Source organism: Arvicola amphibius, chromosome 17 (assembly GCF_903992535.2).
Source record: "Arvicola amphibius chromosome 17, mArvAmp1.2, whole genome shotgun sequence".
Taxonomy (NCBI): Eukaryota; Metazoa; Chordata; class Mammalia; order Rodentia; family Cricetidae; genus Arvicola; species Arvicola amphibius.
Genome location: NC_052063.2, coordinates 13,057,500 through 13,129,588, shown reverse-complemented (window position 1 = coordinate 13,129,588; position 72,089 = coordinate 13,057,500). Strand labels below are relative to the sequence as shown.

Genomic DNA, 72,089 nt, shown 5'->3' with positions numbered 1-72,089 from the left:
GCCAAGGCAGTTTCTTTAATAATCAATGAAAGCAACACAATTAAATCTACACCAATTAAAGTCATAAAATCCACTGCAAAACTATGATATAGTTGGCACCAGACAATTTTATGTGTGGCAGTTTAATCTTCAAAAGGAAATAACTATCATGCTTCTATATCCAATGAACCCATTTCTCTTTCCTACAAACTTATTTTTTTTTTAGAAGAGGTAGAAAAAAACTAAACTAAACTAAAGGAAAAAAGAGAATCTCATTATGGAGTTTACATTGGATGTTTTATTTGTCTAAGGCAGTGCTTCTGAACCTGTGGGTCATGACCCCTCTGGGATATCAACTGACCTTTCACAAGTGTTGCATATCAGATCTCCTACATATTAGATATTTACATCCCAGTTCATAACAGTAGCTAAATTATGATTATGAAGGAACAAGGGAAATAATTTTATGGTTGAAGGTCATCACAGCAGGAGGGGCTGTATTAAAGGGTCTCAGCATTAAGAAGGTTGAGAACCAAACCACTGGTCTAGGGGATCCTTGATATAGAAAGGCCCAAGATATGATCTCACAATCACTGGTGAAAACTGAAGAGCACTGGGCTGGGGGCCAAGGGGCCTGTGATGTCAACACACTCTGGGTGGTCAGCACAGTGAAGAGGAAGAAAGCACTTGGAGAGGAGATGAAAATATTAGGGGCGGGCAGTGAACAGCGGGCTGACGGGTGAAAAGAAGTTAAGGGAACCAACATGGCATACAGCTCGTTTACATGAAGGTTGGAGGAATACTTTAAAGGCAGGCATCATTCTCATGACCATAACAGAATAAATCCAGCATACATAGCAAGCTCTCAAGGCAGTCAGTGTTTCTGGGGAGCATCTAATCCAGGAAAACAGAGAGCAGAGCACAGCAATGAGAGAGAATTCTGGAGAAGCATCTTGAAAGGGGCTAGTCTGGCTTGAACATGTTCTTGATACCCTTTAACATAGCCTCCTTAGACATAGCCTCATTCTTCTGGACTGGACCCTAGACTTGGGGCTCATATTCTTGGAACCTTCTCTTGAAATTCCTGACAATATTATATTTGATTTTGGTGTTGGAAGTGATATCTGATCAAACGGTGGAGAAAGTGCTAGAACATCAGAACTTACCTCTTATGCCTTCTTGTCTTCATCGCTTGCCAGAGCATCTCATTTCACGTGTGTGTGTGTGCGTGTGTATATACGCTTTATCTCTGTATATATGCTTTCTCACCCCCCCCTCTCTTTTGTGTGTGGTGGGGAAGTGGCGTAGCGGGCAGCTGGAGTTGTGGACCAGACACAGGCTTCTGGGAGGTTTGCATTTGCCTGTCTATGTTCATTTCCATTCACATGGAAACAAGGCATTCGTCATTTTCTCTTAATCATGGGATAAATTACAGAAGAAATGAAAAGCTTTCCCCCTACTCTTGTATGCCATGAATAATTAAAACCTGAAGATCAGAAAAGCAAAGCAGCCAATCACTGGCTCTTAACTCAGACCAAAATGGGTCATCCTTCATTGAATCCTCAGATTGAGACTGAGATTCAGACCTATCTTTTCTCATTTTATATTTCTCTCTAGTGCTAGAATTAAAGGCATGCAACACCACTGCCTGGCCTCTATGGCTGCTGGGATTAAAGGTGTGTTCCACCACTGCCTGGCCGGTATGTCTAACTAATGTGGTTGCTTTGCACTAACCTTCAGACAAGTTTTATTTATTAAAACACAAATAATACAGCATTATACTTGCACATACATACAGCATTGGCATTTTGTGCTGGACCTTACAGACCGTATCTCTGGGCCTGTCATGAGGTGCCCATATTTCACAGAGAAGACCCGGAAGAAAGGTGCCAGTGAGCAGTTAGAACACTCATCAGGGATCATAGAGAGGATGGATGACCACATTGAAGTTGTGGGGGCTGAGGAACTTCACATTCTGAGAAGTTGCCAAGGAAGCATTTGTGAGAGACAATAAGGACGTCCTGTCAAAGTTCCAAATGGAACCAGGCCAAAGTTTTCATGGGCACACCAAACCCCAATGGTCATCTTTACTGGCAAAGGCCTGCTCAGGGATCAAGACAGAAAAGCTGAAAGGTTCCTATGAATTGGTTTGGTAAATCCTTTCCAATGGTCTATGCATAGAAATTTCACTTTGAATCTGAAGCAGTTTCTTATGTTGAATGCAGAGGGAGCTTCGAAGTTTGGTTGTACAGGTGGAGGCCACAGCAGAGCAATGACCTTAGGTTCATTTTTGTTATATTCCACTTTTATTATTTTATTTGGTCTCTTACTTTTTAAAATGTTACAGAAATTTTAACTGTAGGGTGGCCTAGAACTCACCGCGTGACAGAGCATGGCCCTGAACTCATGGGTCTCCTGCTTCTACTTCTCAAGTGCTGAGACTACAGACCAGTCGGGCTGGTATTCACATTATGAGGTTGGATACAACACAATCCTAGTGAGTTCTAGGCAACAAAACAAACAGCTTTTGGTACCTCAGTTTCAGCTACCAGCTTTTAAACTGGGATGAATGACCCTAGTTTCTTTTAAGGTTTATCTAGAAAATAGAGGTTGTACTTCTTGCTTTCTGGATGCTCAGTATATAATATTTGTTTAGTCTCCTTGCAAATAACTATAAAAACACTGTGACTTTAATTCAAATTTGCCCCACCCCATGAAGGATTATAGGATTCATCAAAGCACTATATACCAGGTTTAGGAGAAGTTACAGCCATCCTTCCTCTTGGCAGACTCCACAGCTCTTGATGGTTAAAGCCTTAGGTGGAACAATGGAAAATTGAAAAACAAGGCTAAAATAATGGGGTGAAGTTGCAATGCAAAGGAAGACAAGGTGAGGCCTGTAAATATCGAGTATGTGGGGTATCTTAGGAGAGTTTTATTGAACTGGGGAGACACTCAGAAGGAAAGAAATATCTTATTTATCTAAGTTTTATGCAGGTTTTTATTCCACATTACCACTACTTCTAAGTGGTTTGACTTCTTTATATACTGTTGTCTTTTTCCTTTCAATGCACCATGGAAAAACAGAAAACGTAAGCGGGCTCAGCCTGACCAAAGTAAGGACGTCTCCTAATTCAGCTGAAATTGAGCACATGAAAGAAAGGTCACAAAAGAGCAATGGAGGACCTCAGGAGATGGTTCAGGAGCTAAATGTGCTTGCTGACATGGTGACAGTTCCATCCCCTAAACGCACACACATAGTGGAGGGAAAGAACCCACAAACTGTGCTCTCACCACCTCCCACAAACCCCTCTCTCACCCCTCTTTTTCCCTGTCTGTCCGTCCATCTGTCTGTCTCTCTCTCTCTGTGTCTCTGTCTCTGTCTCTCCTCTCTCTCTCTCTCTCTCTCTCTCTCTCTCTCTCTCTCTCTCTCTCTCTGTCTCCCCCCCACACACAATAAATGCAATAAAATGTTTTTAAAGACTGACAGAGGCCAGCATGAGAAACCCACTGCCAATCCAAAGAGCCTAATAAACACTGCACGATTTATAAAAAGATCCATGGCATTTATCCCGGAAACTAACATTCAAGTATAATTTTCACAGCCTTTTCCATAATTAACCAAAAAAAATCTCAGAATAAATGCTACTGAAATATCTTTTCTTATATTTCATATTTAAGGTTTTAGAGTAACACACGTCTTGACGGTTTCAGAAAAAAAAATCAAGAAAAAATTTCAAAATCATATTGCTCATATTGTGTCTCAAAATTGTAGCCCCTCCTCAAGACGTCAGGACAGTAGTTAGTGTAAGGTTTTTGTGTTGACGCTAGCTCAAGTCAAAGTGGGGAAGAAAAAATAGTGACTGTATGTGGCTTTATAGCTTCTTGGAAAAGATCGCCATCTAGGGGAAATTGACAGAGCCAACGCTACATCTGCAATGCACCACCTGCTGCTTAATTCCAATGAGACACATAAGAAGAAAAAAATAGGGACTGAATACCACATTGCAATAAGTGAGTTGACTCTTCTCAATAGCACAGAATACCTCTAGGGCCTAGAAAGCATGTGTGCACCGTTTTGTGTCTATTCTTATCATTCGGCCTGCATATAGCTTTTGTTTACATGCCAGGAATTGCTTTCTCATGTCTTCTTTTATATCAAGCAAAGTAATTTAAATAGATATTTTTAGAAAATAAGTATAAATTGTTACAAGATTAAGCATTGTGTTTAGGGCAAATTTTGTGATTTAAAAGCATCAGGGAATATTGATCGATACCTTCAGACCAATTGAAAGGTCTGAAGCGGCCAATGTATTAAAAAAAATCTGTGTGAATGAAACCTTAATAATGGATAACCTTAAACTTATTTCTTCTATAAACTGAGCATGTCTATGAATTGTTTAAGACATTTAATCGCTGTTTCAGAGGAACTTGAAATTTTTGAATGCATATTAAACACAGCATATCATTCATGTACTGATATTAACATGATTCTTACAGATAAAAGATATTGAAAGAAAGCAGCAAAGGAGTAGAGAACTTAAATAGTGGCTTGCCAGCTAAAGCGGGAATATCCTGTTTGAAAAAGGTACTAATATCAAAAGTTGAGTTCTTTCCACAGATCCAAAGTTGATGCTGTGTTAGGAATCACAGAATTTTTAGATGAGAGTTGCTGGTAGTTGATCGTAGATTTTCATTTCTGTGTTATGTGTGTGTATGCGCAATTAGCCTGTGATGGCCTGGTCATATGACTGTAGCATACCTATGGGAATGTGGATGACAGGTGCTTGCACCTGGTGTCTTCTCTGGTTATTCTTTATGACAGTTTTCAAAACAGAACACCTTGTTGATCCTGGAGCTTATTAACTCGGCAAAGACTAGCTGGCCAGGGAGCTCCAAAAATCGCCGTATCAGCACACCCAACCCTGTGGTTCTGACTACCCACTGTGTGCGTGGCTTTTTACATAGAAGATGGGATTTGAACTCAGCTCCCCATGCTTGTGCCATAAGCACTATATGGCCTTAGCCATCTCCACTGTTCATGGATTATGACTTTTCATCAGCTCAGGAATTATAGAATTTATGACATAGTTATATTACACTTGGACATACACCCCAGGACTTAATAACCTACTGTTTAGATATTGACACTTCCATGTTCTTTATGGCTTTGTACGTTAAGAGCTAGGAGATGGAATTAACCAAGATGTCTATCAATGGATGAATAGACTGCCCATCAGCAATGAATAGATAAGAAAATGCTGTACTTGTACACAATGGAAAATTAAATGTAAAAAAAATATGGAGCGCAGTTCAGTGATGGATCTTAACAAAATTTTACTGTATACGGTCACTCAGGTCCCTGAACACAAACATTTCACGGTTTCTCCCATATATGGATCATAGCTTCAAATCTATTATATATTTGAAATGAAGTACATGTTGAAGCCAGGAAACCAGAAATGGGCCACCATGGGTATGAAGGTAATCATTAGGGAGGAAGAGATAGGAAATTTGAATAAAATGAAAGAGAAGTGGAGTACTGGGTCCAAAAAAAATTCAAATATGATGGGTATGGGAAATGAAGGGGTTGGGAAGGCCTTGCTGAAATAAAAGAGGCATGTGGAGAGGTATGGAATCTATGATCTTCTAACCCATGGGTAAAAACTAGTTAGGGAGCACTGTTAGAACATAGGTGGTATAAAAGGAAAAAGGAGGGGGTACATCTGTGTTAAAGGTTTCATGGGATAGGGTAACTTGGAGGAAAAGAGGGTAAGTATGGGTTAGTCTAAATTAGGTATAAATGAAGAAACCTTACAGAAACCTATTAATTTTATAACATAACAAAAATATTATATACAAGAATTTGAACAATCCTGTAAGGGTAGACAGAGGTGCTCCCAGAAGACATGGAATATTATATGAAAATCTCAGAGCTAGACACAGGATACCTTCCTACAAATTGGTCCTAGAAGTACCCAGAGTCACGCAAACAATACAGGCAACTGTTTGCCTACCTTAACTGTGTGATAAGACCCTAATACTGAAAACACCACTGAGTTTGGATGCAGGTCAGAAGTTAGCCTCATGCTAGACAGAAAACATAATGACAGAAGGCGCTGTATGGCCTGCTGAGGAGAAAAAAAAAATCACAAATGGTGTTGCCCAATGCTTGGCCCTACCTGCTCTGGTACTGACCCTATGGGCAAGATGTACCCGCTGATGCAAGCATAGCGCATTGTTTATGGTGATAACAACGGTTTTCCAATGGGCTGTGAGACCTGTTCCGCACGAGGGATTTCATGCCTAGTTCTACAATCCTCGTCAAAAGCCCATGAACGTAAAATGAATTATAAAAACTCAGAGACAGAAATTGGGGTTCAAACTGAAAACTGGAGAAGCAAAGCAGCTAAGACAGCAGGGAAGTCTTTCTTCTCCCAAGACTGGGCAACTGTAAACTAAGCAGACTAGGCCTCTCTCTCCTCCCATTTTATAATCCCTCTAATGCTGGGATTAAAGGTATGTGACTCTTTAGGACTGGGAATAAAGGTGTGAGCCATCACCACCTGGATTTCTTTCTACATTGTTCTTGTGTAGCCCCGGGTGGTCTTGAACTCAAAGATCCATTTGTCTCCCGAACCCCGGGATTAAAGGTATGTGTGTGCCACCATTGTCTGACCTCTAGTGACTTTAGCTTTGCCTCTGGTTTTCAGGCAAGAAATACAAACAATATACCATTACAACTAGGCAGGTTACAGGCCCTAGTGGGGAGCCTGCTTTTGATGTTTTTGTTAAAGGGTCATGCTGTCAAATTGCCTTCTTTCTGCCCATGGATTTGTGTGACACTCAGCTTCGGTTAGAGAAGTTTCTTAATCTGGTGGTAGTGGTTGGTACAAGGACTAATAAGCAGTCAAAGTGGTAAGTATATGTAACCACGAGGCTCAGGGAACACTCCAGAAGAAAGGTAGAAAAAGAGTGTTGAAATGCTGACCTCTGGACATGACGTAGCTGTTGAACACAACAGTTCAGAGAAGCTATGATTATCCGCACACGGTTAAGCCAGGTAAAATTCCAAACTGAGTGAATAGTGAGAGGTCTCCAAAGTCTTACTCTTTGCAGAGGAGCTATGGGCAGTCACTGGCACCTATAGGAAGGAAAATTATACTTCTTCAAGGATGTGGGTATTGCTAAGCCCATACCTTGTGAATGGCCACACTATCACACACATCTGAAAAACACTAAATAAATTCATACTTATTAATATCAAAAAAATGAACAAAAAGTTGGGAGAGGGTCAAACTATTGTCTCCTATGGGAAATTGGAACTGAATAGTAGTAGAATGTTATGAAAAATACTTCATACGAATGTGGCCTTTTAAAAGAAAAAATACAGTATTTTTAAAAAAGGAACTGAGCTTATTTTTCCTAAGGCCTTTACCCATTGTTTGTCAGAATCTTTTATGAATAAATGTATTGTGTCTTCTTTCATTTATATTTTTACAAAACTCCGGCTAATAGATACCTTGTGATGGGTAGATATTAAATGTATTAATGATCAGAGTATTATTATAGGAGAATTGTGGAGTAGGCAAAAGTCTAAAGAGAGGAAAGCAGAGCTGCGAGGGTTATGACATGAGACATACTCATTCTCATTTGGTCACACTCCCTACTGTGAGGTCACATCCTGCCCAGAGATTGTCCCTACTAAGTAAATGATAAGCCCACGACACAGAGCCTATTACTTTTCAATTTAGCCATTTATGGGGTGCTCTTTGGCCTGTATTCTGGGCTATTACTGTTCATATAACTATTGGTAAAATGTTCTGAACATAATCCTGGCTACTCCATAAATTATAAACTAATTCCTATCATTTAGTAGAGACACGTAGCAGAATGTGCAATTTAATTAATGCATAGGTCCCCAAGTTAGCTGTGACCTTTAAGTATTTATTAACAAAATATATAACCTTATGAAAATATAGTCTTCCTACACAATGAGAGGTATTTAAGAAATGGAACTAGTGCAGAAGACTATAATTCCAATAAGATATTAATTACTCTGAGTATCTTTCTGGTAATTGTTGCTACCTTAGTAATTTCCATAGCCAACCAAGAGGCGGTGATAGACCAATGGTAAGCATTTGCTTATTAAATTTTGTATACGTATATGAATACATACACACATGCTCAAAAGTGCTGTATATGCATATAATTTTAGGGAATGGTGGTTAATTTAGTTATGGAAAAGAAAACATGATTGCATAAGTGAAGATGAATTTATAGACTTCAATTGGTAATTAGTAGGTCTAGGAAGCACAGGGTACCTTCAGTGTGCAAGATACAAGAAAATGCAGCACATTAAATTTTAAATTTTAATACTTTCTACTGTAATTTCTGATTCTTTCCGCAGACCAAACATTTTTCGGTTGATACACTTTGAATTTTCCTCATGCTCTGTCTTTTCTGATTTTCTGATGATACAATGTTTACTTTTTATGCTGGATTTTATTTTTTTTTTCTATAGAGTCATGACTCCTTTCACCTGGGAGCCAGAAATTCTCCATTTTCATCCACTTTCATTAGTGAATTAATTTAGAGAATTAAGGACTTCTCAATTAGAATGATCGCTCTACTTTCATATTCGAAGAAAGAGGCCATGATAACTTTCTTAATGATGTGCCAGCACAATTTGGCACTCTGCTCTCTCCTCTCTCTCTCTCTCTCTCTCTCTCTCTCTCTCTCTCTCTCTAAAATATCTCATCCTATAAATAATTTATCATAAACCCTTGGACTTCAATAACAGAGACTCAGCACTTTGCAAAGACAGCATTGCAATACGCAGTATAACTAAATACTCATGGCTTTAAATATTAAAGGAAAATTGTGTCCTTGAACAATCTGAAGTGACTGTAACATTTTATTCAAATCCTCTCCACTTCAGAGTGCAGCTAATGATGTTAGCCAACAGAGCACTGGCTTCCAATCTGACATTCAGTAGCCATCCAGCCAAGGCCAAATCTTTTAGTAGTTTTTTTTTAACATTTATTGGTGATTTTATTTACTTTTTTCTACTTATTTTTAATAAACTTTATTCATGAATTCCCATTATCATTTTTTTCTCATTTTTTTATTAAAAATTTCCATCTCCTCCCCTCCCCCTTTCCTCCCCTCACCTCCACCCATACCCCCACTCTCTCCCTTTCCAGGCCAAGGAGCCATCAGGGTTCCCTACACTATGTTAAGTCCAAGGTCCTCCCAACTCCCCCCAGGTCCAGGAAGGTGAGCAACCAAACTGACAAGGCTCACACAGAGCCTGTCCATGCCGTAGACTCTGACCTTTTTTATTAGTGAGTTCAGAATGTATAAGTAGTATCAAGTTCCACCCAAGTTAAGAGTTTGATAAAGGTAACATAGAATAAAGTAAGTGTTGATTGAAAGTTTTATTTCAGAAACTTTAACATCAACATGTCTTTTTGTATGCATTCTGGGAAGGAATGTTGCTCCATGCATTGTCAAAGAGGGCTATTTTCCTGATGATTCCAGTATTGGTCATTGGTCACCAAGATTGTGGAGCCAAGAATTTGCTCCTTATATTTACAGATGTTATTTTTATTTCCTGTAAAAATCTGTTTATTTACAAGGACCATACTAAGAGAGGAGGCTTTGGAAATGGCAAAGATGTAGTTGGCACCCCCCCACACACACCTACAATTCCCTGTGCTACCTTAACCAAGTGGATTTAGTTTCTGCTGGAAGAAGTCATTTTAAGTCATTTTTGGTCCTCTGTCAGAACTAGTTAATGGCCACCAGTTGTTTCATACATTCCTTTTAGTTTCTCTATTCTCCATAAACACTGATAACATTACAGGATTCTACACTGGAAACAGATGATCCACTCTCTGCCCTATAGATTTTATGAGAAGGAATAGAATCATAGACAACTGACTCTGACTCACAAAGTATCCGTGAAGCAGAAATGAAGACCATGGAAAAGTAGTGTCTGCTCTTCCAAGGGACTCTGAGCTGAAGGCATTACTAAGAATGATGTAGGCACACAAACTCCATCTCAGGGACATGTGTGTTCTCCAATTACTATCTAAACAGCTGCAAAGAGCTGGAACTAGGGCTGTTATAAAGATCTTAGTTACTCTCAGTGTGTCTGACCAGCAACAGACCAGCAGCTTGTTTCTTTCCTTAGTAAGCTGTTGCTCTAGTTAGTGACTGGCTCCATCAATGAATTAAATGATGTTCAGGTCCTATGTGTTGCCGGCACACATCTCTCTCTCTCTCTCTCTCTCTCTCCCCTCTCTCTCTCTCTCTCTCTCTCTCTCTCTCTCTCTCTCTCTCTCTCTCTCAAAACTAAGCCAAAGAAGGAACACATACTGTTACTCTTAACTCTTAAGATGAAGGTATGAAACATTATATAGCTTAGCAACTTGGATTTCATATCTAAGCATATAAACCACAAATTTGTTAATTGTCCTCCTTACTGGCACCATTAAAACAAAACAAATACACTGTCAGTGATAAAAAACCATGATAATTAGTGGCCTCTATGTCAAAAGAGATTCAACAGGTTCACTGTGAAAATGCTTTAGATAAAATATAAGTAGATAATGTTATTGTAACTGCATTATAACCTGTACAGAAATCTAAAATACACAAATCTAAGGATTTTTCAAAGCATCTATCTTTTTTCTTTATCTTATCTTCCGGATAAGATAAAAAACCAGAATCACATAGCAATATATTGAAATAAATATATAATAATAGTGCATTTTGCCAACACAACCAGATTATTTTATATGTATTAATATGCTATTGTTTCTTCTTTCATGAATGAATGAGCTGTTTATTAATTAAAATTAAATTAGGAGGTCCACAATTATCAGAAGCTTAAGGTGCGACAATTTGTTTTAATCCCCATGCATATGTTGTTAGTTCATGGCGACTGACACATAGGTGACCCGTCCCATCTGTGATGTATCTTTCAAAAATGCTCCTAGAAGTGGCACAGCTGTCTCCCACGGGCCATGTGCATCATGGCCACTAGGTGGCAGATGTATATCGAGCTAGGGAATTTAAGTTTTTCAGTGCATATAAGATATAGCAGTTAAGAAAAGCAGTCAGTTTCATTAACAGTGTTTTCTATTTAAATATTTGTGCAGAAAGTAGTTTGGAACCACATAATATTTTAAAGAAGAGAGAAAAGCCTTGACATTTTACTTACTTTTAAAAGTGAGAATACTGACTTTGGAAAAAACGGTGGGACATAAAGCCAGAACACAAAAACCATTTAACTTCATCTTAACTGCAGTTTGGTAGTGCCATTATGATCTCCAAGTTTAAGGGGATCCTACCATTAATAAGAAGTTAACAAAATACAAACCCCCTGACTGCATTCGGAGCATTGAATTTCTGACTTTGGTGTTTAGTTACGGTAAATGTTAAAGATATAAGGTAATTGAAGCATTTTGAGAAATAGCAAATTATATAGGCAAACATTTTAAATTAATAGAATTAAACTACGTGTGGAACATATATCTATAGGTAAGAATTCTCCGCCATAGATACTTCAAATGCCTTGTGAGACGGTGAAAGCATGTCCACATCAATAGCACTAATAGCTCCATACATGTCAGTTAATGTCTGAAACATGTAAAAAAGAACATAAAACAATTCTTACATGTTACAAATGTATTCACATTAACTTACTGAGAGAGTCAATATCTCCAATCAAATTTAAACAGATTGAAAAAATTAAAATATATTAGAGCAAGCATCCAGCTTGTGTTACAACTATTCCTACTGATTCTCTTCTTAAAATGATTTTTTAAAACTGTAATGTTGAATGGATATAGTATTGACTCAGTGTGAGGTAGCAATAGAAAGCTATTCAGCATTCAAATCATGAGACGTGTTTGTTGTAGTCTGGAATCATCAGTGTCTTAAAACTGGAAAAAACCTATTTTAAAAGCAACATCAAAGAAAAAAATTTCAGAATATAGAAACCTAGCAGGGTGACTTGTGGGGACACATGTACAAGAAGCAGTGGTTCAGATAGTTCATGATCTGTCTGAGAAAGATATTTTAAATGACTCACACCCTTACCTTATTTAAAATATATTACATTTTCTCTATTTTCTTGTAGAAAAAATTTGGGGCAAATTGGTGCACAAAGGCTCATCCAATTTATTTTTTGTAGTTTATGGTACGGTTTTGTGTGTGTGTGTGTGTGTGTGTGTGTGTGTACCAAAGAGACAGAGGGAGTTCTTCATTGTTTTTGTCTGTTTGAGACAAGCTATCTTACTTCTGAATATAGAGCACATCAGTAGGTGGCTAGGTGGCCAGTAACCTCCAGGCATCTCTTGTATACCTATCTACAGATAGGTATATCTCTATTCTTCAGGCTTGGGGTTTTAGATGCATAGCTATCTGTAGACAGGGACTGCCCTTTTATTTTTCAGTCACCCAGACCTGAATAATCACACAGAAACTATATTAATTACACCACTGTTTGGCCAATGGCTGAGGCACATTCCTAGATAGATCTTACATCTTAAATTAACCTGTTTTTATTACTCTATATATTTTCATGAGGCTGTGACTTACCTGTAATGTTCTGGCTTTTTTTTTGTGGTTACATGCCATCTCTTTGACTCCACTCACTCTTTCTATATATCTCTGTTCAGATTTCCTACCTGGCTTTACTTTGCTAAGCGATTGGTCAAAACAACTTTATTAATCAACCAGTAAATACTACACATATATAGAAAGACATTCCACATTATCTACCCACTCAGCTTTTTATATAAATACTGGGAATCTGAACTTGGGTCTTTATGTCTGTGAGCAAGTACTTTACTGACTGAGCCATGTCCACCATCCCTGAGAGTTCTCATTGTTGGAACTATGACTATTCATTTAAACATGTCATACATACCTCTGCAAGTGTCCTTCACATGGGAACTATCCAGGCATGATATACATAAAGCAAGATGAAAGAGGCTTGAACCTATGACTTTTCAACACAAACATCTGTAAGCCTTTGATAGGGTCAATTATTGTGTTAAAGTTTACAGCCCCAAGTGAGTAATTGGAAAGCAGAGACAAATGCATTCATGGTCTGCACCCTTGAAATCAGCTTCTCATTTGAAGGGAGACTTACTCCTGGAGGTAACCATCTACCGTGGAGAAATGGCCCTTTCTCATTGCTGAAAAGCTTCGAGGAGACAAAGTGATAAGAAATCAGAGCTAGTGCTCACAACTATGGAAGAATGCTGTTCCATAACATTCTGTAGCTCTCTACCACCTGCAGGTAGAACGTCTGCTTGGACAATCTCAATGTGCAGTCTTCCTGCTGGAGGAAGTCTGCTCTGTGCCTCTGTTCAGGCTTATAGCTGTATATGGTGATTTTTCAAAACGTAATTAATATGTACTTGCTAAATATTGAGTATGTTTTGAGGTAAAGAGGTGTGTTTTCAAAAAAATATTTAATTGTAGCTTGTTTCAGCAATCAATTTGTCTCAAATCCTTCTTTCTCCCAGTAATGAAACAATTATAACTATCTCTACACCAATGTGAATGCAAATAGGGAAATATAGCATAACCTGTTTTTCTTGTGTCCCAATGATTCCAAAAAGATCACTGTTAATTCTGCATGACTGCATGAAAAGGATATACTCTAGCAACACTGGCCTCTGTCTAATAGCCTGGAGAGAATCAATCTTGCCCATGACGTAAAACAGAAGGTAGGAATCTTGGTACATTTCTTAGGTGTCTATTTGTTGTTGGTCTCATACTAAAGAGACCATTTGTTTTGCTACTCAGAATTCAGCTCAAACTTAGGTTGTTTCTAAATTGTTTTATTTACCTTCTCCATATTCTTCTCCTTTCCTTCCTTTCTTCTCTCCTTTCTTCTTCCATTTGTATTTCAATTCTTGATGTAGGATCCTGTATATTTATGTACACACACACACACACACACACATATATATGTATATATATATATATACATATATATAACTAAATATATTTTGGATAAAGTTCTAAATTGGTTACAGAGAAGTATATTCAAGTAAAAAAGCATAACTGCATTTTTGATCTAAAAGTAGACAGCTGGGGACTGAAAACAATTGCTTCATTTGACTTTTCCTTTATATGTAAGGGTAAGTAAAATATTAGTTGTAAGGGTGGTTATGTGCTTAAAATGGATGATGTTTGCCAAAGATCTTATATATGTTCAGATTTTTTTTTGGAATATGAATTGTATGTTTCTTTAGTCTTATACTGTATACTGATATTACTCAGAATTTTCATTGTTTATCTATTATGAAACTTTATAGTGTAGCATAAACAGAATTTTCAGCTATTAACTTCCAAATGATGTTGTTGCGTTGAAAACTTACATTACATATAAATTCATGAGTATTTTTTTAACTGAAAGTTCATACAGTTTTTAATGAGATGTAATAAAATTAGATAACTTTACTTGGGTATTTTCTACTGAAAATAGTTGTATTTATTTAAACCTTTATATATAAGCAAATGTATATACTGTATACATATATACTGGTAATTTGTTCAATTGTGTTCATATAACGGACACAAAGCATTTAATAAGTATTAACTGAAATGCTTCCTTCAAATATATTAGTTTTAGAAGTTAATGTACCTATCTCTCATTTATATAGAGCATAATGGATAAATCTTAGCACCTGTTATCAAAGTGCTATGTCAGCTCTAAAAATAAAGAGAGGAGGAGGGAGAAGAATGAGTTTCCTTAAGACATTTTTATTTCTTCCAGTACACCTTACTTCCAAACATAAACACTGGGTCTGCTTTGAGTCTCACTGATGCTCAAGTCTACTAAACATTCCCTCGGTTACCAGAATACGCTATGTGGAGTTCCTGAATGGGTGGTGAGAAGTAGGTACAACAGTCATGCTAAGTGAACTCAACACACTTCATCGGGTGATAGAGTGAGGTGACCTGGTCTATGAAATGTATAATGGTGTACTGTGTTGCTGGTCACCCTAGTTCTCAACATGATTTGATTTTTTTCATATTAACCTCTAGGATCATCACTGTGTCTGGTTCTAAAACAAGTTTAGGTAGGGAGTCAACAGTGAGTAGTTTTTCTTTGTTTTGCTCATGTCCTTCAGAAGATACAGATAAGCACAGAGATTAAGTAAATAATGACCAGGGAGGGGAGCAGAGAAAAATGTAGAGCTCAATAAAAATCAATACAAAAGGGAAAAAAAAGTAATGACTTCTGCCTACCTCTTTGGCTTCTTATTGGCGGCTTCTTCCTCCAGACTCTATTCCTTAGGTCAATCCTCAGGTCCTCAATGTCACAAAGCTTCTCCCACATACTGGCCATCTTAGGCTCCAATCTCCCCGCCCCCAGACACATAGCAAAGATCTCAGCCTCACTCAAAGGTTTCCTTAGGATTTGAGCTTTCATCGTCTTCCTTCAGATGAAAGCGTTTTTGTGGATCATCTTTGTGCCATTTTTCACAGTTTAGTGAATCATAGGAAATAATAGTAGTGCAGTAACTGTTGAATGACAGTCCCTAGATTAGAATGTAAACTCCTAAATAGTCGCTTATATCCCTGTGATAGTTGATATAAATTCCTCCCCTCCCTGTACGCTTATATATTTACTCAGCCAACAGTGAGTGGAACCACTGGAAAGGATTAGAAGGACTAAGTGTTGCCTTGTTGGAGGAAGTGTTTCAATGGATGTGGGTTTTTAGGTCTCAAAAATCAATGGTAGTCTGAGGCGCTCTCTCCCTCTCTTTCTCCTTCTCCCCCCCCCCCACCTGTAGATCAGGATGCAGGTCTCAAGTCTTCTCTAGCATCTTCCCCTGCCATGCCTGATGCCTTGCTCCCTGTCAGGATGATTATGGACTAAACCTCTGAAGCTCTAAGAAAGCTTGGTCATGGTGTCTCTTCATAATGGTAGGACAGAGACTAAGACAATCTGTAGGAGTTATCTAAAAAGAAAAGCTTTGGAGGCATTTATTTTGCTGAATTTAATATTTTAGAAGCTACAATGTTAGGAAGATGTTTAAGATGGTGTGTCAGGACACCAAGGGAGATAATTGAGTGGGGTGGGTATGACTCTAATGCATTGCATACATGGATAAAACTCACAAATAATAAAAAGTAGAAGTTTTAAATTTACAAGAAGTATCTCTTACAAGGAGAGATTGAGAATTTTCTAGGTGTGATATTGTAAAGACAGTCAAGGCTAGATAGCTTTCTTAAATAGAAAGTTATATTCATTTGTCATAGTGATTTTTCACAAATGTTTTGAGCGAAGCACATTTGAGCTTTAATGTGTATGGAATGACCAGTATCAGTGGCATAGAGTTTTGTTTTCCCTATATGTGTGTATAATAAATGCAATAGGAAGGCATATAGTAGCCAATTTAAATCAATTTGATAGGACATTTAGAGTGAGTCATACATAAAGTAACACTTTCCTAGCTTACAATAAAATGTTTGATATTCATTGATGTAATTTGTAATGTTTGGTGTGGTTTGTAGAATCTTACAAAGAGGTTTCATTTTTCTTCATCCTATTGGACACTGGAGAACAACTTCATAGATTTGAGATGTTTAAATACAAATGAGGACATTTTAAATAATTTTATTACTCAATCGCCTATAATTCTGCCCAAGAAAGAGATCAACAAGAAAATATTCTGGTCAACCAACAAGTACTAGTGTATCAAGTTAAGAAGCCTAACTGACAAGGTGGAATTCTGAAGCCTTTTACTCAAATTCTTCATCTAGAATGACTCTAGACAAATGCTGTCAGTGGGATGTACACACCTGGGGAGAGACACGTTTTTACTCCTTAAAACTCTTTGTACCATGGTAGCTATTTGGAATGATGTGTTCTCCATAGATTATCAAAAACTATTCACACAGGTTCATATTTGCACATCATTTTTACTCTCTTTTTTAAAGAAGAGAAACTGGGAAACACAATTAGATATTCTACCCCACGCAAAAGCCAACAATCATTTCTTTAATCCATTCTGCAAAACTAAGTTTCTGTTTTCTCTGACCATATGCAAGGAATATATGCACGAACAAGGCTTCAAAATCTAAGCCATGTGCCATTGTTTGCAGTTACCTTGGATTTTAACTAGATGTACAAGTTGACTTCTGACCATGGGGAATCCTCTCCATGCATGGATTATGGATTGCTGAGGCCATGGCAAATAACCAGTTCCACAGAAGCAACTTCCTGTTCCTCTGAGGAAGATCCATAGCACTGTGGAATAAGGAATATAAATAAGCAATGGCACAGCAGCCTACAAACGGGGTTACAAAATACAGCCCTCAAAAATAAACTCTGACGGTGGCAAATCTACAGCTGTAGAAAAAGGCTGTTCTAAGTGCCCTCAGGGACAAGGGCAGTGGTAAATATTCACTGGTCACCATGCATGCTTCTTAAGCACGTGACAGCCAAAAATCTCTTGATTGCAAGCTCATTAAACCTAATGTTTTTCGATACTGAAAAAAATGGAACTATGAAATCTCAGTTGTCTGAAGAGGGAGACAGCAAATGAAAATATTCAAACTGTAGTAATAAAATATTTGGCCTTTAATCATTTCCAATAAAATATATCCGAAATCTTTCCCTCCCCCACCCGTCACAGGCATACACAAACACACCGATGTTTAAATATTTTATAGTGGCCAACGAAGGTGTTTACATTGATGTTTATTAATGGAACTCACTTTTGAATTTGCATTTAGTAAGTTGATAATCCCCATTAGCCTCAAATCAGTTCCATTTTTTGTTTCTCAGTTCCCTTCCTGATGGCTAATGGCTAATGGCTAATGTCCGATGTCCGGTACCATAAACAGATCTGCCTCTGGCACATTGGGAATTACTTGTTCTCGGCTTAATAAGTCGTAGTTTATAAAGTTCTCTCTTTCCTCTTCATCTCCTACTAGGATTGACAAAGGCATTCCCAGAGGCAAGAATTTGTCTTCCCCTCTCTGCTGTCCCTCCTCCAGCCCCTCCTCTTCCAACATATCCTCCTCTTCTTGGTCGTCTTCTCCTCCTTCCATATTTTCAGCCTCTTCGACTTCCTCCTCATCCACATCTTCATCCTCTGCCTCTCTATCCTCCTCGTCGTCCTCCTCCTCCTCGCTCTCCTTTTCATCACACACCTCTCCACACTCATCAACATCATTTTTCTCCTCCTCTACCCGCTGTTGGGTGGGAGACTGGATTTGCTGCACTGGAGCAGGACTGAAGGTTAGAGAGGGATCCTGCATGAAGCCATACAGATCTTCAGGCAATTGGCCTTCTTCCTCCACGCTGCAGTGAGGTGCCTCGTTGACAGTGAAGCACCCCTGCATTGTGCCACTGGCCTGGGCTTGCTGTGCTCTCAACACCGCCTGCTGGCGCTCCATCTTCTCTTGCTGCCTCATGTCTTCATAAACCTGGTTCATGATGAACTGAGTGGTGTTCCGAGGCGCTCTCATCCCAGGCGCCCGCCACCCGTAAAGGTTGACCGGCCGCAGCAGCTTGCTCAGGTCTATAGGTGGGCTCCTCGGGAAGGAGCGACGAGGTTGGCGGCGCAGGCCACGGCCCCTGCGTCCCCAGCGCTTCTTTCTGCCAGGGGGTCTCTCCCAACAGGGGTTCCAGGGCCCGCTCCAGTAGCAACAGCAGCAAAGGCAAACCGGGTGCAGACCGTAGGCTCGCATCATCTGCGCTGGGCAGAGGGGGCTATGGAATGCCATCAGAGGTGGGCGCCAGGGCTCTCCGCAGCGTCCCCAGTTGGAGTACACCGCCCAATAGGGCCCTCTGGGCGGTTGGAACCATGGGCCAGGACTATGCTGTTGCTTGGGTTGTTTCCTGGGAGCCTCATACTCAGCTTTGGTGCCATCACGGTACCGCCGCTTGGACATCTGAGAGCCCCTCTGCCTTCGATGGTAGGAGGACCAAGTGCGCAATGGAATGGAGGATGCCCAGCCGCCTCCTCCCAGATTGAGGGGATCTTCCCTTTCGTTGACCGTCTGGGTCATGGTTTAGGGATCTCCACGAGTCTTCCTAGTGGTAAGCCTCCTAGGAGCTGTCACTTTGGCCAGATCCGATGGTCAATCAGAAGAGCCTTTCTGTTCGTCCCTAGGGCCAGGTGCTGGTGTCTGTGACCTCGCCTGCCCTCTTTCTTCTCCACTTGCTAGCTCTTCCTTCAGAATCACTTTCTTTTCGCACCTGGGTTGTCTTGCCCAGGTGATTTGGGTGGGGTAAGGATGGTGGGGGAGGAAGGTGTTGGTGGGCGATGAGCTGTGAGAACCACTCCCGGGTCCCTCACACACCCGCCTCACACGAGGCTTGGGCTGGGGACGGGAGAGGCAGGGATCGCGTGTTACCTTGCTCCTCCCTCTCAACCCAGGTGCTTCACCGTCGCCGTCCTGGCCGGACTGAATGGGCGTGGGCAGTGGCAGCCTTTATATACCCCCACCCCCACCCCCGCGTTCCCACCGCGTCCTTGGTTGCCAAGGACGACAGCCAATTGGAGAGGACATGGCACTGTCTGTGAGGAGGAGGGTTTCCAGCTGGAACTAGACATCCAGTGAACATTCGCAAGGGGTTTTGTGACGCAGGATTTGAGGCTGAGGTAAAGGTGGGCAATGCTCACACCCTGGCAACGCCTGGGGAAGGGAGGTATTTGAAATTTCTATTTTAAATTTGTTAGAGTCTGTTGGAATATGGGCCTTCTCCTTCAGGAGAGTGGAATGGGAGAACGCTTTTTCTACCGCTCTGAGAGTTCAGAAGTCAGATTGGTGGTACATGAAACATGACCACAAACATTTACTAGTGTGCACCCAAGCAAGTAATGTCCTTGCCTACGGCCGGGTGTTGTGGAGCATACCATTAATCTCAGAACTCGGGAGGCAGAGGCAGGCAGATTTCTCTGAGTTCTAGGTCAGCCCGGTCTACAAGAACTAGTTCCAGGATAGGTTCCAAAACTACAGAAACACCCTGTCTTGACAAACAAACAAACAAAAAAAATCCCTGCCTACTTTAAAAGATGATGAGCAGGTTTCATAAATTCTGGAACTGAAGTGACTTTGCCCAGGGTCTTGGAGACTGATGAACTTCACAGTTAGCCTTTAAACCCAAGCCTGTTTGACCGTAGAGATAAGTTCATAACATCCTCCCCCTATCAACTCATCTTTAGTAGACCCCTTATGATATAATGGAATACATATGAGAAAGCACCATACATAATTCTAGTATTCCCCAGATGAATCTGTTGGTTAAGCATTACCATGGAACACAACATGAAGCTGATTTTGAGAAGAGGACTATTCTGAGTCGTGTCATAGTTAAGATGTGGTATCTGACTTAGATAAACAACTATGAATCAGACTCACCTTGCCTTGTAAGCTCTTAAGAAGTCTGGGTTCCTCGTTCTTACTATGAGCATGTTTTGGTTGTATATAGAATGGAAGGAAGACTGAACAGAAAGAAGCAGTTATCCCTAAAGATTCAGCAACTTAACCACCATTTTCATATTGGCGTCTCATAAAGAATACGCCAAAACACATGGCTCTATATCTGAGCAACAGCAGGCATATCTCCCCTTCTCCAGCCATGAAACTTGAGCCCGTTTTTTGTTTATTTATTCTATATTTCTTTCAAAACCACCAAAGCTTGCTAGGCTTGATAGCAGAGGAGAGAGGAAAAAAAAAAACAGACTATTACTATCACGTTACTGTGGCGAACAGAACTGTGAAAAACAGAACACTGCCCACTGAAGACACCAGCCAAGCAAACACCAGAAGAACAGATGTGCAAAAGTCCTGAGCCTGCTCAGGTCAAGTGTAAACTGTCTGAAAATGGAGGCCAGAATGTGCTTTCTAGAGTCAGGACTCCAAGGGCCTTGGGAATGTAGATTCCACGGACGTCTTTCAATTCCCTTGTAGAGTGGCTTGCTTAAGGCAGCCTACTGGACTGGAAATGCAGAGAGATGATTCTTTTAGCCTCCAAGGATCCTTTCATAGAGTCATACTCACGAGCTGGAAGACATTGTTACCGTTAGCTCAAAACGGCACAGTGCTAGCCAAGATCTGATTCCTAAAGGACTCAGTATGACTTTTAAAAGGTGATGTCAATCAACCAATCAATAAATAAATATAGATAATATATGGTAGTTAAAACACACACACACACATATATATACATTATTATAGTAAAATTCCCCCTTTCTAAATTTAGAAAGATGTGTATCATTTTATCAACAATTCAGGGTCATTGGTTATTTATTTATTTATTTATTTATTATGTATATAACATTCTGTCTGTGTGTGTGTCTGCGGGCCAGAAGAGGGCACCAGACCTCATTACAGATGGTTGTGAGCCACCATGTGGTTGCCGGGAATTGAACTCAGGACCTTTGGAAGAGCAGGCAATGCTCTTAACCTCTGAGCCATCTCTCAAGCCCCACGTTCATTGGTTTTTGATCAGTTGATGTGACTTTTTGTCAGATTGTATTAGCATAATTTTGCTAGTTGTATTGTCTACTAAAATGTACTGTGTCAGTAATACTTGCCCCGTTCTTAAGAAAGCAACGTATTGTCATTCATTACTTTTAAAATTTTTCTTTTTCTGAGTACATTATTTCATATTGTTTTATTTTTTACCTGTGCCTGTATGAGTAGTTGACACTCATGAGTAGGTGTCTGCAAAAGTCAGAAGAAGGTGCTGGATCTTCTAAGGCTAGAATTACAGGTGACTGTGAGCTAAACCATGTAAGTTCTAGGCACTGACCTACGGTCCTTTGCAAGAAGAGCAAGCACTCTTAACCACTGAGCGACCTCTCTAGCCTTTGGGTTTCCAGAATTTTCTACACTTGGGGCTATAATATTAGCCTTTTTTATATACTGGAAGAGGAATGCTGTTATGGCTCAAGGTGATTTGCTGGCACTATAAACATTACAATCAGAAGTATAATGGGGATTAAAAACAGACTTTTGTGCTTCATTTATGTACACTAAATGTTGACAAATGAAAGACTCTGATTCATACTTACAACAAAATATATTTATGATGTCCATAAATCGTTTTAGTTTTCCATCTTTGCATAATCAAGCGAGATTGCTTAAAGCAGCAAGAGTTTATATGTCAGCTTCCAATCGTTAGGCCCTCCTCTTCTGTAAGGATTCACACAAGCTGAGAGGAAAGCACTGCTTTAGGTGGCCACCTAGAAACCAATCTGGGACAGCGCAGTCACAAAATCATTTATGTTATTGGCAGAATTCGCTCTTTTGTGAGTGAAGACACAGACATTATTCTGTTAACTGGAGGTTACTGTTATAACTGAAAGGCCATCTGCAAGAACTCAGGACAAACGTCAGCTACATGCACTGGACTTAATGCACATAGTTTCTCACGTTATTAAACAGTAAGAAAAATCACTTTAATTTTTCCTAAAAAAACATAGCTTTCATGTTTTGTTTTGTTGTGTGTGTGTGTGTGTGTGTGCCTGTCTGTTTGCCATAGCAATGGCCATGGCATTTGTGGAAACAAAATCATTGGTGTGCATCTTATACTTTGTTTACTAAGTACATCAATTAAACCCAGTAATATATATTTTTATCTATTCATTAGTATTCACTTTCTTTGGACAGTTTTATGATGTTATACAGTGGCATAGCTTGGCATGCTTTATGCTACATTTTCAATGGAAAAACATATATAACTGTGTTGGAATCCTAACACTTGGTGGCAGTAGTAGTTCATCCCAAATCAGTCATCTTTATTCAGAATAAACAGAGACACAAACGTCTTATTTAAAATATATATACAATTTAAATTATAATAGAATTATGTTTCCTCCTTCCCTTTTTCTCCCCCCAGTTCCTTCCATGTACCCACCCTCCAACCCCTGCCATGACACCCCACTCTCAAATCAATAACCCTTCTTTGATTATTATTGTTACATGCACACACATACATACAAACACGCACACATATGTATGCACGTATAGATAAACACAACATGTTGAATGCACTTTTATACTGCATGTATGGTTTCATATATTTCATATATTGTATTGGGTAACCAGTAAGGGCATTAATCTTTGTGACAGGCTAATTCTCCCTGTCCTGACAGTCATTAGCTGCCTGTAGTTCTCCGTCTAAGGATGGGGCCCCCCAAAATACACTCCCTATCACATTAGCCTGCCTACTGATACTGACATACTTCTTCTGGTCTTCTTCATATAGTCATTCCACAGCCAACTTCCTGGTATTTTAACTCTTATGATCCCTATGCTCCCTTTCCTGTGGCGTTCCCAGAACCATAGGTGCAGGTGCTGTGGTACAGATGTATACATTGGGGCTGAGCTCCCCACCATCTATCTCTTCACCTCTGCAGAGTGTGCATTTGCAGTTTTCTCTGATGATCTCCATTTGCTGTAAAAGAGAAATTTCTCGGATGAAGGGTGGTAGCTACATTCATCTATGGGTATAGGGGTAAGAGTTGGGATGTAGTAAGGCATCGTGCTGGTCTGGCAGAGTGGTGAGAGTGGCTTCTCTGGTCAAAATGCAATGAGCAGTTCACTCTGAGGTACCCAGCCCAAAGTGATACATGTACAATACATCCCATACACCCAACGGTCAAGGAACCCTGAAGAAGATGCGGTGGAAGGATTGGAAGAGTCAAAGGCCTAGGAAGTATGCCACAAGATTGAGTCTCTTACATACAACAGGGAAGCTTTACAGAATGGCTGCCTGATCCAGACTGGAATAATTCTAACACCAGGTAGGTGGAGGAAATCTAGTGGGACCCCAAACTTAGATAAAGAACTGTAGAAAATTATCAGTTACTGAGACAGGAAGAATCAGTTTTTCCCCAGAAATAATTTCCCTCATTGGGTTATCTAATACCAAGTAGTCAGCCCTGAAAACATATAAATAATATAAACTTACTCATATGTATACAATTAAGAAAAAAGAAGTGAACATTTGTGAGGGAGTGAGAGAGCTTGGGGGAAATTACTTATTCCTTGGGGATTTGGGATAATATAAAGCTAATTTACAAATTCATGAGGTATGGGTTTTCCCATCTATCAACCATTAAGTCATCTTATAAAGAGATGCTTAATGTTATGATAAATACAGAGAGTGTTTTCTATTCCTATCAAGGCAATGTCCTTAAAAATAAGTGTCATGTGTATAGTGTCATTCAATATCAGCTTTTGAAAATGCTATTAATCTTGCAATAACTAAGGAGTTTCTGAAAATCGAGAAAATAGACAGTATTAATAACACAGGGATAATGTGTGCTTCGTACAGGAACTCAAGGAAGGAAACTGGAGGCAGCAACCATAGAGGAAGGCTTCTTACTCCTTGACCCACTGGCTCAGCTAGTTTTGTTGTAAAAGCCACACCCATCTGCCTAGGAATGGTGCTGCCTGAAATAGGTGGGGTTCTCCCACATCAATTATACAAGAAGGCCTCTCCATTTAGAAAGAGGCATTTTGAATGGGTTTGAACAAAGCATCACACATCAAGTTGAGGCAGGACCAAGCACCCCTCCTCAACCCATCAAGGTTGGGTTTAGGCAGCTCAGCAAGGGGAATGGGTTCCAAAAATCCAGCTTAAGCACCAGAGTGGATCCTGATTTCACTACAAGAGCTCTACAAATAGACCAAGCTACACAACTGTCGCATACATGGAGAGGGTCTTGGTAAGTCCCATGCCGGCTCCCATATTAGAAAACCTGCTCTAAACTTTGAACACTCATTTTAATGTTTATGGGTAGTGGATATATAAATGATATAGAACAAGGGGAAATTTGGTTATTGCGATGTAGTTGAGGAGTCTAGAGGAGAACCTTCTGTTTTATTTTATTAAGTGCACATGGTATTGTTGCTGTCTAAATATGTATTTTTACAGCTGTAGATTGGTGTAGCTTTCAACCTTTATCAGAGAAGTTTCTTTTTCAGCAGATGGAGGTTAATACAGAAACATAAAACTGGTCAAAATGAGTGTAAGTGTTAATGGTGCTCAACCCTAGGTGTAGAATCTGTAACAAAACCCTCCCTGCGCAAGGCTGAACAAAATACATTTAATATCTTGTATGTCAATTTCATAATACTTATTAAGAACTTAATAGTATTTTACCCAGAATCCTATTTCTCTGACTGTATCCATAAAGGTACTCTCAAGCATATAGTTATGCATGCTCAAGCATGGCCATTATTTATAATTTTGGTATAAATGCAAAATTTGAGTATTCATGAAATGGGATGACAACGTCTCAGAATTCCAGGGACTGTACTCATGTGGAAATGTCCCCAGGGACTATTTTGAAATTACACAAGTAAGATTCAGAATGCTTAGTATCTTTTGCACTTAAAACAATGCTCATGTGTACAAACATGTAACAGTACTGGGTACTGTACATGCACACACACGTATATATACATATATCACATATATTATATTTGGAGAAATATTTTTCTTTTTTTCTTTTTCTTTATTTTATTTTATTTTATTTTTGTGGCAGGGTTTCTCGATGTAACTGGAACATTTTTGGTCGACCAGGCTGGCCTCAAACTCAACTGAGATCTGCCTGCCTCTGCCTCCCAAGTGCTGGGTGGATTTAAGGTGTATGCCACTACCAGCCACCAAAAATACATTTCTATAGAAGGAGGAATTACTTTCCTTTTTGTCTGGGAAAATTTTTTATGGAGGTATATAAGATCAGTAACTGGAACCTGGTGTCTTGAACCCAAGAGTAAATCCATTGTTTCAGATTTTAACCATGCACTTACATCGTTATTCATTATCAAAGATTTAAAAATTCTAGTCCCCTTATAAAGTTTTTTCCTGCTCTTCTCCGGGGTTGTTATGATGGCATCTTCAGTATGTTGCTTATACTATGCATTATTTTCAAGGGTAGAGAAACACAGGTTTTAAAAATGATATATGTCCCATGCAAGCTCCCTAGCTGTCAGTCTAGAGTTCTTGAGCTCCCACGACAGGTCTCAGGTCAGCTGTCTCTGTGGGTTTCCCCATCATGATTATGACTGTCCTTGCTCATATAATCCCTCCTCCCTCTCTTTGACTGCATTTGGGGCTCTCTGCGTGGTGCTTGACAATGGATCCCTGCATCTGCTTCCATCAGTTACTGTATGGAGGTTCTATGATGACAGCTAGGGTAGTCATGAGCTGGCATTTTGGAGCCCATTCTCTATGGTGGGATGCCTTACTCAGTCTTAACCAAGAGGGAAGGAGCTTGGTTCTGTTTCAAATTAATGTGCCAGGTTTTGTTCACTTCCTATGGGAGGCCTTACCCTCTCTGAGGAGTGAATGGGAGGTCGGTGGGGAGGAGGTGGGGAGGAAGTAGAAAGAAGGGAAGGGGGAACTATGGTTGGTATATAAAATGAATAAAAATAATTAAAAATTACACGAGAAAAGATGATAGATGTCATTAGGAAATTGCACACTGTGCTTATAAGAAATACTTTCTCACAAGACCATGTATTTTTCAAACACATTTATTATTTTCTTTGTGTTCTTAAATGAATTAGGTGGGAAACATATATAAATGAAAATTAAGACTAAAAATGTTTAATTAAAATGTACACATCTTATCAACATATCTAAAGTATTCATTTGAAATGTATTCTTTCTTACATATTCAACTTGATATGATACCTAAAATTTTCAAATCAAATGTGATTTTTAAGAGTAGCTGAAATATGTTATCATTTAATTTGCTTTCTATATGTTTTATAGATTTATACCTAATTCATGTTTAGTTAAATTATTAAATTCTTAACACCTTCAGCTTATTGTTTTATATAATCATGCCACATTCTTTACTGCATCTGAAATATACTGAGTTTGTTTTTGAAGAGAGCTATGTGTCACTTGGCTACAGAAAGCATCACAATTCAGACATTTGCTAACATTCTAACACTAGACAAAACTTCCAATGGGCAAACGAGGTAGACACATGTACGCTTGAGGTGTTTTGCTGAGGTTGATAGGGTTTCCATCCAGTCGGATGTCCTCTAACGCCTTACGAACATAGGTTAAATTTTTAACATTGCAGAAAGTATCCTCATGCATTTCTAGAATGTTGTTATTCTAAAAAAAAGACAAAAAAGCGAAAAGACAAGACTTTATATACCTAAAGTATTGGGCAAAACTGTAGTACATTGTAGCACGCAAAATATATTAATTCTTGTATTTGTTCCACTAGTCCAGACTATTCAATGTATGATTATTATACATGAAGCATTGTTTGTGCCATAGGGATAAATTAATTAACTAAATAGACTTATTCTACATTCAAATGGTATGTCATTTATTTTACACATTAGTAGATTTGCTGCATGCCATGCTGCATTATGTTCATAACATGCCTTGATCTACAGTTTCCTCTTCTGCTGATTGCTTTCTTTAAGTCTAATTTTGTTATTAGGATGGAATTAACTTTAGGGTGATGAGTTAGGACATACCCCTTTTTCCATTATTCGGGATTGTTTGTAAGAGATCATAAGATATTAAGGACATGAGTATGGTCAGAAAAATTCAAGAGATCATTATCCAGATCTCATATATTTACAGAAATACAATAAAAGTATAGAAATATAAACATTACTAGGAATAAGAAAAATGCAGAAGTAAACATTAACATAATGTATAGAGAAAATCACTAGAACCAGAGATTACTTCTTGCAAAGTAAAATCCCTCCCTTTAATAGGTTATAATTCAGCAAATAATGAATATTTTTCCTATTTGTTTATCCCACAAAATTAGAAAGTACCAGAGAAAACAGATTATAGCTATAAAGCAAGTTACTTTCATGTGTGTTTGAAGCAAATCCCATTGTTTCAAAAACTAAGTGTTTTACTGAACATATTGTAATCATATGGATGGCAATAAAGCATATTTTGAAACTATTAGAACATAGCATTTTGAAAATATGTTTTCACTTATTTATCTAAAACTAGATTGCTGCTTAATAGGAGGAGAAATAGTGTAAATTTCCGTGTGTGTTTGTGTATGTTGGTTTAAAAAAAAGAAGTTAAAGAAAAAATCTGAAGTTTCTTTAACTTAAAAATTGGAAAAGAGCCATTTTTAGGACATGTCGATGACTTTGCACTGTACTTAATTCAACATGAAAGCTGATATCTATGAGAAAATAATACTGACTTTTTTAAATGAAAACTAGACATCAAGATAGATTTTTGTCTTCCCTTTGTGGTTCTTATGTATTTTTTCAGTAAGTGAAACTCTTGCTTTAAAGAAAAATTCATTACCTAAATTTTATTTCTAAAAGAACAAAATAATGACTAAAGCTACTAGCATGTTAGTAGAATAGATAGTAACATAAAGATGCGAACACTTTGTTAGCTGACGGAATGAATGTGTGGAGAAGCAGAAGAATGTACGCTCATGCCAATATGTCATGGCAGATAAATTTGTTAGTCCTGGCTCCCTTCTGTTTGTGGTTGTTCTCCCTTGAGTTTTAAGGCTCATTTTATTATACAAAACCTACCTGAAGGTGAAGTGCCTGTAGACTTTCTGGAAGTGGCAGAGGGATGTGGTCCAGGCTGTTATCCGTGATATAGAGATGGTGGAGGTCATACATGTCCTGTAAACATTCATATGGAAATTTTATCTGAAGTTTCTTCTCTAGCATGTCTCTTGTCAGGACCCTCTAGGTCACTAGGCAATTCAATGCAATTTTGGAAAATTTGCCTGTAAGCATATTTCTTTATGAAGATGAAATTATTTTTCAGTCTCTTAAAAACACTTATATTCAATATACTTTCATAGTTTACACAGGCAACTCCTTTCCATGGAATACTATTTGAAATTAACTCCTTAAGATTTATTTTTGATGCATAGCAAGAGCTTTCTTTATTTTATAGGTTTGGAGAAATGAAAATTTCTTTTTTACCAAAGACTAGTTGCTTAGTAAGGAAAATGGTAGGAAAGCAAGAAAGAACACATTTAGACAATAACTGGTCTATGTTAAGGAAACAGCACAGTAAAAGAGCGACTCATCTAATTTAATGCCCTTTCGTTTAAACCAGTCATTCAACTATGAGAATTCCTAACCCGCTCAGTTACCATCAACAGAATAATTAACAGAGAATCTTTTTTTCCCACAATTCAGGAATTTAATAACCTCTTGCTTATACTATGGATGGTATTCTGCGAGGCTTACATGGTTTTTTGGGTTTTTTTCCTCATTTTTTTATTAAAGATTTCCATCTCCTTCCCTCCTCCTCCCCCTTTCCTCCACTCCCTTCCACCCATACCCCCACTCCACCCCTCTCCAAGACAAAGAGCCATCAGGGTTCCCTTCACTATGTTAAGTCCAAGGTCCTCCCAGCTCCCCCTAAGTCCAGGAAGGTGAGCAACCAAACTGACAAGACTCTTTATGGCCCTCTGTCCTTAGAGCACTGCACTACTGCTCCCTGCCCAATCACCTAACAACACCTTATCTGTCCCTGGGTGGAGTTCTAAGGAAACCCAAATTTTCTGGATTGAGCCTCTTCCAAGAGCTTTTTGCATGTGGCCAAGAACAATCCATTTCTAATTCAAGCCCCACTTTCCATTCTTGGTGCTTGACCAGTCTCAGAATGAACCAGAAGATATCTTATTTTCAACGTTTCCATAGAAAGTGCAGAGAAGTTTGTTTTAGAAGTTAGAGGCAACATTCCAGAAAATGCTTTCAGAGCCATGAAAAGGCTAGTCCAGGACAGATGGGGAAGAGAAAGAGGAGGGCTACCATGTGGATGTAAAACTTACTTTAAATGCTTCTTGCTTAATCCCTTTCCTTCCTAGTCTATTGTTGCTGATATCGATAAATGTCAAAGTGGCTGGCAGTTCTGGAAGCTGCTTTATTTTATTGTCACGTAGGACAAGCTCTTGGAGATGAGGCAGCTTTCGGAATGCATCTTCATCAATCTCCGAAATTAAATTTGATGTCAGATCAATCCTTTTTAAGTCACCTAGTAGAAAAAGGTTCGTTAGTAGCTAAACATGCTCAAATGTGGTTTACTCAAATAAAACAAGAATAAACAGAAATCACAAATATAAATAAGAATGTAATTGGTTTTAGTTCTGCAGTAAAATATCCATACTTAGGCTGGCAAAGTCATTTTGGTTGATCTTCTTAATTCTGTTAAAGCGTGAATAGAAATACGCAGTCTTCTTAGGGAGTGGAGGAATGGCATCAAGTTCATGGTCATCACAGTATACAGTGGTACTTATGCAAGTACAGAGAAGGCAGGTTGGAAAGTCTGAAATGGATAGGTGAGTAATTATATTCACTAAAAGAATTCTAAGAAGAATGCAGTTCTGGTTATTTAGCAATTAATATTAAAATATCACTCATAGCATTCTGATATAATTCACATTTTCTCAAAGCTGTTTTAGCAAATGGTACATTAAAGTCAAATCTATAAGCTAAAGCATCTATACACTATTGCTTGGAAAACCTATTTAGGTGAATATATTGTGGCTGTTACATTAATAACTAGTAGGAATTCTGTTTTTAAAACATAAATATTAAGATTATATCTTTTATAAAGTTAAATCACCATGTATTCATTCCACATATGACTCAATATTTAAATATTCCAATAACACATGTTTTAAGAAAAGATAATACAGATTAGTATTTGTTCATTCAATACATACACATTTCATACAAATGATAGGATAGTGGGTACTGAAACCATGATGAAAAAGACATACAGCTCTGCTTTGTGATCTATTAGATAAAATGAATGCTAACTGCACATCTCGGTATTTTCAAATATGCTATGAATATAAATATGAGTCATTGGGCTTAGTTGAAAAATTATGAAAGGGAATCTCTGGCATAGCAAATGTCATCCTGTGATATACATAAAAAAGAAGAGTTAGGATGAAGGTCAGAAAAAATTTTTTAAAAAAGTCCTTTCTCCAAGCCTCAGAGACAGTCCTTGAGGCTAAACTCAGAGGAGGCCAACCACACCCCAGGTGAGAGCTCTTGTGTATTGTGACATAGGAGGTTTTCCCTCTCTTGTAGATGAACAGAGTTACTGTCCGATCTTACTTGTATCAGCTCCCTCTGTCTGAGACAGTGGTCAGACCGAAAGAGGGCCAAGTGGGATGAGAGGGTCTGAGTTGCAGGTACCAGAGATATATTATGGATAATTGTGCTTGCTTGGCTATGGTAATGGTGACAGGGAAGACAAAGACAGGCGGGGGCAAGACAGAGGGTGGGGAAGAAGGGAAGGAAAGAGAAAGGGAGAGAGAGAATTTTTTTTTTTTACTTTATACTTAGTATTTAAAGGAGACAGAAAAACAATGATCAGAAACAAAGTATAAAAATGAGGCATAGGGCCATATTGGTGAACACTAAATGGAGGAAGAGTTTCAAAGAAGAGGAACTTTAATTAACTTAGTTTGCCAGGTAAATAAGGCTTGAAGAGATTCTCGAATTTGATATTGCAGGAATTTTCAGACTTTGGAAAGGCTGTATAATGATGGCGATGGATAATGAATTAAAATCTTTTACAGATAAAATTCGAGAGAAGCAAAACAAGACAGTGCTCTAGAGGTGTTTACTGAAAAGAAGGAGGGGCAGGATGGTGATAACCAAGATGCATCTGTGCTTTAATAAAGCAATGTGTCTAGCTTCATTTCTGAGGCTGTGATAAAAGAAACCAACCGAAATATATAAAAAAAAAATAAGGGATCATGGATTTACATCAGTTAGCATTTCTAGGCTATATCCCATCCCTGCAAGGAAGTTATAGCTACAGGCACATGGAGGAGCTTATCACTCCATGTCCACAGCCAAGAGCAGAGAGACATAAAACATGCATGTTTGGCATTCAAGTAGCCTTCTCTACTCCTGTACAAAAGAGGTCCTGAACTAGACAACTGTGTCAGCCACTTGCATGCCGGATCTTCTAACTTTATTTAAGATCATCAAGACAATCTCCACAGATACTCCCAAGGGCCTACCTGATCTAGACAATCCCACACTGAGACTGTTTTTGCAGGTGATTCCAATTTCTATCAAGTTGACAATTAAAATCAACCGTCACAGTAGGTGATAACAGTAGGAGGGATTGAAAGAATATACTCCAGGGAGGAGAGGTTGGATGCTAAAGGGAACATAGTAGAAATTGGTCTTGTTGCCCAGATGAAAATGACTAACACCCTACAAGTGGGAAGAGATACGGTCTGTCAATTATACTAAGAATAAATAGATGGAGGGGGTGATGGTCAATATAGGCAGGGGTGAGCCTGCTATGGCTGCAAAGTGCATTTGCTCTGTAAAGTAAGAGATTGTGTGACGAACTTGAGGGGTAAAAGATAGATGTCCATGAGAGTAGTGAGGTGTGAGGTAAATGGAGGAGAGGAAGTAGCTTCAGAAGAGCAGAAAGACTGATGTGAACAAAGTAATTTGTATCCTAGACTAGGAGAGAAAATGGGAGAAAATAAAAAAAACTTACAATTGTTCAGTTGCCAGTTTGCCTCAGTTTACCTGGAACTTTCTTGGAGTACTCAGATGAAGAGGAATATTTTGTCACTCTAGTTAAAGGGTCCTTAAGTATATTAGACACAGTAAGAACTTCAGACTAGAAACCATTTAACCAAAGAGAGAGAGAGAGAGAGAGAGAGAGAGAGAGAGAGAGAGAGCGCTCTTTAAGGGGAATCTGCAAAGTATTTAATCTTTACTCTGTCCTCTAGTATTGACAGAGGTTTCTGTTCTGCCTGGTCCTGCAGGCATTCAGTTAAAAAAAAAAAAGACACAGAGGTCTACTACATTAATTATAAACTGGTTGGCCTATTAGCTCAGGCTTCTAATTAACTAATTCTTACACTTAAATCAGCCTGTTCTTGACGGCTAGATCCACCCCCTTCCTTAGCTTTCTGAGATTCAAGCCTCAGGGTGGAGATACTGGCCAGAGCCATGTTTATTGCCACAACTCTATGGAGTTTCAAGGTCCATGTTGCCATCAAGAAGCGTGCTGCAGGCTATTCATAAACAGCATGTAAGTGTTTTGTGGCAGAGCCTCTTAAAAGGGCTCTTGCAGCTAAAGCTGAGTCAGGAAGCCTCTCTTAAATGAGATGCACTTGCCTCTAGCAAACAGAGCCCACCTGAGAAAAATGCTACCAAGAAGCCATGCTTAACTCTGTTCTTTTTTGTCTAGAATTATTTCCCAAACTCTTTCAGGCTTTATGTGGGTGCAGTTGTCCACGTGGGCAACATTCTGTTGGTAGAGGTTTCCATCACACCCAGTACTGCAGCCGTTCAGTCCCAAAGAAACACACAGAGGTCTACTACATTAATAATAAACTGGTTGGCCTATTAGTTCAGGCTTCTTATTAACTAATACTTACAGCTTAAATTATCCCATTATTCTTGCCTATGTTAGCCACGTGGATTGGTATTTTTTTTTAGCCAGGCATTCTTATCTTGCTTCCTCTGTGTCTGGGTGATGACTGTAGTCTGACTCTTTCCTCTTCCCAGAATTCTCCTGTTCTCATTGTTCCACCTCTACTTTTTGCCTGGTTGCCCTGCCTATACTTCCTTCCTGGCTACTGGCCGTCAGAATTTTATTAAACAATTACAAGAAACAAATCTTTACAGGGTAAAATCATTGTCCCACAGCATTCTAGGCATTAAAATTTCATTGTTTCCACTAATAAGTTTTAAATGAAGGTACTTAACTTTTACAGTGTTGGTCTTATATTTTAGCATTAATTGTGCATAATGATATATGTATATTCACATGGATTGTGCTTTATTTTTGCTTTACTGCTCATAGGTTGTGACCATTAGATTGGATTGATGTGGCAAAAAAAAAAGTTTTGAATTTTAAAATTTTCCAGGTGTTAAAACTTCATGCATGTATGCTTCTTTTCTGGAATTTAAAATGTAATTTAAAATTTAACTTTTAACTTCATTATATACCCTCAATTTAGTCTTAGTTATGAAAATAATAAAAAAGTCAATTTGCTGATATTCTCTCAAAAATTATTGAAATCAAATTTGATTATAGCTTGTAGATGCTCTGAGCAGGAGACCTCATGAGTTCCTGATAAGAAGGGAGTGATTTTTGGTGGACTTGCAGCTGAAAAATCCTGAGAGCTAGGGCATGGCCATTAGTCGGAGAACCCTATATATGCTGCCCTGGAACACAATAAAATTGGCATTCTTGTTTCAAGGATTACCTCTGTCTCTCTCTCTGTCTCTCTCTCTCTCTCTTTCTCTCTCTCTCTCTCTCTCTCTCTCTCTCTCTTTTCTCTCTTTCTTACTGTTTTTTTCTCTCTCTTCTCTCTCTCTCTCTTTCTCTCTCTCTCTCCCTCCCTTCCTCCCTCCCTCTCTCCCTCCTTCCCTCTCTCTCCCTCCCTCCCTCCCTCCCTCTCCCTCTCTCCCCCTTCCTCCCTCCTCCCTCTCTCTCTCCCTCCCTCCCTCCCTCTCCCTCTCCCCCCTTCTCTCTGTGTGTGTGTGTGTTTTAATCTAATCTTCAGCCCCTTGCCTGACTCACGAACCATCCCATGGTGCAGGCACCACACATGTTGACTTGCAGTCTGAAATCACTATCCTTCCTAATTATGTCGTTCCTAGTGACAAGAGTATTATTAACACCCCGGAGAGATTGTGAGAGGTAAAGGAATGATACAGCGTGCTGTTGCTATGGTCTACAGACAGCAGATGCCCAATTAGCACATGCTATCCTTATTCTACTCCACATCCTTATGTCTTATGACTTTGAACTGTGCTGGTTTGATCTCAAAGGAAGAGTTTCATCAGTTTGTCCCATGTTGAGTTCTGGAAATGTATGCCACAGAAAGATTTCAAGTAATGATGCCACGCAAATATTTCCACCCCGAGTCTTTGATTATTTGATCATTTCCAACAGACCAAAGATGCATTATAAAAGCTATTGTATGTCTGACAACAAAATACATTATAACTTCCCACTTCAAAATATATTGCAACATTCTAGAATTTTTATCTTTGGACTATGCACATTTCTTTTAGAGTGGAGTTGAAAATTAGCAAGTCATTTTAATTTTAGTTTTCTTTCTTTTTGGAAGGTGCCATGTATTTATACCATGTATGTTGGTCATGTGCACCCACCACTGTCTCTAAAACTCCTCAGTGTCCTATATCTTATTCCTTCCTAGCTTCATATTCTCTTATTTATTTCTATTTATTTTGACCCACTGAGCTCAGTTAGTGCTGCCCATGTGCACATGGTTGCTGAGTTTATTCATCAAGGCACCAGGAACCCAATTGCTCCCTAGCCAGTACAATTAGTGTTTTGGGGACACTTCATCCATACTGGAAGTTTTAACTGTCTTGATCTTGTGCTGTGAATTTCTGTGTGCAACAGCCATGTCATGTCCAGAGGGCAGCCTTTCATAGCATCCCCTTCATCCTTTGGAACCCTACATTCTGTGAGCCTCCTCTTCCAAGATGTGTCCAAAGACCATGGTTGGGGTGGGCATTCATCTGTGGCTAATCACCCACAGCTGCTTCTCTTAAGCACTTTAAACAATAATGTGTCTGTATTACCACTACACACTCTAATACAAAGCTTCTTGTGACCAAGGTTGGAAACAACAACAATCAATATAAACAAATCTTTAGAAAGATGATGGACAGCATGCCTATTTAGCAATACATAAATAACTTTCCCCTAGGGTTCATGACTCCATCAGGCTTGGGCAAGACAGACTCCTTGTAGAGTGGGATGAAGCTTGACCATTTTGAGAGATGGCAAAATGCATTCAGTTATCATTCAGTATCAACTTATCTGACCTTCATTGGTGTGTGGGCCCAGAAGTCCTGGGAATTCTGGCTCCTGTGGGGAAGAGCCATCGATCAGCCGGGGAGTGGATTCTTCATCCTTGTCCTCGTCCTGTGTGTCTTCTAGCTCTGGGCCTGGGGTGAGGAGTGCTCTGCTCCCAGAAAGCCTCTCTGTCACTTTTTCAGTCTGGAAACAAGCAGAAATTTCACAGCAATAACAATCAGCCTCTAAGTCCATGGTACAAATTTAAAATGTATCCAATTGTGCCACTAGATGTCACTCGTGTCTTTACATTCGACACAGTGTGCCTCACCCGCCAGCTGGAGGCAGCAAGGTTCTCAGAAATGCTGTCACTGTTTTCAACTAAGTTTGTTTCTCAACTCTTGGGAATTGGTTTCAATGCTGTATTTTTTTTTGTTGCTATATTCTTTTAGCTTTATATGTTTCTTCATTTGATAGATTTAGCAGCATCTCACTTACTGTTTTCTAATGATACACAGCTTTGTGAGAAGATGTTGTTAGGAAAGATTCACTTTAACCCAGAAGTGTGCAGAACAAAACTCAAAACTCCCCTTCACTCTTGCGCCCAGTTCACTACTCCCTCTATTGCATAGCTGTTGAGATGCTGACTAGTATTTTCTTCCTTTAGGTTTTTCATTTCTGAAATTCAAATCTTCTCCTTGCGATTATTGTGCAATACTTTTAATGGTCTTTTAGTAAAAATTACCCTTCTTACTGAGGCAAAATCTGTATGAAAACTGTATAATTTAATTGTGGGATGCCATTTCTTACATACTTTTTCACATGGATACTAACTATAGCAACAATATTTGATAATGTTAAATTGATATTTTTGAGAGATTTGTCAATGGGGCCAAAACGGCAATATGGTAAAAAAAGAAATATAGTTTTCAAAATCCTTTTTTTAAATTTCACTATTTTTTCACCTTACATCTTTTCTGTTACAAGTGGTTTCTAAACATATTTAGCAGCACCCTCATTTTCAGTACCTTTCCTTCAGGCTAGTGGTTATCCCTTTCTATTTCTTGATAAGGGTGGTCTTCTCAATGCCCTTGTGAGAGTCAGATGGGAATTTGCTTAAGGCATTTAGAGCATCCTGGACCTACTTCTTGTTGTCTGCTATTATGATACTATCACCAGAAATCTTACATTCCTGATTGATCACATCAGCAAGCACCCATCTGCATTTATTTTTGCTCATTAAAAAAGCAAATCCACCCAAATTACTTCTCAGTTATTTATTATCAAAATGGTGTAAAAACTAATTTCATTTTTAACACAGGAATATAAATTGGACTGGTTATTGATTGCTTGTTTTATATACCCATTTGATTTTTTAAAAACAAATGCAAGTATTTTTAATGTTACTTTTGATATATCTAAATACATTTCATTACTAATGAAAGAAGTATTTTTTAAAGGAACAATTTCATAGGTTCTCTATTTTAGCCCCTTTTATCCTAGATTTGCGTTCATTGTCTAATTCCATGCCCAGATCTATTAAGTAGTAAACACTGAATTAACACATTATCTTTGAATTCTAGGCTTCAGCATAATAAGCTACCTATAAGATCTTGGAGTATATTCATCAAAAAAAGATTCTTGTCCAAGATGCATTTAATTGATATCTACAGAAACTAAGCATTTCTTGCAAAGGGTCAGCGAGTGTGTCAATGCCCATTTTCAAACATTCAAAACACAAAGCCCAAGAGAAATGACTCGCTAGTGTAGAAGAGCCATCCAGGAAGAGTCAAGAAAGCCCTGCCAGAAATCCCCAGCTGAGAAGCTGGGGTGCATCTGCAGAGACACACGGTTTCCATCAGTGTGGTCATAGTGAGGCAGCTTCAGAAGAATAGCTTTTCAGAGACTAAAAGTAGGCTCTAGGAAGAGCAGAAATTGAGACAGATGTTTCACGGAATGGAGGGGCTGCCTAGAGGGAGGAACACATGCCAGACACATTGCCTTGAATCTTTAACTTTGTAGGAAAATGTTTGCACATCTTTTTTCCCCCTTCAGATAATTGTTTTTCCACTGATTTGATGTGAAGCTGTAAGGTCTCCTTTGTCATCCACTATAATGAGGCCGAACAGCTTTGGGTGTTCATCAGAAATTATTTTGTTCATGCTTGCTTGCAAATAAAAGAACAACCTTTAAACTGAGGAAAGGGAATGCATTCTCATTTCAGTAAAACTACAGAAGAATAACCCCATTATACTGTGCCTGGAGAGTCCTCTGCAGGGTAGATACATTTTTTTCTGACTATTAAATAGAAGTTATTTGGAGTCCCATTTTTCCCCTCTTTTAACAATCTTCAAACTTCAATATAAAGTTAGAAGCCATTCATTCTAAAAAGTATTGCCAGGGAATTGAAAACACATGTTTGTCAGAATGATAGATTCTATATGCATGCTTCAGAAACCTAAATGTGGATATGCACACGACCCTCCCCCCAACCCAAATATTCTTCATCTATAATTGGTATCACTCAAATGAAAGCACAATTGAATTTCTTATGTCAATGTCCATTGATTATATCAGATTTTTCACTATTTTCTTTTTCATTCATTTCTTGATTTTACTCAGATTTGATTCCTGTAACTTGTCTGTTTAACCTGGACATTATGCCTCTGTAAGCTTTACACGAGCATTAAAAAAACATAATCACTGCACTTGAGGAAATTAACCTAGAACTAGGTAGCAAGACAAAAATTTAGCTTATTTTATTTTATTCTTTTAAATTGGCTTTGCAGTAACTTGTGTGTCTCTGGTACGTTGCTTACCTAATGGCAAACTTTTCATATATGTCATGGTGGACTATGTTTAGGAGCATATATATTCTATTTCTAGAAGAGAGTAGGTACCAAAGACAGCATCATGGTCTTGGGAGGACTCAGCAGAGGTTGCCAAGGAGAGATAACTTCCAAGTAAGTAACGGTGTCCTCAGGGATGGCCAGTGTGTGTACCCAACACAGCTAGGATTTACAGTAGTTATCCCAACCCCCAGAGCCCTCTCATGGCACAGGACCTGACAAGACCATAATGTGAGGAAGACCCAATGACTGCTGCTTGAGGAAAGTGTCTCCATAAAATAAATGCCGTTATATTTTTTTATATCAAACTACATTGAGGTTTGTACTGAAATATTAATATTGATATGAATAGTCCTGTGAAATACTTAAGATTTGCATTTCTTCTCATTGGTGGTATTGTTCTTATACATAGAAGAATCTCCTTATAGAAGTATGTTGTGCTATCCTAAGAGACAATAATACTTCGTCAAAATTACTTTGACCAAATCCATGTTTTTCAGGAAAACCATATCGGACTGATCCACGTAATTATATTATTAGTAGTAAGTCTGCTTGATTTATTTGGCATAATTCCAGAGGGATAATATGAAAACTGAATGTCACGTTCTCCTAGGTTGTTTTCTTTGGCAGAGTCTCTTCAAAACACACCCCATCTTTGAAGAAGGATTTATTTTCATTCCTTCAGTTTGTTATTCTCATACGGCACCCTTACAGTTTTTAGTTTGGGTTGTTCCTTCTTCTTCCTCTCTTTTCTCTTCTCCTTGACCCCCACTCCACACGTCTCCCCCTTTCATTTCCTACCAACTCTCTTCCTCTCCACACCTCCTCCCACACATCTTTCTTCCTCTCATGGGCTCCTTTCTAGTTCCCTGGACAATGTCCACAAGCACTCCCACCTAAAAAAAATACATGTATAAAAATTAGAAGCTCAGGGAGGACACAAGATATCTGCTAGAAGATTCAGGGTTCCAGTGAGGATGGTGTACCAGAAGACAGAGGCCACATACCAGACCAATGACTCACTGCAAGGAACATTTGCAAGTAAAGCCGATTAGACAAAAAAAATGGGTGTACTGCATGACATGCTGAGTCTCCCAATGCCTCCAGGATAAGCAAAGAGGTGTTGGAATGGGAAAGGAGGAGGAGTGAGGAGGGTATTTTTAAATTAATTTGTTTGTTTGATTGATTAATTGGTTTGGCTCGGTTTTATTTAATTTTTTAATTTTTCTTTTGGGGGGGACCCAAGGGTAAAGAGAAGATATGAGGGGGCTGGGAAATAAGTAGAATAATGTAAAATTCCCAAAGAATCAATAAAGAATTTGTGTTAAAAATTTGGAAACTAAACTCACAAATGAGAGAGAACCTGTGCTATTTTTCTCTGATCCCGGGCGGTCTCAGTTAAGACAATATATTCCAACTGTTTCCGTTCTCCTATAAAGCTCACAGTCTCACTTTTCTTCCCGTCTGAATAAGATTCCATTTCACATATGAGCCACAAATGCCTCGTCTGTTATATACATCTGAGGAGATTCCGTTTCCTGGCTATTGTAAATGCTGCAGCAATTGATAAGACTGTGGAAGTGTCAGTATAGTAGAATATATATTCCTTGCCACTCGAGAGTTCCGGAGCTTGGTCCTCTATAGTTCTCTCTTGAGAGTTTTAGACGCCTGCGCACTGATTTCAAAATGACGGCACCAGGCCACATTTCTAACCAATACCTAATGCTTCTCCCACATTCCTGACAGTAGTTCTTGTTGTTTCTTTTCTTTCTTTTCTTTTTTTTTTTTTTTTTTTGGTTTTTCGAGACAGGGTTTCTCTGCAGCTTTAGCGCCTGTCCTGGAACTAGCTCTTGTAGACCAGGCTGGTCTCGAACTCACTGAGATCCGCCTGCCTCTGCCTCCCGAGTGCTGGGATTAAAGGCGTGCGCCACCACCGCACGGCTCCTGTTGTTTGCTTTCTTGATTGAACAGTCTCACTGCACACTGATGTGTGAAAGATAGCCTGTCAAAATAGCGTTAAATTACATTTACCTAATAGCTAAGGGTGTCAAACGTGTGATTTGTGTTAATGCTTTTGCGAGAAAAGTCAAATTCATTAATAAATTATTTTGGCAAAATTGGATATTTAATCACTGAAGAATAAAATTTTCTTTATCTCATACCTTTCATAAAAAAAAAATCAGTTCAAGCCGATCAAGGATATTAATTTAAGACCTGAAGTCTTACAAATGGAGAAAGCAGAGCAAAAACTTCAATGAAAATTACAATGTGAGAAAAGTTTAATGAATTTTCACTAGGTAGCAAATAAGTTTCAAAAAACATTTAAAAAAGAGTTTGAATGGATGTATCCTGTTAGCAAACTAACACTATTCCCAGAAGACATTAGTTATTAAATGAAAATCATAATACCAAAAAATAGACTACACCGGCTATTACCATTGCCCTTGGTTTTCCCACCAAAACTACATAGTAAGAGGCAGTTAATGAAGACAACAAGCATTTTGGCTATCAGTCATAGAAAGAAGATTATTCTCAAGACAATTTGGAAACTTCCTTCTGTCTGTCTAGTTTTTATAGCACAGAAAGGTGGTACGTCAGATGCGGAGGGAGAAAAAAATCTCAGTCGTTTTAAGTAGTTCTCAGCCCACCATGCCATAGGACACACCAATGTGCCCAGAAAAAATGTGCCCCCTGATACAACAGTAACAGATACATTAAGGGGTAACTAAGTGCATTCTTGTAGAAGAATGCTCCACAAGAAGAAATTTCTTGATTGGTATTGTAGTGCTGTTTAAAAACCCTTTTCCTAGGAGACTAGAGTTCTTAGGATAGAACTTGGTACTTTTTGTTTACCTAAATGCTCATACTATCAAATCACCTTTCAAATATTTATGCTTATACTAATAGACCTGGGATTCTCCCATAGCTGGTCAAAGAAGCTTCCCTTAATGCGGGTAGAAGTCAATGGGAAGGTGTGTAACTGGTCAAAGTGAGGGGAATAAGACACCGAGTTCTTGGTCCTGTTGGGTCATGTTCATAACTGTCCTCAATTGAGGCCCAGGAGACATGGAAGGGGAAAATGTAAGATCTAGATAGTGGGGAAGAGTGTTGTGCTGAGCTGTCTTCGGGACATGATATACTATCAGCCTTCTAAACTCACAGAAGATGAGTTTTCCAGAACAGGTGAGTGTGACCTACACCTTCCTAAGAAGTCATTAGCAGTTGTTAGCTGCTGGGAGAGGGGAAATCATTTTTTTTGAGGGTGTGACCACAAGTATGTGTATTACTGATTAGATATAGTGTATTTTATCCAAATTAAAAATAAGACATCAATTTGGAAAGAAGATGTGTTTGAGGGAAGGATAGAGATGGAGCTTAAAGGAAAAAATGAGGGGTAGACATGATTATTTTGTATTCATATTACCAAAGGAGGAAAAAAATCTGTGTACAAATGCACATAAAAATAATTTAAGAATGCAGCAGAAGAGGTCAGAATAAAGCAGTAAAAGTACCTCAACATGGAACCCGACTCGCACTGAGCAACACACTGATTGCAGTGTTGTGATTGTGGTTTCAACATTGGAAGATCTTAAACCTATAGAAGTAATTCAGGTCTGGCTGGAGGGGTCAGCTGGTAAAGCACTTACTATAGAAATGTGGGGCTTTAGCTTGTATTCCAAGAACCCACATGAAAACTAGACATTGGGAGCATCAGTAATCTTGGGAGGGAGATGCTCATAAGTCAGCTAAGCTCCTATCTGCAGTACAAAAAGGAAAAAGAGACCTTGTCATTACTAATGTAGAAGGTGAGGGTTGATAGTCAAGTTAGTCCTCTGAATTCCACATGTGTGCACCCATGTTTACACACACACACACACACACACACACACACACAAAATCACTTGATTCAAATATTTGATCAAAGTTTGACCAGAGAAGCTTGTTCTCATGCAGAACAGGAGCTGCAGCAGCCAGATAGGGTATTTCAAGCCTGTACAGCTGAGAATCTGAAGGAGAGAGGTTGGTTTTCACAATTCAGCAAAAGTTTGAGGGAATATCTATAGCAGGTTCCACTGAAGAATATGCTGAGGTGGGTTCTTCAACTAAAACTAAAAGAAAGGTGAGCCATAGGCAGATTCTCCAGAAATCACACTGCTGAAGCTTCACGGATGCAAGAGGAGAAGAGACCAGGCATGTGGTGTCTAGCCAAAGATAGCCCTTGTAGAAAAATCCTGGATTTCACCCAGAAGTCTAGGGTGGCAGAACACACACTTGATGCCATGTCAACCATCACAAATACAAGGCTTGTATGGACAAATGGGAATGCTACTTCAGTGAATAAGCAGAGAGCAATATGAACTTCAGAGAAGTGCTGGTGCTCAAAATTGTCACACAGTGTGCCACTAAGTGGGGAAAGGAGGGAACTTGCTTTGGTTGGGATATGAGAATCTCCAAAGTTCATCTAAATGACCTTGAGTGAAGGTTACTAGAAACTTGACAGTAGTTTCTAAGTCTTTAGGGTAGACAGGTCCTTCACATCTGCATTTCTGTGAGTGTCTTTGTGTGAATATTTTCACGTGAATGCATTGCCCATGGAAACCAGAGGCATCATAGCTCTCTGGAGTTGGAACTAAAGGTGGTTATAAGCTTCCAGAAGTTAGTCCTGGGAACTCAACTCTGAGCACTACTGGAAGAACGGTATACACTCTTCACTACAGGGCTATCTTTCGTTACATTTATTTATGTAATTGGCCTAAGACACTGATAAGAAAAGGAGGTAGAATAATACACAAGCAAAGTACTTTCACATCATACTAGCTAACAGATTCTTGATTATGATAAACTCAAGGACAATTTATTAGCATATATATTCATATATAGAGAGTATAATCATATAAATTTACATTGCAATATATAATATATATAGTTTCCTTTTCTCTGCTTGAGTTATATTGCATATTTATAAGACTACTAGTCTAAAATTCTTGAGGAACAGAAAGAAGAGGTCTGATCAGTTCCCGTACAAATATCAATCCAAGCACAGTGGAGGTTAGCATTCATTATTACCCCAGGTCCATCCTTTCCATGAAGGAATCTACATCTCTAGAATATAAACTGCAGTAGCTTTTCTTTGAATGAGCCAATTATAAAACTACCAGCAATTATTAGATGTTTTCTATGCCCCAGGGTCTCCATTCAACAGTTCATGTGTTTATCTTACCCAGTCATCAAAAGATATCCGAGGAATCTGAGACTGGGAGGAACTTAAAGACTTACTTCAGGTTATGACATTGGTAAGAGGTATGTGTATACCATTCCTAGGCAATCCAATTATTGTACATAGTGACAGACTGCATTCTGATACAGAAATGCGTTTATAATAGAAAGTATGCATGCTCAATCTACAATCCCAGGGAAAACCAGATTCAGAAGAAGACCCACTAAACTCTGTACTTAATTAGTTGGTAATAATACTGTGCTGCCCAATCCCTAAACAGCAATATTGCTCTTCAGCCGATCTTATTTACCTTTTAAATTCATCTTCTATTCATTCTTAGAAAAAAAGTGTTTGGACATGCATGCCATTTGGGAATCTATTCAAACACAAAGATTGTATTGATGAAAATGGATCTTTGCATTTACCTGTCTCCCCAAATACATGTCATAGTTGAGCCAATAAATCCTGGCACTATTCAATAACTGTGATGTCAGCAATTGGATTCCAGGGTGTTAAAAGGCTCAGAGCTATTCAGCTCGTGTTGCTAATTATGCATTCTGATGAATTTGACACACTGGCACACAGCTATGTTTGGCACTGTGGAATTCTGCTTTAAACCTGAGCCTGGTGCTCAGATTTATTGAAGTTTTCTGTATTAATTATTTAAATGTCATGATCCTGAACACCTGACAGTAAATACTGTGCTTCCCTCCATGGACCTTGAAACTGGATCAGGGAGAAATGTGCTTGGCAGCAAACACCCTCCTCACATTTCCAAGTTCTGCTTTTAGGTCAGAAGGTCCTATTTTGCCTGTGTCGAGCCTTTAACAACATTGACAGCTGAGACTCATATTGCTATACTGTGTCAATTATAATCATTTCAAAGCTGCTGTTTTTCTAATGACTTAATTTCATAGAAAATAAAGCTCTATTTGGGCATAGTTAAAAGAATTCAAGATTAGAGATCAAGCAGAAAAATTGCAGAGACTGTTAATGCCAAAGTCTTCTTGCTTTGACATTAAAAGAATCTAGCTTAAATTTCACTCTGAAATTTATTGGGCAAGTAACCTAGAGCAAAATTTGAGTTCCCAGTTGCTATTATTAAATGGACACCATAATATCTTATTTTCAGGAGTAGTCAGAATTAATTTATTAGTATGACCTCATAAAAATGTAAGACAAACAAAAGTGAATAATTGACAAAGATTATTAATATGTCTTCCCAGTGAGAACCTGTGATTATATATTTCTTGGCGTTCCAGTTTTATAGTTTTGAAACAGCTGAAAATAAGAATCATTGTTTAGAATGCTCAACGACTGAAAATTAGCTAGATTAGTCTGTTTAAATCTCATTAGTAAAATTCTCCTCTCCTGATTTAACTAGACTGTCCTCAGTGATATAGGGAGGTTCACTTTTATTGTTCAGCAAACCTAGAAAAGAATGTTTCACTATGGTTAATGAGTTAGAATATTTCTTTTAATAGAAATGCATTTCATTTGTGATTCTCATGTTTAAAACTTTAACATGCACTATATAATTGGTCCAAATGAGGCAGTAGTATTAAACCAAAAAGATTAATCATGGCTTATATTTTATTACTTAAGAAATAAAATAATAATGATACTGAAGGGAGCAAGCAAAAGGCACCTTGGCCTGAGTATTGCCGTTTTGACTTCAGACTCCATTTTACCTGGAGGGTGAAGTAAAGTTCAGGTTCCCAAGACCTGGGGGAGCTGAGAACTTTCCAATAGCTGACCAACCTCCTCCCTAAACCATGGGAAGAGTCATTATGCATCTTTAGTTCTCTAGAAACATCATGGCTGTTCCTAACAACAGAAGGAACAAATGAATCTGATTGATTGCACTGAAAGGCTTGCATTGTATGACCATTGACAATGATGGAACATTCAGGGGAGCCGCTACTCTCTAAATCCTGATGAATGAAAATTATAACTATAATTTGGCCACAAACGTTTGTTATTTTTATGCTTATAAACTCCACTTTTGCCCCTGCTTGGGGCTGTCAGGGAGATAAAGGCTCCAGAATCCTTGTTCTGCAGCCCTGATCCTTCAGTAACCTGCTATTTGGTGAATTATTAAAATCTTTAGAACCCATTAGTGCTGTCTCTCTTTTTCCTTGTGACATCCAACAGGCTAGGTGCAGCAATACTACTAATTTATGCCCTTTTCAGAAAACAAAAAGAATATATTTAATATGAACTAAATCCCTATACAGAGAATGGAGATCACTAATGCTGAGAGAGAGGAATTCATCTTTCTCAGGCCTGAGTCAACTAAATCATTATCCAATACAAAGTGGTCAGTGTTAGGGTCTGAGAGTAACCTCAAAGAAGACCAACACCGGACATATGCAATAACAAGAATGCTTTATTAATTCCAACATTGGAGTGGCACTTGACAACCCTCCAAAGAAGGGTCACAAATTCCTTTTACTCAGAGTTAGGGGAATTCCAGAAAGGAGGGATTAATCTGAGGCTGATTGGTGGAAGATCCTAGTAGTTAGGGACCTTTCAGCAGCAGGGTAGGGAGGGAAAGCTATCTTTAGTTATTAGGAAACTGGGTCGTGTATGCTGAGCCATCAAAGGTGTTTAGGGGCCTTCTGAGCCAGCATAAGAGGCTGTGGGATGGGTGTTTGCTGAGCTAGCAGAAGGCTGTGGTTTTACTGAGGACTGCCTCTTTAGATCTGTCCCATTTTAATGAGCAGAAGCTAAGGCTTAGCTTTCTGTCAGGTTACTAGGAGAGCCTGACCTGCACACCTACCCATCCCCAGCTCTCTCAGTCAGCCCTGAAATTATATGCACACAAACAAAAATGGACTAAGCAGGTTGCATTTACACATTTGTACATCTCTTTGTAACAGTAATAATAAAAGAAAGAGAGGCCGGGCGGTGGTGGCGCACGCCTTTAATCCCAGCAGGAGGCAGGCGGATCTCTGTGAGTTCGAGACCAGCCTGGTCTACAAGAGCTAGCTCCAGGACAGGCTCTAAAGCTGCAGAGAAACCCTGTCTCGAAAAACAAAAACAAAAAAAAAATAAAAATAAAAGAAAGAGAGCATAACTTGAGAAGATGGCTGGGTATAGCAACTCAGGAGTGGCTGGAGAAAGACCAGGAAAGAAATGATGTAATTATATTTTAATTAAAGTATTATATAAAAACAAATGATTGCTGACCGATTTTAATTTTGACAACCTAATGTATTTTTGCAATCTAAATTGGAATTTGATTTCAATAAAGATCCCAAAATTAGTTTGATTCTTCTAAAAACTGTATGTGCATAAACATCTGTGATTAGATCATTGGGTGACATATGGTAATAATGACAGAAAAAGAAAAGTCATTTTTCACAGCTTTGGCCCATCTCTAAAACATCACTGAAATTATTTCACTGAAATTATTGTTCCACCATCTTTAAATGTCATTTTCACACTTCATTTTGATTTTGAAGCAATTTTCATAAGAACAAATCATCCAGAAACATACCCTCCTTTTTTTTCATTGATTGTCCATGTTTCTGAGATGCATAGTTGGGATATTAACTGTGTTAATTAGATATAATGTTGTAAATGAACATTTGAAATATCTGCCTAACTCAAGGAACCAATTTCTTTCAAATAGCCAATGCATGGCAGTGCTAACCCATGCACAAGTACATCAGCAGTTCAAACTGCAAGACAGACCAATGGATCTTCCAGGAATAGCATAAGAGAATGTATTGAGGAGGATGAGGCTTCAGGTTCTACAATACAATTAACCTCTGAGGGGAGACCCACTGCCTAAGTCTAGACTAGCAATGAAGACTGTGTGTACATCTCTTAAATAGTTACTAAAGTACTTCTGCATTCATGAGGCAGGATTTAATTAGAATCCAAACAAAGCAATCTAACATCGAAGACCCATGCAGATACAAAGAGACACTGAGCTCTGCCAGGCCAAGCACTGATGCGATTTGCAAAAATATAAAACAGTACCATTGCTGGGCGGTGGTGGCGCACGCCTTTAATCCCAGCACTCGGGAGGCAGAGGCAGACGGATCTCTGAGTTCGAGGCCAGCCTGGTCTACAAGAGCTAGTTCCAGGACAGGCTCTAGAAACTACAGGGAAACCCTGTCTCGAAAAACCAAAAAAAAAAAAAAAAGGTACCATTGTTACCACTAGACAGGTTCTTTTCTCGAAAAAACGCCTGTTTTTTAATAAAAAAATGTGCAGTTTTCTTTTACGCATGATAGGTGTATTACTAATTTTAAATGCATAAACTAAATATGAAATGAAGTGGACATTTAAACTTTCATGGTGTGAAAGATGGTCCTCAGCCCTGGAGGGTTAAAGCAAGGAAGTCATTCCTATGAAGGGAATTTTGACAATGTTTTTAAATTATTATTTACCTATGGATATCTAACCCATTTCACTGCAGACATTAAAAAAACAATTTTAAGACAGTTTATAACAATTCTTTAAAACAATCTACACCCTAAAGTCCTAGAGTGACTGGAAAATAAAGGTGGAAGGCATTACAAGAAGCTCAGGAAGAAAGAGGCAAAAATGAGGTATGGATTTGTGAGCAGACAAAACAGACTAAGAGGAAGACCCAGTTGCATAGCATATGGTTTAAACAGCAGCAACATCCTTAAAAGTCTGCCCCCTATGGCTGTCCCAAGAGAGACAGTCCTCCTATACATTTTCACAAAGAATGTTGGGTGGCATCTTGTATGCTACCCCACACCACCTCACAGCATCCGTAATGTCAAACTCCATTGGATTCTCCAGTAAAGTGTGTCAATTTATTGAAGACATGGGGGTCAATGCAGGTAAAATGAATAAAAATTAAATACATAGGCAGAGTCGAAGTTTATGTGGGGAAAAGTCTAATAACTTAGAGCCTCGGAGATTGCAATAGAAGAATAAAAGTGCCACCAGCATCACCGTTATCATGGAGCATTTTTCTAGGGCAATATAGCATTCATGGGTAGTCCAATATTTTTAAGACAGTTTGGAGTCCTTTTAACCTAGGAGAAATGGAGTATCCATAACCTAAAAAGTATGTCATGGAAATAAAAAAGCAGCAAATAACCACATTCATCAGAAACAGTTAAACCACATCTCTGAAAACTGAAGTTTCTGATGAATAGTTCAGCAAATACAAAAATGAGTTGTCCTAACCAATAAATATAGGACATATACATTATCTGTGTCATATACATAATGTATGACATAGCACATAAGTACACGATATCTGTGCGTACAAGAGTGTGTGTATGCTGTTGTCAAGAAATAAAACATATATTATAAACTGTCTATATACAGTTATTCTTTATAGCCTTAAACCATTCTTTTGTAGAAAAATCAGGTTGTAGACAGAGCTATCTAAAAGCTTACTACCAGTTCATGTTTAGGATAACATAGATGAATTCTTTTCTTGCCCTTGTAAGGATATTGGAGCATTTTGACTTCAGTCCTAAGAGGAGTTTTCATCAGGAATGATGAAAAATCCAGAGGCCTTGAACAAGACCAATGACTCAATGCAATGAACATTTTGTTTTGTGGGTGGAAGTGATTGGACAAAAGGGGTGTACTGCATGGTGACACACCACAGCTCCCACAGCCACTGGGATGAGGTGTTGGAAAGATGGAGGAAGGAGCTAGGTGGGTTTCTTGTCCATTTGATTGCTTTGATTTTCTTTTTAAAAAATTAATTTGTGAGGGGCAGATATGCAGGGACTGGGAGGTGAGTGGGATTGTGCTCTATAATGTGACATTTCCAACGAATCAATAAAGAACTATGTTTAAAATAAAAAAGACATATCTAGTTAAAAGGATAATTTGGTAAAGTGTAGGAAGAGAGGAAAGGAACATATAATCTAATAGAAGTTACTTTCTGTTGTGAGTAGTATTGTGTGTATATGCAGCCTTGTCATGAACTCTTAGACAAGTTATTTAAAAGCCTTGTCTTCATAATAACATCTGTTCGATGGAAATAGTAACAAGTCTTCAAAAAGTTGTTCAAGGAATCAAGTGAGTATGAGCTATGTCTTAAAACAAAATTCTGTCATGAATGAGGGATATTAGCATGAGGCAAGAGCTGAGACAGGTAGTACATGGAGGGACATAGGAGGACATTCATTTAGAACAGTGATCCTCAACCTCCCGGATGCTGTGATCTCTAATACAGTTCCTCATGTTGTGGTAACCACAGCTATGAAATTATTTTGCTTTTACTTCATAACCATAATTTTGCTAATATTATAAATCACAGCATAAATATTTGATATGCAGGATATTTGATATGTGACCCTCAAAGGGATTGAGACCTACAGGTTGAGAAGCACTGGTTTAGAACATGCAAACCCTAAGGGAAGGTTGCATACCAAATCATTTTTTTTACAGATACACACTCAAATTGCTCTATCACAGAAGGAATGCCATTCATTTCCACAAATATCCAGGACAGTTGGGGTAATGTGCAGTTCTGACAGAGATGAGTGTGCTTTACATTTTATGTAGATGATGTTATTTCCTTCACAATCTTGCCGGAAAAGGGCTCAGAATTAATCAGTATTTTTTAAACTGTTCATTGAGTTCTTCTGAAGAAAATGAACAAAACCCTTAGCCCACTCCTCAACCATGCTTAAAAAGAATTCTTTGGTGATAACCATTAAGTGCTTAATCCCTGAATTATTTTTCCTTTTTTAATGTGTATTAAATAAAATAAGTCTGAACTAAAGTATTTGTCTTGGCAGATAACTACTAAGAGACTTTGTTAAAAACAGAAGAAAATCAGATAAAATATGAAGAAAGAGTCAGGCTGAGAGTGAAGGAGAAAAGTGTGAAAATTATTTTGTTAAGAAATTGGATTCTTATTTTATAAGAGAACATGAATGGTATCGAAGATTTTGACATTGTATATTTCATACAAGTTAAATATATCATCTTGTCTAGATATTTTGCAGTCAAGGCCATAAAAAATAGTAATTCTAAGATTTACACTTGAAAGAGGGTACAGAATTTGCAATGATCATTTATAGCTAATCTGATTTTCCTTTTATTTATTTATATCTCCCTTTTGCCAGTATTGTATATAAATCATGCTTCAAGGTCTGTTTGCTTCTGACTCATGAGAATTAGCTTGTATCCTTTAGTTATGTGCAAGTGTAAGAAGACCAGCATTTAATTAGAAACATGTCATATCAGATTTATGTAATGGGCTGTAACCTTGCCAATGCCTCCTTTACTGCTGGGGAGAAAAATCAACCATTCAAAAATGCACATTCCTTCTGGTATACAGCACAATTTTAAATCAGTGTGCTCCCTCTGCTTGCTTTTCTTTTTCTCCTTGTCTGTTCTAATCTCACATGTTTTTCTATATGTTTTCTCAGCATTGCATAATGAATGTTTTAACTCTTCCTTGCTTTTTAAAAATGTACATGTTGTCACTTAAAAGAAGATATTGTTGCCTTTTTCAGGCTAGTGAGATGTGTTAATGGATAAAGGCATTTGAGGTTGGTCTCCTGAATCCAAATGGAGGAAGTAGACAGCCAACTTCTAAATGTTCCTTTCATTTCCACGTTTGCCCTGGTGTACAAATATATGTGCACAAGCATGTGTGTTTGTGCGCGTGCACACACACACACAATAAAAATGCTATTGTTTTTGTTTTTCCTACTGAGAACCAAAAGACTGTCTCAGCATTCACATTAAAATAGTTGCATATGTTCTAGCCAAATGTTTATAGGAAATTGAGATCCAACTTTTGCTTTTACGTAAGCAAAATTATTTGCAAAACCAATTAGATCTTATCAGTCACCATTCAATTCTTTTAAAAGCCTCAAGAGTGATAGGAAGACATTACCTGTACTTGGTTGATAGGTATCTGTTCATAATTATAAAAGGGTTCCACGTCTTCCAAAATGGCATCGTAGACTTCTGAGTCATAGTTAAAGAGCTCTGTAGTCGGGGCAGTCAATGCAGCATCAAAGATGACAAGTACCAGGATACTTCTTGCTAGCATTTTCATCTTCCAAGCTTTCCTAACCATAGAATATAAAATTGTGCAAATATATAGTCGATAATAGTTCATTATCATTTTTCTAACATTTTAACAGGTGTAAATGGAATAAAATTACTTTTTATTCCTTAGTATTTTGTTTAAATTATGGATAACTGAGACTTGGACTAAAAAAGCAACAAGAATACACATACAAAAGGCAGAATTTGCATGATATTGAGAGGGGATTTGCACATGCATAGTAATGGTGCAATTTTTGCTCTGCAATTGTTAGGAAACATAATTTGTTTTCTTTTATAACATGAGGCTTTGCAGCAGTTCAGACACAGTCTTAGCCTTAGCATCTCACAATTTTAGTTTTGTATGTATGCCTCTGACTAGAGTTTAGTTGAAGAACAAAAATCTCATGCTTAATTTTCAGTGTTTACATTGGCAATATCAAGAATATTAGTTAATAATCATTTTTTCACCATGGAAAATAGTGTGGTCTCTTACTTAATGTGTAATATGAAAATATTTTCTGTATTGGACTTCTTTTTTGAGTTTAAGGACAGGATCTGTGGTTTTAATGCCTCTGAACACACAGAGAAGGGATCTATTACTTTTCTACTTAAAGGTAGCTTTGGTTACTTGAAACAAACCTTGATAAAGTTGGTGGAAACCGAGGGACTGGGGATTCCCTGACAATCAGAACAGGCCAAAGGGTTCCTTTCTATCCTCTCATATGCTTAATTCAAATACTTCGTTTTTTCACACTTGATGAACTTGGCTCTATCTCAACTGCCTTTGGAAATAGCTTTGTAGGTTGTGGATTTAGAATTGTTCGAAGCAGTGACCAGGGCTCTTCCTTAGTAGGGCAGCATGGTTCACCAATGCTGTAAAAATCATGCTCCCACAGTCAAGGGTGAGCTGAAGCTGAACATTCAGTTTCCTTGTACATTTCTAGCAAATTCCAGCATTCAAAGAAAACATGCACTTCCTAATCCTGCTTATATTTTTTATTCTCTCTGTAATTACAAATGTCTGCATATAAGGGTTTGTCAGCATTTGGCTTTCCCAGTAAAGTCACCACGACAAGGACAAGCAGCATGTGTGAAATAAAATTTATGAGCATATCAATGTGTATTTTGTTGTAAATATTTATCTTCCTTCAAGCAGTTATAAGTGTATTTAATGCATTTGTTAGTTAATTTTTTAGTTTGCTGTTCATATTAAAATAGTCCAAAACTACAAGCTTACTTTAAATTTTAAATATTTATCACAAAAGACATCCTATAATAAATGTGCCATGTAGTTATCAGTACATTTTAACCATCTGCAACATCACTAGTCCCTCCTCTGCATAATATTTCAGTCAATATCAATCAATATTGTCTGTCTCTACTGCCAAAGGCTGTGGCCAGTGCCAGAGCTATTGATTTAAAGCATATATTGGAAACCACTATAATTTTATTCACATCTGTTATAACTATTAAGATTAACTATTTTGCCCAGTTATTAATTCCTAAACTAATCCACAAGTTTGGATTTTCCAAGCAAAATATGAGTTTACAGTCATCAGTAAAATTAAGGCAAACCCACTGGATTAAAGACTAACAGCAGATCCTATAGCAAGTTGAATTATATTTTTACAGGTTGTTATACTAGGGAGAAAAAGAAGAAAACAAGTGTAAAATCTTACCTTTGGCTCTGAGTTGACGAAGTAGCACGAAATGACTGAGGACGCAGAGCTCTTGGTATTTGCCCCTGACCAATGGATATGAATTCTGGTCTGTGGGAGGTGGAATTTATAACACTCAACCTTCTGTTTGGAAAATCTAACCTGGAGAAGGCTTCTCTGTCTTTAAAAACCACACATTATTTTATAGTCACACAAGCTAAGCTGCATAATCCCAATTACACAGTACACAAAGCTTTCAATGGTGTTAATTAGAGTTACCATTGCCAACACGTCACCTAAAAATATTTAAGTAGAAAATTGTTAGTTTTAATGCAGCTCATCTATAACAAATTCACCAACTTTGAAAGGAAGGGAAATGAGCATGAGGTTATTATAGATGAAGGATTCTTAAGTAAATAGTCTAATAAATATTTTCTCCACACTTTGCCTGTCTTGAATTACGTTCTTCACTTTCCACTGTTAACTGAAATCTCAAATGTTGCAAAAGCCTTACCCATTTTACTTTGTGCAAGAAAAGATATCCAAAATTATTCTGATTACCTAGACTGCTTTGATAACAGTGAACAATGTACCTCTTGTATGAAGACTTTTAAAAGCCTTATTTCTTGAAATAATGCACAAATATGATCTGAGTGTTCTAGAAAGTCTCCTTTCCCTCTTTTAACTAAAAAGAGCCAAACAAATCAAATTACATAAGAAAAAAATCTCCAAATTAAAAAAAATTGTTTTAAACTTTTGTTATAGGAAATTGTTTGTAAAGGTGAGTTTCATTACAGGGAGAGAATAAAAAAGTATGTTAGTTTTCCATGCCTTACATTCCAAACTATAGAAGACCTAGAGAACAGTAGCATCTTCTGTAATGTTATATTTTATGGACTTCTAGAAGCCCAACTCTTGTGCATCAAGAATCTTTCCTACATGACCAAACTAAATAGCTGTATTGGATTCTGAAAGCCAGTTTAGCTCTGGGCAAACATGTGTAATATTAGGGTCTATTCTCAGGATCTAACCCTTCTCCTTAGACCACTTTCCCAGACTTCTCTGCCTTCAAAATATCTTTCTCCACCCATCCTGTTGAGAGTCTCCCTCGAATCTGTCATTTCCACCATCCAGACTTGCTTTGAATTGACAGGTTTAATTTAATGCATATTCCTTTTGTTGGGACCAACTTTATTTAGAATGGAAATAATAATGATGACTAGGGTAGGAAGCCTGTGAAGATCACCCCCCAAAATAGAGGCTATCTTGTAGCAGGGCATTTTTCCTGATCTTTCATGTGGGGAAAATTAGATTGTGGTTGAAAGGCCAAATCTTGGTTCCTGTAGCAGCTCTGTTTAGCAGCAAAGTCCTGCATTGAGTCAGACAATTTGTAAGCTCTGAATTCTTCCAATGCACTCTTAGGCAGTGTGATTATCACTGGATAGATGCTAATATCCAGCACTACACACAGCACAAGACAGAAAAAAAAAACAATTGTGTTTCCCATTGTTTCAGTACCCTGTGTCTTGGATGATGCTGAACTTACATGATGGCAATAGGAGTGGATGATAAAGGCAGTGGTAGCTCCCAGCTCCTTAGGTTCTATTTTAGACCTGTTTACCTGTCAGTAGATTTTAGTGCTCTTGGGTATTATTATTTTAGAATAATAATAAGTTGGCAAGAATCCATGAAATACCTAATAGTTCTTTCACTTCTCTTATTATTTAAATTCCATGTGCATATTGACAAGGAAGGGAAGAATTAGATTGGCATAGACCTTCCTTCAAGGTTCTGGCTGATTTTGCAGGATTAGTTCCAGAAACAATATTCCCATAATGGCCATTGCTAAACTGGTGTTTGAATAATGTCTTCCTCCAGTTTCAGAATACTATCTACCAAAGTAGTAGACACATCACATTTATCACAATTTAAAAGCCAAGACTAGTGGGTTATGTTGGAAGAGTGCTTGCCTAGTCTTTGCAAAACTCTGTGCTCAAACTCCAGTACCTCCCAATCAGACTGCAGTGATACCTATAATCTCAGCAGTCGGTAATAAGAAGAATGAAAATTTAAAGCCATTCTCTGATATATTAGTTTAAGGCCTGATTGGATACACGAGCCTCTGTTAAAATAAAACGAATAAATAAATAGACAAGATACTTGTCATAGTGCAAAATTTAAGCAAAAATTTTAATTCCTCAAGCTTTCCAAATTAACCACACTTATATTTATTCTTATAAACATGATAATTTCTTCAATTATTTCCCTTGATCTTATTTGGGCTTCTTGCAAAGTTTCAAAATCTGTTTGGAACGGCTAGTGTTCAAGTTTGTAACAACCTCCTGGGGACCTAATCAGCACCGAGCAGGGAGGAAGGATTAATTACCAGTTCCAGTCTGTTTTATCCTCAGTAAACATCTTTTAGTCTCCTGATAATTTTCCTAATAGAGACTAAGCTTGTTTATCAGAAACCCCAGGGAATCAGTTATTATGACAAGTTGCACTAGCTCATAACTGAGGCTTTATGGAACCTTTTTGGCTACAACTCCTTACAGAATCAAAAACTAGGTTGATTGCTTCAACCGTATTAGTGCTGGAAAAATAAGTAGAGAGACTTTTTCTAATGATTACTTCTTTCTATTCTGTAACAAGTTATCCAACACCAGCAGTCACAATCCATTATCTTCCCTTGGCACTGGTTCTAAAAGAATGTATCAAAGTGGTACAAGTGAGGACACATACATTATACCCCTGATGCTAATCATTGAAGCTATTGCTCACAACTTTTAGTTATCTTCTTATAAGGACCTATGAATCCTCCATTGTCTTGGGTGCTTTCGACACATCAAGGAGGGGGTGAACAACCCCATTTCTACCAGTGTTACCATAAACCCATATGTACCAAATTGCCTGCATCCACAACCGTAGGCATTTCCCTCCCACGATCACTTAAAGCTGATCTACAGTCTGTAAATGTATGTGTCTTTGGTCTCTTGGGGAAGATTTTCCATTCCTTACTTTATCTTGAAAAGCACAGCTCCTTACGAAGATTTTTCTCTGGCAGCCATTTTCACTCCCATTTCATGGATGGGAGAATTTCTTCCCAACGTTTTATCTTCCAAGAGATTTTGCCTCTTTGCTCTGTCAACAGGTGAATCTCTTCTGACTTTATGATACTTTGCTTCGTTACCTGTTACCTACAACTTCTTGGCCTAGCACTCAACTTTGATCCTGGCTCCCTCTCCCTTCCACACATACCTGTGTCATCATTCCCAGTGACACGATTCTCCACAGGCATGCTTCGTTTGTCTTCGTGGCATGTTACTGTGCTGTCTTCTCATGGATAGCGAGGTCACATTCCTAGCCAATAACACACCGTCACTGTCACATCTTCCAACTATTACTCCTAGTTACTTCATCTTCTTGTTAGGGTACCCTTGACTGTACTTGACTCTTGCCTTCTGAGGGTTGCATTCCACAAGCTCCCCCATCTTTTCACCTCCTCCCCTTTCCTCTAGGGCTTATGGCGGATAATCAGTTACCATAATTCTCTGCAGTTGGATACATCTCTTCCCTCTCCTTCCATCTATCCTGAGAAGCTGCCGCTATTGCTATTGAAAATTATACAAAAGCCATGGCTGTTTTGATTTTAAATCCACAAAGGTAAGCTGTAGTGTTGACTGATAGACAGTGGTTTTCTGCTGATTCTATTACTAACACTAATAGAAGGGATAGGTTGGAAAGTGCATTTGCTCACACCATTTCGTGTATCTGCAGTTCTTCACATATGAGTCATGATCCCTTTGGGAGTTTGAACGACCCTTTCACAGAGGTCTCCTAAGACCATCAGAAAACACAGATGTTTTATGATTCATAATAGTAGCAAAATTACAGTTATGAAGTCATGACAACGATAATTTTATGGTTGGGGGTTGCCACAATGTGAGGAACTTTAAAGAGTCTTTATCTCATTACTTGTAGCGTACGACACCTGTCTGTGCTCTATGCGCTACCATACAGTTCGTGAACCGGGCAAGGGGCTGGAGATTGAAACACACAATGACTCACAGACAGAGACACAGGTCATCCTTGATGCCAAAATGCCCCAAGAATGTCCCCTTTATTGTGTCCAGGGGCAGCTTATGTTGGGATAGCCACGCCCCAGCCAAACGCACCAGAAATCAGTCCCCTGCCATCAGGAACTCCTGAGGGTCTCGTGCTCAGAGCAGCTGCAAGCATTACAAGTTGTTTACCAGAAATTCGGGATCTGGGGAGTTCACAGCTCCCAACAATTACTGAAAAGGAATAAACTTCCAGTGATTAGCTCTTTACCCTCAGATCAACCTACACTTATGACAAACCTTTGACTTTCCTTCTGTGTCTGTGCAAGAACTTATGTGTGTTCTCTACCCAGTGCCTGACATCTTGTTCTTTTTCATTCCTTATAGTCCACATGTGTCCACTTATCTCTTCTTGGCATCTCTTCCTTATGCAGTTACCACAAGGAGGCTTTCCTGATTCCTGCACATGAACGTAAACTTGTTCTTATTCATCCTTTTCTGGAGTACTGCTTGATTCTTTTACCCATCTGCTTCTATACATGTATTCCAGTCTGGGTTCATTTCTGAGATTCCCTCACTCACTTTCCTTATTGTTGACATTACAGGAGTGTCCGAACATGTCCCCCCTGCCTCATTCTGCTCGTACAAATTACTGATTTTATAAAATATGAACCTGTTGTATATACAGCCTAGAAAGTGCACCCCATCAACTTTGCTAGTCAGAGTCACAGTTATATCTTCAGTCCTAAGACACTTGATCCACAATCCATGCTCAGTTTCATTTCTTTTTTATATGCAAATCTATTATAAATCCATGTCCAGATGGGTGTGTCTATGTGTATGAGAGTGCATATTTATCTTGTGTCACCACCCTCTATTGCTCTCATAGTTTTTGAGACAGGACAGCTCATTGAACTCATCGATTCAGATAATCTCATTGGTCCATCGACTTCAGGATAATCTGTCTGTCTCTGTTTCCTAAGAGTTAGGGTGACAGACTCACACCTCCACACTCAACTTTTTACTTTAGTGCCTATGATCTGAACATGTCCTGATGCTTTAGTGGTGGGCACTTTGACAATCGAGCTATCTTTCTAGCTCTCCCAAACATCCTTGTCTTTAAAAGGATTAATTAAATGTTTGGCTGGATAATTAACTCATCACTTAATACCTGTCAATATTTTGGGGAGGTTATTCTAATAGACACGGGGATATTTGCATTGACAACAGTATCTTGTTCTTTACAGAGCACATAAATTAATAATCTTTCTACGTTGTTTTCTTTACTTTTTGTTGATGTTGAAAACCTATATGCCAACTCAAAATGATTTCTAAACTACTGCCTATGGCTTCTTGAAGTAGAATTTAAATGTATTCATGGATAATTCTGTCTACTGTCATATATAGAAATACATGGCGAGGACCTATGCTGAAACTCTTGAGTTTATCTACCATTTAGTTTTCCTTCCTTAAAAGTTTAGAACACAAAACACCAAAATTGTTCAGCAAAGGAGGTCGTACATTGTATTAATTAACTGAGAAGACTGGGTGACTCTAGGACTCTTCTTTGAGGCTAAAAGTGGAGGAGGGGATAATACCTGCTCCATATCTTTTACCTTTCAGGTTTAAATCACTAGAGGAAAAAGGGATAGCACTAAAAACATTTCCTTTTTTTCTTTGTGATACTAGTTATAATCAAACCAACTGCTATCTGTCACTCAAAAAGCTTTTAAATGTTTATTAGAGAGAATAATATGTTGTAATTGTCTGTCTACTCACTTCACTCCAAGCTCTGCTCAAATGTGTCCTCAGTTATTCTTTCTCTGACTGTTCCATTTAAAATAAGAACAATTTCCCCAAAACACTTAAACGATTATAATTTATTGTGCAAAATATTAGTTCATATATTACTTTTTCCACAATGCATTTCCATAAGGACATTATTTAACTTACTCTCTTTTGTTGGTATGTTTCCATCCAATAATGGGTACTTGATGAATGCCCATTGTCAATAAAGTAATGAACTAGGTTAAAACTTGGTACAAAAGCTTTCCCTTAAGTCTTTGGTGGCCTGAAAGGGAAATAAAGGATGATTTCAACAAGAGTCATGAAAAAAGAAGGAAGGCATTTTGAACAGAAGTCTTTGAATCTGAAAATGTTTTTGTCTGATTTAATGCTTCATTCTCTGAAGTTATGATTCCTATCTGTCTTCTAAGTGAACCAGATGCAAGATGCCAAGAGTAATAGACAGGATGAACTGTTTGTGCTTAGCTTTGTGCTTAGCTTATGACACATTAACTTTTCCAAATAGTTCTTCAAATTTCTCATACTTAATATTTAAAATAAGAAATTGCATATGGAGCCACACACCTGTAATTACAGGCTGAAGCCTCCCAAGCTCAGAAATTTGAGGACAACCTGGGCTGCAAAGTGAGTACAAGACCAGCTTGCTCAATTTAGTAAGACCTGGACTGAAAAATAAAAACGAAAAATTTACTAGATAAATAGCTCAGAAGTAGAAGTAGATGACCTGTTCAATATTTGTAAAACCTAAGCCCAATCCTTAGCACTAAATACAAGAAAATAATAAATAGATGATAGATAGATATAGATAGATGATAAATAGTCATAGATAGCAATAAATGAAAATTATTGAATCAGACGCCATCAATGTTCTCTGTGTTATTGTAGTGTGATTTCGAAGTTGTTCCTTTTCACATGTCTTCTTAATGATGTACTTCATTTGATTCTTTTAAAAACTTACTGCAGAGCCAAAGAAATGGCTCCAAGATTGAAAAATACCTTTGCTTGTTCTTTTTTAATTAAATTTCTTTTTTTAATTCTTTGTATCTTTCACACAGTGCATCTCAATCATATTCATTTCTCAATCTTTTGTATCCACCTCCCAAAATGCCCTTGCAATCACCTCCCAAAATAAAATAAAATAAAACTTAAGATGAAAGAAAAGAAAAAGAAGAAAAGGGAAAAGAATCTCATTATGGAAGCTGTAGTGGAACACAGTGAGTCATGGAGTAAACCCTTTTGTTCACATATCTTTATGATCAAATGTTCATTGCAAAGAGTTCTTGTTCGAGGCCTCTTGTTTTCCACTATCGTATAAAGTATCATATTCTATACTGGGTCATCACTGGTATTCCTCTTGGATAATCTGGAGTTGCTCTGTGTCATGGAGATTCTGCAGCTTTGGGTCTGCAGGACCAGCCCCTTCATGTGCTCTCACAGATTATAGATGGGTTGGATGTTGGCGTAGGCCAACACATACACCTGGATCTTGGCCTGGGTAGTTGCAGGGTTGGTGGGTCAGTCTGACAGCTTTCCCCTGTCTCTACCACCAAGGTGAACTCTCTAGCATGGTCCTGGCTAGTTCAAGGCTTGCAGTGATAAGCAAGGGTGGGTCCAGTTCTGTTTTATGCTTTCAGGGTTGACTCTCCCACACCTATAGCTTCACAGCTAGCTCTACTGTGTTGCTCAGGTTAGGTGCATGGGACACTCTCTGGAGGGCTGCAACTGATAAAGGAAAACAAACATCACCATGGCCCTGGGTATCAATTAAGACACCAACCTCAACCACTTCTTCCCACTTTCACCTCTTTACTTTTAAAGCTTATTTTTATCATCTGTCCCAAATACTAGCAATATAGTTTTAATTTTATTTTGTTTTTATTTAATCTCATAATTTTTTTTCAATTTGGTATTTTTATTACTTTTATATGTGTACTCTTCATCTTTCTATTTTATTGCCTTGAGGAAAGATTTGACTTGTTCCTGAGGAAGAGTAAAGGCCTGTCCTCTATTCTCTAACTGAGCTCCACCTGACTTGTGAGAAATAGATTCAGTCAATCACAGGCTCATTTAGTCTTCTAACTCAATGTCAGAAGTGAAAAATAAAAGTCTAAATGCTTCTGAAGGCCTGACTTTAGGAACTCAAGTCTACCAAACTTGAGATTTAACCATAAGTAGATAGAAAACCTACTCTCCTGGTGACTGTATCAGCAGGCTGTTCTTTTGGGAATGGGGAGCTATAAATGGCACAACTTCAAGACACATTCGGTGAAATAAAGGGTTTATAGGAAACTCAGCAAAAGTAGAAGGGCAAAGTTCAGAAATGAAGTGGTTTCTCTGACTCTCTCAGCTATGGTGTGAACAGTTAGACACATGCCAAGCTTCACCAACCCTACCCTGAATACCTAGGACTTAGTACCGCCTGCCAAGCTTTCAACCAAAATGAATGACAGAAAGTTTTCCATTGGCTTTTGAATGTATTGAGCAAGGCCACGGAAGGAATCACTGTTCCTAGAGATATATCAATTGAAATCACAAAGAGAAACAGGGAAAAAAATTAAAATTAATAGAATATACAAGAACAGCAGGGCAATTACAAAACAAGTAATATGTAAGTAATTGAAAAGGAATATAAAAAGCTAGAAAAGATAATATAGATATTTGAAGTAATAATAGCAGAAATTGTATCTTTTAAACTTGGTGATGGACTCCAAGTTACAGATGCAGGGAACTGAGAATGACAAGGAAGATGGATACAGAAGGATATGTACAAACTGAAAAAACAAAATCAAAGCCAAAAATAATCATTGGAAAATGCTTAAGGAAATCAAACACTTTCTTCAGAGGAAAAAAACAAAAGTTATATTATACTCACTTGAAGCTATGTAAGCAAGAAGGAAATTGGATGGGATTTCTAGAAGGGTATAAAAAACTAAAATTATATATTTATTGCAGTTACATTTCATAGTAAAGGAAATAGTTAGGGTTTTTTCAGACACACTCAAATCAATGGGACATGCCACGCAATCACTGTGAGTAGTCTTTTGAAAGAAAGAGACGATATAGGACAGAAACTTGGATCTAACATAAAATAAAACAAAACTCTAAAATGAGGAGTAAATGAAGGAAACATACTACATTTCTCATATTTTTCATTTATTTCACCAACTGCAATTTGCTTTCAGAATTAATAGTAGAGTATGTTAGGCCACTACACTACTTGGAGATAAGGAAAAGATGACAGCTGTGTTGGAAAAGCTGAGACGCATGACTGCAGCACTGCACATAGTGATTTTACTCAAAAGTGTTCAACGCTGGGAGCAAGATATTCTTCAGTAGGTACATTAGGTTGCTGTATGGTGCATTGTATTTAGAGAGAGCTTCAAGTACAAGCTATGGAGACTTAGAAGATTGAGTACATATAGTTAAATATGAGAAGCCAGAGGTGCCAACTCTATGTGCTGTATAATTCTAACCAAATGCCATTCTAGGAAAGGGGGAAAGTACACCGATAATTTTTTATTAAAAAAGACTACAACCATGACATCAGGAGGTTAAAGAAGAGAGAGAGGGTCAGGCAAACAAAGGGATTTCAAGAATAGCAAAGCTGTGCTGTAGTCCACAGGAAATGAGGTAAGGGGAGGTGGTGGTGTCTGTTACATTATGTATTTATCAGAACACGTAAGATATAATTCTATTATATAATAGCTGAACTAAAAATTTTAATAAAAAGCTATCTGTAAACCTTAGTTTATGAAGCTGTATCAACACTGGCTTATTTGTATTGATGAGTATTGCATACTAACAGACTTTACTAATGGGGGAAATGCATGGTGGGTGGGGTGTATTGTGTGGTTCTCTGCACTATCAACTTAGGTTTTCTGTAAATCTAATGCCGACTTTAATTTGCAACACTGTCCTTTAGTACCAGTGATGTGGAGTAATAATTTGTTTATTCACTGATTTGCCATATTTTTTAAGATATTATATCTTTGATTCTTCTGCATGGACGGGCTCTGTGGGAGCCTTGTCAGCTTGGTTGATCACCTTCCTGGACCTGGGGAGAGTTGGGAGGACCTTGGTCTTAACATAGAGTAGGGAACCCCGATGGCTCCTTGGCCTGGAGAGGGAGAGAGAGTATAGGTGGAGGGGAGGGGAAGGAAGGAATAGGAGGAGGGGAGGAGATGGAAATTTTTAAATAAAAAAGTAAACCATGAAAAAAAGAAAAAAACAGATATCTTTGCAGTATGTTTGTTTATTGAGCTTGTGGGGGATTCTCATGGACCAGTAAGAACAAAATAGTCAGTCTAACTGGAACATTGGTTTCAGGAACGATCATGTCTTCAAATGAAGTGATTATTCTAAAGTCTATTTCACAGCACACCGGGATGAATGACCTCTAGTATGGGCTGGACTCCTTCAATCACCAAAAAGGTACCACACACTAGAGTGCATTATACTTCAAGAAGTGTTATCTTTGCTAGTAAATGTATCCTACTTTGGAAAACATTTGAAATCAATAGATGCTTTTACTAGTGTAAGAAAACTAAACACAGTACATTTATGGGGCTCTCACTACAAATCTCTGACTTGCACATATTAATGTCAGCACAAGCCCTCTATGTTAGCAGTGTTAACACTTGGCTCCTGAATTCTTCACTGTGAGGTTAGTGAGGATTCAGACTGAGTCTTCTTCTGGCTGAAGCTGCTCTCTGCTTGTCTAACGTGTTTAGCCTGAATTAAAATAAGTTGATTCATGGACTTATTTACAAAATGATATACTTTGCACATTGGCTTTCATAGCTGTTGCATATGAACAGGCTATTGATTCAGAGCCCCGAACATTTTCCAAAGTTCACTCCTTTTCTTCAGTTATTAATGCTGTGCTGCTCTTGGCAGCAAGAAGTGGCATACAGCACAGGTTTAAAATTTGTTACTGCTTGTTTGCTACTAATTTTATATGTTACTTTATTTGAATTACTAGATATGATGTCCTTAAGACATGTATTACTGCCGGGCGGTGGTGGCGCACGCCTTTAATCCCAGCACTCGGGAGGCAGAGGCAGGCGGATCTCTGAGTTCGAGGCCAGCCTGGTCTACAAGAGCTAGTTCCAGGACAGGCTCTAGAAACTACAGGGAAACCCTGTCTCGAAAAACAAAAAAAAAGAAAAAAAAAAAAAAGAAAAAGACATGTATTACTGCCATCATTACTATTGAAAAAGTACTTAGATAATCTAAAGAAATACATCTTGGAAATAAATATGCAGAAGTTTTATTAACTATTATTATTTGATAAATATATGTCAATTATTTTTATGTGTTATACTGTTATACAATTTATACTATCATTTGCCTTCTTATAATGTGGGTTACTGTGCAGATACCACCAGAATGAGAGAGGCTCTTGCTTCCTATTGAAAATTTACACATAGCATGGTATGTCACTCATAAGCAAAAATTACAAAGGTGGAAATATAGTATATGTTTTTGCTTGGTTAGTCTTATAGGATTTGATTTTATTATTCTCCTGAATGCTAAGACAACAAGTACGTGCAACTATGATGGGCTGAAAATACAGGTTTTAGATAGGTCTTTCCCTCTCTTCTTCCCTGATTTCTGACCTCTGCCTGTTATAATCTTTCTAATTCTCTTGAGGCTGAACGTGTCACAAACTCTTACTCTGCACTTTGATAAGTTGTGATCTTCTGTGTTCATTACTGAATACTGCACCAAAAACTTCACTAATAAGTTCTGAGGTTTGGATATCACAATCTGAATTTAGAGGTCAATTTTACATAATCTTCATTTAGCTAAATAATAGTAGTAGGTCTGCCAACCCCTACACCCCCCCCCCAAAAAAACCTAGAAGAATCCTAGCCTTGGGTTGTTGATGAGATTTATAACACCAGATGTGTGCTTCCTGTGGAATGGATCTTATATCATACAAATAGGTAGTTGGATACTCCCTAATATTGCGCCTCTATTGCACCCATGGGCATGTCTTCTCATGAATGAGTCCATTAGTGTTGTTCATATAGCACATAGCTGGCTAAGACTGCCATTTATTTATTTATTTATTTATTTATTTATTTATTTATTTATCCACCCACCCACCCACCCACCCACCCACCCACCCACCCACCCATCCATCCATCCATCCATCCATCCATCCATCCATCCATCCATCCATCCATCTATCTATCTATCTATCTATCTATCTATCTATCTATCTATCTATCTATCTATCTATCTATCTATCTATCTATCTATCTTTCTATCTATATCTTGATAGTCTACATAGAACCATCTGGTATTCTAAAAGCTAACCAGCAGGGAGACTGCTTCCTGGTTATTACCAAGGTCATTTATCCACGTTCTGTGTCTAAATTGTCATTAATGATCGAATCTCACTATCATGTTCTGGTGGGTGATTGCAAACAGTGTCTTCTGGACACGGCAAGACCAACAAACTGATGAACTCACAGAAGCTGTGGATGTCCTTGTACAGGATCAAGAAAGGTAACAGTCTCGCTTCACGGAGTGTGGCTCTTCACGGAGGCACAACTGACCCCTAAGGCATTTTGGTAAAGGCAAACCGAGTTGTCGTGAAGGTGTGGCTCCTTGTAAGTGGACCATTCTTTAGAGGATGACTCCACACCTAAAAGTGTTTGGGCAACGTGAGCTGGAGTTGCGAGATTATTTTTTAAAAAGGAGAACACGAATCTGGGAATGAATAAGAAGGTTGATTGAGTGAGGTAACCCAGACCCAGAAAGACAGTTATCATATGTACTCACTCCTGAGTTGTTTTTAAACTTAAAGCAAAGAAAACAAGCCCAAAAATCACAATCCCAGAGAACCTAGACAACAATGAGGATCCTTACACAGACATACATGTATCTAATCTACATGGGAAGTAGAAAAAGACAAGATTTCCTGAGTAAATTGGGAGGATGGGCGGGCATGGGAGAAGGTTGAAGGGGAAGGGAGAGTAAGAGAGGGGAGCAGAGAAAATGTATAGCTCAGTAAAATCAATAAAAAAATAGAAGGTTGGTGATATAGATCTGGGAAGAGCTGGTAAGAAGAGTGGGAGGAAAACATGATTATATAACCTTGTATGAAATTCTCAAAGATTCAACAAAATATTTCATTAAAAGTTATATTTACCAAACTTATGCCTCAGTAATTTTTAAATTATATTTTTAAATTATATTTTAAATTATAACAAATAATTATAATAGATAATTATAATATTTTAAATTATATCCTCTAAGCAATATTTTAAATTATAAAACCAAACCAGGAGTACTATATACTATGAATGCAGAATATTTGGGGTAATAAACACTGCTGCTTTCATTCTGTATACTTTCGAGTTATGGTAATAGATAATAAAAAAGAAGTAAATTAAAAGCTATCATACATTATTAAGAAAATAAGACACGTAAAAATAAAATAAGCTCATTTTTATTTCTTTTCATGTCAAGTATAGTCATTATCCCACTTCTTCTTGATAATTACTTGGAATTAATTAATTGATTAATTGGAAAATGAGAAATAGATGCATGAAGTCCATTCTATAAAACCAAACAAGGAATATTAAGTAGGAAAATAAATTAAATTGTCCAAACCCAATAGTGAAAACCAATAGGAATATAGAAGAAGGATTTCTGTAGTTGTAGCCTCTCATAAAAAAACAGCCAGCCATCCAACCAACCAATAAATACCCCATTTGCCATAAGGAGGTGGCATAGTCTTAAGACTAAAAACAACCATGGTAACAATTGTGCCTGGACAGATGAGGGAAGCTTTTTTCCATGTGACTTAATTTTGAGAAAAATAAGACGGAGAGGCATAAGTGAACAATCATATAAAAAGCCATAGTTGTGTGTCTTTCCAAGAAGATGCTCTTCATATAGCTATGTGCTGCCTGCCAGTTTTTGACCTCAATATTTTTGGAGAAGTAAAAGCTAATAAACTTCTCACACATAGCAACCTAGTTCATGAAACTATTTCCCATCAGCCTGGAATAAAACACTGGCTTATTCTTCGGAAAAATTTCTTCAAAAATAAAGCTTTTATACAAGTATTAGCTATCAGAGTGGAGCCAAACGGAGCCAACTACAGTATCAAGTAACTCTAAGTTGCCTAAGAAAATCCAAACCATATATACTAATCCTTGGAATAAACCCAAAAGGAGAAATGTATCTCCAAAAGATGGAGAAGCTAAAATAAAAACCCAAAACATACCAAATTATACGTTGCTGGAAAGGAAAAAAATATAAAAAATTTTAAAAAGCAATCAACAAATAAAATGAGAAAAAAGTCATAACACCATTATGCTGAAAAAATATATGACAGCAATTCCTTTAAAAATTAGAAGACTGACCAAACAAAGGCAATACAAGAATTCATCAAAGATAGGAAATATTTTTCTAACAGATCAAAGAAAATTTTACAATACAATGGAAAAACAATTTTCATTCAAATCAAAAACAATGCTTGTCTAAGAACATTAGATTAAAAGTTATTCATACATGTAAATTAGAATACTGAATATTTAATTAGAAAGCAAGATTAAATTAAATTAATTATGATATAAGACTCTTTGTAGAGCATCTAAACATAAGGAAGGAAAATGAACCAAAAAAGTAATGAAGTTGCAAAATAAATTAAAATAAGAAAATATAAATAAAATGTAAACACAATCCAGAAAATGAAATTCAGTATTTGAAAAAGACAGGCAGGGAAGATAGCTCAGCAGCTAATGCACTCCTAGTCAAATGTTTCAGCCTGAGCTGGATGCCTGGAACTAACACGATAGAAAGTGATGGTTGACTCCTGTAGCTTTTCCTCACCTCCACTTCCACAAGCACCAATACACACACACGCACACACATGCACACACACATACACACACTCGTCACGCACCCTAATAATTATAAAGTAAAGTTGAGTAATTAATTAAAGTAATAAATACTTTTTAAAGAATTTACAAAAGTGGTAAAACTTTTATGAGTGACCAATAAATAAAAGTATTAATAGTTCCCATGAATATTTATAAAGTAAATAATGATGATTTAGAGAAAGTTTTGTAAATGACCTTAGTTCATATCATCTGTCATTCACTGAACTCAATAATCATGGGTGGCAATATTTCTACAAAACTATTTTAAAGATAGTAATAGATAATATTTACTGAATGATGATGACAATGGGTCAAAACTTCCAATTTTTTTGATTAATGTGACATTTCCTCTTTGCTGTCAACTTGATTGAATGAAATGATGCCTTGTCCATGAAAGACACAAAAAGAAAGCAAAAATGTAATATGATTTGTCAAGGGCTTAGAAAAAGGGAAAACGCCAAAATAAAGAGAGCATATTGAAGACATAGTGCAGGCAACAAAGTTGGGTGAAGTAGAGTATGTACACAGGAACATAGAGATTAAGTTATTGATTAAAATTAATAATACAGATGTCTCTGGTGACCCTTGGTAATGACCTGGTAAAAGGTAGTTGCCAATATGTTAGGATCAAGAGCCAAAAAGATTCAGGAAATCTTTATGCTTTAAGTATAAAGCCATATAAAAAGAAAATCATTATGAATTCAATTCTAAAGAAAAGAGTAGCCACACAGGGTGTGATGTGTGAGTCCCCTCTGTGTGCTGTGATTACCATTAATGAATAAAGAAACTGCTTTGGGCCTGTAGCAGAGCTTTAGAGGAACTAGGCAGAGAAAACGAAGGCGAAAGCTGGGAGAAGAAAGGAGGAGGAGTCAGAGAAACCATGGAGCCACCACCAGATATACACATGCTGAAACTTTGCCAGTAAGCTACTGCCACGTGGAGATACACAGATTAATACAAATGGGCTAAATTCATATGTAAGAGTTAGCCAATAAGGAGCTAGAGCTAATGGGACAAGCAGTGACTTAATTAACTCAGTTTCTGTGTGATTATTTCGGGGCTGAGCAGCCGGGAACCAACAAGCGGCACCTCCTCCCAAAAGGGTGATCTATGAACATTACACAATGCAGCAGCGATGTTCACGTTTATTTTACTTTTCAAGTTTTGAAAGTTTAATTAAGTTTTGTTGCAAATTCTCAAAAATGTTTCCCTGTGTTTCCAACTATGAACATAATTCTGTATAAAAGTATGTTAGACACAATAACTATTGCAAATTATTTTTTTCTTAAATAGTAAAGATATTTAGAAGACACAGTCAAGATCCTGATTAGCCTGAAAACCAGTTATCACACACGTCAGCTTTGAGAGGAGCAGGAAAGAAAGGAAGCCTGTGACCGAAGGCCAATCCGTAGATGCAGCCTTTATTCTGCATTTCTCATTTGGGAAAGGGCTGACACGTGAAGCCGACACAAGAACTTTCAAGTCTTCCGTTTCAGAAGACAAATGGAAGAAATGCCAGGACTGCTGATTCTGAAGGCCTTTGAAAGGGAAAACGTTAAAAACAACGTGGGTAATGTTTGTAGCAACACTTTTATACTTTTGCTGCTATTTTTCCGTGAAGGTGAAGACTATGAAGTACCTCAAACCCGTCGAATAAGAATGAAACGTAGGGTGGACATTTACAAATGCCAGGAAAGGGCTGTGTTTGCACAAGTGTTTGTAATAGATAAATCCATCTGCCATATCTCTTACAGAGAGGAATGTATGAAGAATCCAAATTGAGGAAATAGAATTTCCTTTGAAATTTATTGGGAAACCTTTAGGATTACTAAATGTTAAGTTCAGAATTCTCGTTTTAAAGATGAACCCGTTCAAGATTTAGAGATAGAAAGGAAAGCAGCATTTCATTTTGGGAGAGTTTTGTTTTCCAGATGCAATATGACTTTCCATGTGGTTTGATATTCAATCATGAATGCTTCAGTCATACTGTAAATACTTGTGGGTACAAAGTTAAGTTTATAAGTTAGCATTATATTTTGGAGTACAAACAAATAACTGAATATTTTGCTATTTCCCATTCATTCTTCTATGTATTATTCTTCTGCTGTGCTATGGAAATTACTATGCCCCCGCTATTGATGCATTTATTAGATATTAACTGATTTTACTCAACATTAGTTTATCTTGCTTTGAAATGTAAAGCATATATTTCCAATGTTCTAAATAGATAGAGGTTAGCAGAATTAGTAATGGAGACACAATTTTGAGAAACAATTTGTCATGCAATACTTAGAACTCTGGAATCATTATGCAAATAGTTATAATCAGGTATAATATTTAAGAAATTAAACCTTAACTATTACAAGTTCCATTTTATCTTTATCTCATTCTATTAATTCTTTGAGAATTTCATATAGTCTATTTTGAGCCTTCCATCCCAACTCCTTAGATCCACCCATCCTCTTTATTCACCCAACATTGTGCCACCTCTTTTTGTTTTTCTTTCTTTGTCCCACCCATCAAGTAAGGTTTATACTATCCATACTCTTGTGGATGTGTGCCATTCCACTAAAGAATGATCTCTCTACTGAAAGTCACACACTTATGGAAAGTCAACTCTCCTTTCAGCTTCTGTCCATTCCCAATAGGTCTTTAGGTAGGCATGTGATTTTGTGTTCTCCTATGCTATCTCTGCTGGGATTAGGTCTGGCTTGAGATTTTTAGATCTCGGGCCAGCTATCACAATCATTGTGAGTTCAAACATACAACTTTCCAACAATATCTGGAAAATACTGTTTCCTTGTAGTGATCTACCACCTCTGGTCCTTACTATCTGTCTTCCATAATATTCCTAGGGTCTCATAGGAGGTGGTATGATATAGATGTCCCATTTTAGGCTGATGTTGACAGGGGTTTCTATCCTGCCCAGATCCTGCTGTTGTTAAGTCCTAAAGAAATACACACAGGGCTCTACATTAATTATAAACTGATTGGCCTAGTATCTCAGGCTTCTTATTAACTCTTTTAACTTATATAGAGAGTGCTGCTATCAAGAAGCCATGCTTAACTCTATTATTTTCTATCTAGAATAACTTCCCAAGCTTTCTCAGGCTTTTAAGTGGATTTGGTCAGCCCCATGTTGGCATGCCGTTCTGTTGACTAAGGTTTCTGTCCCACCCAGCCCTTCAGTCATCCAGTCCCAAGGAAACACACAAGGTCTACATTAATTATAAACTGATTGGCCTATTAGTTCAGGCTTATTATTAACTCTTATAATTTATAATACTCCATAATTCTTGTTTGTGTTAGCCACGTGGCTTGAACCATTATCAACGATGCAGTCACATCTTACTTGCTCTGTCTGAGTGACAACTGCAAACTGACTGTTTCCTCTTTCCAGAATTCTCTTGTTTTTGTTGCCCCACCTATACTTCTTGCCTGGTTGCACTGCCTATACTTCCTGCCTGGCTATTGGCCAATCAGCATTTTGTTAAACTACAATTGACAGGGTACAGACCATTGTCCCACAGCACCTTCCCCTCCTTTTTTAAAAACAAGAACTCTGAATAAAATCTCCTTTGTTTAGCTTTTCTCCTGACCATTATTCGTAACAACTTGTAACCAATATTCTAAACAAAGGCAAACATCTATAATGCATTTTTGGGGAATGTGGGTGTAGTTTTCCAGGCTACTTCCTGCTGATTGGGGGAGCTGATAATCTTATGGGAACCTAAAGAAAATTTATAATTATGATCAAGTCCTGACTGGA

General features: G+C 37.9%; 2 protein-coding genes across 2 annotated transcripts; both read right to left on the bottom strand.

The window, feature by feature from the left end:
- Window positions 1-17,838: 17,838 nt before the first annotated feature.
- Window positions 17,839-19,038, bottom strand: Ccer1 (coiled-coil glutamate rich protein 1). Its single transcript, XM_038314369.1, has one exon. It carries the CDS (start codon window positions 19,036-19,038, stop codon window positions 17,839-17,841), a length of 1,200 nt encoding a protein of 399 aa, XP_038170297.1.
- Window positions 19,039-26,953: 7,915 nt separating this feature from the next.
- Window positions 26,954-53,664, bottom strand: Epyc (epiphycan). The gene is made up of 8 exons (XM_038315157.1): window positions 53,572-53,664; window positions 52,829-52,832; window positions 51,735-51,907; window positions 35,833-36,007; window positions 30,140-30,298; window positions 29,805-30,007; window positions 28,543-28,638; window positions 26,954-27,124 (listed from the first exon to the last, which is right to left on the bottom strand). The coding sequence occupies exons 3-8, from the start codon at window positions 51,897-51,899 to the stop codon at window positions 26,954-26,956; spliced, it is 969 nt and encodes a 322-aa protein (XP_038171085.1). The 5' UTR covers window positions 51,900-51,907; window positions 52,829-52,832; window positions 53,572-53,664.
- Between the last annotated feature and the right edge of the window lie 18,425 nt (window positions 53,665-72,089).

What these genes read in the sequence shown, in the direction of transcription:
- Ccer1 (XM_038314369.1), bottom strand. Translation starts at nt 19,038, where the DNA reads ATGACCCAGACGGTCAACGAAAGGGAAGATCCCCTCAATCTGGGAGGA.
- Epyc (XM_038315157.1), bottom strand. Translation starts at nt 51,899, where the DNA reads ATGAAAATGCTAGCAAGAAGTATCCTGGTACTTGTCATCTTTGATGCT. An exon ending in TACCTATCAACCAAGTACAG is followed by an intron (nt 36,008 to 51,734) that starts GTAATGTCTTCC and finishes GCTTGTTTCCAG; the next exon opens with ACTGAAAAAGTGACAGAGAG. An exon ending in TACAGGCACTTCACCTTCAG is followed by an intron (nt 27,125 to 28,542) that starts GTAGGTTTTGTA and finishes TCTTTTTTTTAG; the next exon opens with AATAACAACATTCTAGAAAT.